Source organism: Danio rerio, chromosome 18, assembly GCF_049306965.1.
Source record: "Danio rerio strain Tuebingen ecotype United States chromosome 18, GRCz12tu, whole genome shotgun sequence".
Classification (NCBI taxonomy): domain Eukaryota; kingdom Metazoa; phylum Chordata; class Actinopteri; order Cypriniformes; family Danionidae; genus Danio; species Danio rerio.
The window spans coordinates 35,999,510-36,071,598 of NC_133193.1; the positions used below are offsets into that span (position 1 = coordinate 35,999,510).

Here is a 72,089-nt window from a genome sequence, read left to right on the forward strand (position 1 = left end):
AGTTAAAAAGAGAAATTAATTTCTCCACCAACAAATGTGGCTTCATAGTATTAAAAGCAGAAGAGAAATCAATAAACAACAATCTGGCATGAGTCTTAGGCTTTTCCAGGTGATTAAACAGGTAATTTAACATTGTAAGATTGGCATCTTCAACTCCCCTGCTCTGTCTAAAAGCAAACTGCAATGGATCAAATTTATCCTTTGACTGCAATAAAATCTCACCTTTAATAAATCTCTCAAAACACTTCATGACTAATGAAGTAAGAGCAACAGGTCTAAAATCATTTAACTCTCGGGGAAACTTGGTTTTAGCTATAGGAACAATAACAGATTTCTTCCAGATTTCAGGGACCCTTTGTAGCATAAGAGACTGTGAAAAAATGTAATGAAATATTTCAGAAAGCTGTTCCGCACACGTATGTAGCACCCTACCACCAATATTGTCAGGACCCGGACTTTTTTTAGTATTAGTTCTCTGAAGGAGGCCTTTGACCTGAATTCTACTAATGTTTACGGAGTTACTACATGACAGATGTTGTTTTAAATTGTCATTTTCTGACTTAAAATCATCCTCATCAAACCTTAAGTAAAATGTATTTAGTTCCTCAGCAAACTCTCTCGCAGAACTAAAACCATTTAAATTGATTTCACTGCCCCCTCTATCTTCTTTACACCCAGCCATTGCCTTCACCCCTTGCCAGGCTGATCTTAAATTATTACTGCTCAGCTGTTTCTCAATTTTGTCCTTATACCTAATTTTATCCTTGTTTATTTGCACTCTCACTGCCTTTTTTAATTGCTTAACTGAGCTCATATCACCCTGTTTAAAATATTTATGTTTACTTTGCAGGAGAGATTTTGTGTCATTTGACAGCCAAGGTTTGTTATTTGGAAAGTCAATAACAGTTTTGTGAGGGATAATCATATCTGTGCAAAAAGATATGTAATCACACACTACTTCTGTAAGTTCATCAATACTTTCAGATGTCTCTTTAAAAACGGACCAGTCTGTACAATCGAAACAACCCTGAAGGGCCAGTGAATTGTCCTCTGACCATACTTTAATTTCCCTCTTCCGCACCTTCTCCCTCCTCAGCACAGATTTATATACTGGGAGGAGGTGTACCACGTTATGATCAGAGAAGCCGACTGAAGGAGTAGCTTCACAACAACTCCGTGACTGAATGGCCCAAACAGAGCCCTGATCGAAACACAATTGAGCATCTCTGGAGAGATCTAAAAATGGCTGTCCATCAACATGTACCATCCAACCTGACAGAGCTGAAGAGAATCTGCAAAAACAAATGGCAGGGGATCCCTAAATCTAGGTGTAAAAAACATATTGCACCTTTCCCTCAAAAAATGTATAGCTCATTAAAAGGGTGCTACTACTTAAAACTGACAAAAGGGTCTGAATATTTTGTACAATGTGATATTTCAGTTTGTGTATTTATTTATTTATTTTTTATAAATCTGCAAAAATGTCAACAATTCTTCTATACTATATTGTTTGATTTGAAAAATTACATTATGTTTTTTCAAAATAATTTTATTTAAGGATTATTAAAAAACTAATCTCTAAATGGAAAGGTTGGTTTGTTGGATGAATGTATCAAATCATACTACATCTGTTGTGTTATGACATGTCTACATGGTTTCAATGTGCCCTCTTAGTTTAAATAAAGAAAGAAAACAATCAACAAGTATTATGTTGAAAATAAGAATGCTAACCACAAGACAGAAAATGTTGTTTACTTGTATGATTTTAAATAGTTTTAGAAGACGACTTTCCCATCATTTGTTTCTTTGTGTTTTTTTCTGGTTTGAGTAAAATTATGTAACATTTCGGAGCAAATATGCAAAATAGTAAACCAAAACTTGAAGATAAGATAGCAAATATCTCCACTGCTACTGTGAATTTTCCAGGAGAGCTGACATAAGCTGGAATGAATGTGAGCCAAACAGCACAAAATATGAGCATACTAAATGTGATGAACTTGGCTTCATTGAAGTTATCAGGGAGTTTACGAGCAAGAAAAGCTAAAATAAAACACAAGACAGATAGCAGGCCAGTATAACCCAGAACGGCCCAAAATCCCAAAGCTGAACCCAAATTACATTCCAGGATGATCTTTTCTCTGTAATAGCTCAAATTCTTATATGGGAATGGAGGAGAGACAGTTAACCAAACAACACAGATAATCACCTGTATTAATGTTAAAAAAACAACACTGAGTCGTTGTTGTGTAGGCCCAAACCATTTCATGACATTACTTCCCGGAAGTGTAGCCCTGAAGGCCATTAACACCACTATTGTTTTCCCCAGAACACAGGAAATACAGAGGACAAAAGTGATCCCAAATGCTGTGTGACGCAACATACAGGACCACTCAGTGGGACGACCAATGAAAGTGAGTGAACAAAGAAAACACAGTGAGAGTGAGAAGAGCAGCAGGAAGCTCAGTTCTGAGTTGTTGGCTCTGACAATAGGTGTTTCTTTGTGAAGATAGAACAAAAAAGATACCATTGCTGTTAATAACAATCCAATAAAGGAGAATATACAAAGCACCATCCCCATGATTTCAGTATAAGAGAGGAATTCGATCACTTTTAACACACATTTTTCTTTTCTTTCATTTGACCAGTACTCCTCATCACAAGGAGAGCAGTCACTAGAGTCTGTCAGGGGGGAAAAGGAACAGTGTGAGGATTGGACAATAAATTTTAATTCAAAGTACTTTTTTGAGAGTTAACCAGCATGAACTGCTTTACCAGTGTTGTTACTTATTTCTCCATCTGCACATGGAATACAATCAAAACAGCAGACCGGTCTTCCTTTTTGCACAGCCTTCCTAGTTCCAAGGGGGCAGCTCTCACTGCACACGGATACAGGCAACTATGAAAAAATAAGCTGTCATATAAAAGGCCTATAGGAGTATGATTAAATATTTAAATGTAATATACTGACTGTAATATACTTCTAAATACTGTTGTATTTTCAAAAGCTTTTTGACTCTCTGATGTCATATATTTTAAAACAAATATGCCAAATTGATTGTTTTGAGAATTTTCTCATTACCTTATTTTGATACAGTAGAAAATAATACCTGTCTACTGTTATCTGCCCATAGCACATGTTCCTGATTAACCTGAAGACATTTCTCTGAAGGAAGTGAACTGTCATAGATGCCCACATTTTTAAACTGCAGACTTCCATCCCCAGAAGGTTGCCAGTTCACAAGATCATATCTTGCCACTGGATCACCACTTGTATCAAAAAATATTTCTTCACCTGTTTTGACAGTGAATCTTACATCTTTCATATAGTTCAGTACCTGAGGAGAAATATTAAAACTATTATGACAAATTCATTCATCCCTGAATCCTATTCCTATATCCTATATCTAATTTTTCACCCACCATTTGAGGTGTTGGTTGTTTTAATTTGCTCCTGTTGGCTGATTTGAAGTCTTGAAATATATTGTGTAGTGTATGTGCAACAGCATACACTGCTGTGTACACTTTATTGGCTATCCGTAGCTCTGAGGCATCAGTATATTCATTTTGTAAGTTTGCTAGTTTCTCTGAGCCAGTACACCCAACGCTTCCTCTGTTATTAAAAGAGCACTGGAATGTTGTTTCCCAGAATTCTTTTAAAAGTTTATTTTTCGGTTCATGATCAGGGTGCACATTCACTAGAAAATCTAGTAGGCCCACAAGTTTGACATTTGCTATAGAAAAGCCCACAGCTCCAGAAAGGAAACTATATTCCTTTGTTTCTGCTACAGTTCGGGATGTTATCCAAGATTCACTGCCAACCCACTGCAGCCCTGTAATGTTTTGTTGCGCAATTTCTTTTAAAAGTGGGTAAAAATCTCTTAATGCAACAAAAGCTAACACAACCCTCGCAGTGCCCTTCTTTATCACTTCTACTGTCTTCAGAAATTGATCTTGTGGATCAGTTCTTAATATGGCCTCTGAGTATTCAATACAAATCCCCTCTTTTTTTGCTGCTTCCTCGAATGTTGCAATGCCATTATTGCCATAATCACTGCGACTCCTGACTGTACCAACCCAGGTCCAGCCAAAGTGCTTAACAAGCTGAGCCAGTGCTCTGCTTTGGTAATAGTCACTGGGGATCGTTCTAAAGAAGGATGCATACCTTTTTCTGTTACTCAAGCAGGCACATGTGGCAAAGTGACTGATCTGCAAGAGGAGAAACAGAATATTTTATTCACTTATTTAATCAAAAGTAATATATACAGTATATAATTATACTGTAAATACAATTTACATACTTGCATTAAAGATTGTGCAACTAATGAAAAAAAAAAAAAGGAAAAAAAAAACACTTGCCACAATAACAAGCCAATAAGCAAGGGTTCTTACAACAGGTAAACTGAATGGACCAGCTATAGAAGCCAAGGCTATGGTGGGAGAGGAGTTTGACTCTCCTACAATGGCATTAACAGCTGGTGGTCTAGAGCAGGATGTATCGCTCAAAGTTTCTTCATAACCATTCATCAAAGCCATGCCTGAGAATATAGCTTGAGCTATTGAGCCACATGAATCATATATCTTATAGCCCAAAGACACACCAGGCAATAGCTGTGTGTTGTTATTAATCTCTTCGATGGCAAAAATCAGTGTTTGAGCAAATTTAAACTCACGCAAACTTAAGCTGTAAAAATAAAGCATTATTTGCATTAAACTGTACAAAGTATAAACAAATCAATCATTTTATATTATTATATCATATTACAAACCTGATGCATGCAGTTGACTCTGGCTTGAAAGTAAAAGAATGCATCTTTAGCAGAGCACTAATGTGGATTGAGAATATTGCCCCAATGTTGATGTCTCTTTCTGCAGAAAGTAGAGGGAGTGCAGGCTGACTCAGCAGTCTGCAGACTTGTGCCAAAGCTGAAACACTTATGCCATACACTATCAGCAGCAGTACTGGCAGTGACACAATCTTCTTTGCCATGCTAATATATATGCAAGGCAGAAACCTCTGAAGCACAACAGTGATGGTGCTACCTTTTATTGCATCTTCATGTCCTTTGGGTCTGGCAGTATGAATCACTTACTCTGGTTGCTTTTGAGGGTGACACGGTGGCTCAGTGGTTAGCACTGTCGCCTCACAGCAAGTAGGTTGCTGGTTCGAGTCCTGTCTGGGTCAGTTGGCATTACTGTTTGGAGTTTGCATCCACTTTGCTATTTGATGTCGTGGGTTTCTTCCTGGTGCTCTGGTTTCCCCTACAGTCCAAGGATATATGATATAGGTGAATTGAATTAACTAAATGGGCCTTAGTGTATGTGTGTGAATGAGTATGCATGGATGTTTCCCAGTAGGTTGTAACTGGAAGGGTTTCCGCTGTGTAAAACATATGCTGGATAAGTTGGCAGTTCATTTCGCTGTGGCGATCCCTGATAAATAAAGGGACTTAGTCAAAAGAAAAAGAATGAATGGTTGGCTTTTTACACTCATGTTTCTTTATGGAAATAAAACAATTGTGAAGTGAGATATTGAGGAAGATTTTTTTTTATTGTTGTCTTAAAGATTATTAAAGTTTTCCATTGCCACCTCAATTTAATTTCCATAAACTGTTTAACATTGAGTCACATCTATCAGTTATTTCAGTTATGTGTGGTTTATTTTTTGCTTTATAGTGAATATAATGAAGTTATTAGTCTTTATATTTTTCATTTGTGTACTTTTATTACCTTTCATCCTACATGTACTCGGATCATACACTCCACTTGTACTACTATACATGGCTCAACTGCCTGCAGACTGCAGATGTTTGGGGAGGTTTCCCAGGAGAGTTTCAGTGGTTCTTTGTTTATAATAGCACTAGACACATTTCTGAACCAGAGAACAGCCAGCCAATACCCGCTACTCAGATCATCAGCTAGAGAGCTGCATGTCACAATATGTCATCAACTGAATAGATGGAGTAGGAACTCTGCAGTTAATTTAATGGCCAGGTGTGTGACCTGACAACAATGCTTGTTAGGGGAGTTTAAGTGGATTGCGACAGACTGGAGATTTGTGGACTGTTACTTTCCCCCTGCAGGTTTTGTCAAGCAGTTACTTTTAAGTGCCCTCATTGACTTCGTTTACATGGACACCAATAATTCGATTTTAATGCGATTAAGACAATACACTGATTAAGAGTTAACCATGTAAACAGCGATTTTTGATTTTTTTTAATCAGGTTAAGGTCATAATCAAACTAAATAGAAATTGAATTAAGACGTGTGGAATATGTCGATTTTAGTCGCATTATTGAAGTGCATTACAGACATGTAAACACCATAAGTGAAATATTACCCTCATGTAGGACTTTTCGCAGTGGTTTGCGACAGGATACTCCACACATGTACGGCTGACACTCTTTGCACCAGTTAGTGCAAACCACAGACACCTGCATCGCAAAATGCTGAGGGTTTTTTTCTTCCATTCATCATGCGGTATGAACTTTCATTAAAACATCACTCTTCCAGCAGTTCATAGTTGCATCCTATATCTGGTTTGTCACGGAGGGCATGCATGAAATGTTCGTGAATTAAAGTGCAAGTGCCAAACTGCAGTTAAAGTCGACAAATCAAAAATTAAACATCCGAAATGACATGAAACTCCGGAAAAAAATGCGGATAGCACAATGACGTTAATCGAAATATGTGCTATAACATGTAAAACGGGATCTTGAAAGTAGCACTCAAAAAGCATCTCATGTAAACACCTTAGTCTTATTTTTCTCTTAATTAATTAAAGCAAATAATTTGATTAATGATGTCCATGTAAACAAAGTCATTGATTCTGTCCAACTACTTCTCTATATCAGTCAGTTCCTCATCATTAAACACCCACTCTTTACTTTGCTGCACATACATGTTTCTGGCTGTCTGTTCCCTCCATCCCTGCTGTCATTCTTACAGCCCTGTAATTGTTACCCCCTGCTTACCCTCAGCCTATGTAATTATGTGGGACTTCCTGTCACCAGCATCATCCAGTGGTGTTGTCCATTCATCTCTGCCTCTTGCCTGTACACTCCACTTCAGCTCTCCAACTTATCTGCTCCACCTTGGCTCATTCTTGCTTCATCACCACTGTTGCCCATCATCCCAACAGCACTGACATGATTCCTCATATCTCCAGCTTTTCCCTGGTCAGGCGTCATCCGGCCATAATTTCTGAATTGCTGATCTGTCCTTACAGCTAAATTTAGCTACTCCCTCCCACCAGCTTAACCTCAGACCTCCCATATTCAGATCTGTATAACCACAGCTATAGCCAGTGAGAGTATGGTAAGTATAACAAAACCATAAATACTTTGTGCTTACCATGGTTGACTGTGGTAACCACAATTTTTGATTTGAAACTTGAGGTGCACTTTTATGGCCTAGAATTCAAAGGAGTACCTAGATATATTGCTTGGTCCTCACACTCTTCATTGACTTTGACTGCAGACTATCAGCTTTAATTTGAAGAAACTTAAATCCAAATTAGGTGAACAGTGTAGGGATTACAACAGTTTGCAAATATGCCTCCCACTTGTTTAGGGACCAAAAGTAATGGGACAATTAGCCACTCAACTGTTCAATGACCAGCTGTGTGTTTTCCTTATTATCCCAATTACAACAAGCAGATAAAAGGTCCAGAGTTTATTATAAGTGTGCTATTTGTATTTTGAATATGGTGTTGCTATCAACTGATGAGATCCAAAGAGCTGTCCCTATCAGTCAAGCAAGCCATCATTTGGTTGAAATAACAAAACAAACCCATGAGATAGCAAAAACATTAGGCATGGCCAAAACAACTGTTTAGAACATTCTTTAAAAAAGAACACACCATTGAGTTCAGCAACGCCAAAAGACCCGGAAGACCACTGAAAAAAACTGTGCTAGATTTTTTTTTTTTTATCCTTGTGAAGAAAAAAATCCTTCACAACAGTTGGACAGATCAAGAACACTCTTCTGGAGATGCTTTACCAGAGTGAATACAGAGGGTTCATCACTAGATGTAAACCTTTGGAGAGTTTCAAAAAGAGGAAGGCCAAATTACAGTTCTAAAAAAGCCTTCACAGTTCTGGAGCAACTTCTTATGGAGAAATGACTCCAAGATCAACTTGTACCAGCGTTATGGGAAGAGAACAGTATGCAAAAGGAAAGGAACTGCTCAAGATTCTAAGCAGTGAAGCATGGTGGTGTTTTTTGTAGTTATTCATGATAAGACTGTTGACAAAAGCAGCAGAATGAGTTCTGTCTTTTGGGCAACATTATTTGCTCATATTCAACCAAGTGCTTCAGAACTCATTGGATTGTGCATCACAGTACATATTGACAATGACCCAAAGCATATTTCACAAGCAACCAGCAAGTTTTTAAAGGAAAATAAGTGGAATGTTGTGCAATTGCCAAGTCAATCCCCTAACCAGAATCCCATTGAGCATTCATTTCACTTGTTACAGACAAGGCTGAAGAGAAAATGCCCCAAGAACAAGCAGGAACTGAAGACAGTTGCAGTAGAGGCCTGGCAGAGCATCAACAGGGATGAAACCCAGCATCTGGCGATGTCTATGCTTTCCAGACTTCAGGCTGTTATGAACATCAAATGATTTTCAAACAAGTATTAAAAGATGAAACATGATTTGATTTATGATTAATATTCTGTCCCATTCATTTTGGTTCCTCAACAAGTCAGAAGCACATATGCAAACAGCCTGTGAGCTTAGCGGGACTATTACTTTAAGTGCAAAGCACTTATCTAAAGATTCCGCTTGACTCAAAACTGGACGCTTTACCCAGAATGTTCTTTGATGGTTATTAAGCCAACTTTAGTTTAAGATCTCAAATATGTGCAATTATCACTTAGTTATGGAGGTCAAGTATTGTTTCAATGAAGGTGCAAAATAAAATAAAAATAAAAGTTAAAAATAAGCAGGGAGAAGAAGTGCAGAAAGACGGTGAAAGTTAGCAAAGATTTGTTCTGGAATCTAAATCTCTCTCTCTCTCTCTCTCTCTCTCTCTCTCTCTCTATATATATATATATATATATATATATATATATATATATTAAGGGTGGAGCCGAACCCGAATACGGTATTCGGAAAGGCACGAATAGCGTGTTTTTACGAACACTTAGTTCGAACAAATACTTGAAAAATTATTTGTATTCGGGAGCAAGAAAAGCATTATATCAAAAAGCTGCGTTTCCTCCTGAGACCACAGTGCGTGAGTGAGAGAGAGAGCGAGAGAGAGAGAGAGAGAGACGGAGGGCGGGGCGGAGGTAAAAGGTCTCTGGCACACGCTTCTCCACAGCAGCAGACAGAGAAGGCTCGGTTGAGCGAAAAAAAATACTTCTCTGCATCACTATTTTGTACCTTAATTGGGTTCCAGATGCAGTTCATAAACTTGTAGCGGAGTTTGTTCGGGATTTTCCATTACGCTGCATTTTTGAAGTTTGCAACTGGGTGCTCTGTTTACGCAACGTTAGCTCTGTTAGCGCGGTAATTTAGACAATAGACTGTTGACAGAGTAACGTTAACGTTTGTTTATAAAGGTTAAAACGATGCTTTTGCAGTTGTGTCGAATAGTATGCACCTATGGGAGTTATATGGTACTTCTACATTACTGTCTTTTGCAGACAGCAAGATATATGCTATAGGCTAGTTAACCTTAGCATAGCTTCCCGTCACTTTTTATTAACTTGAAACTCCTCAAATACATTTGGGCACCATGAAAAAGAGTGAGAGTGCTGCTGAGCCATTTCTTAGTCCTCCACCAGTAAAAAAAAATAAAACTTCATGTTCTTTGTGGAAGCATTTTACAGTCAGTGGTGCTGCAGATAAAACAAAGTGATTCTGTATGTAATGTGTGCAAAAGTGAAATCAGCAGAGGCAGAGATATTAAACATCTGTCAACATCTTCTATGCATAATCATTCATTTTCTTTTCGGCTTAGTCCCTTTATTAATCTGGGTTTGCCACGGTGGAATGAACCACCAATTTATCCAGCATATGTTTTACACAGTGGCTGCCCTTCCAGCTGCTACCCAGCACTAGGAAACATCCATACACTCTCTTTCGCACACATACAATAGGGACAATTTAGCTCACCCAATTCACCTATATTGCATGTGTTTGGACTGTGGGGGAAACCGGAGCACCCGGAGGAAACCCACGCCAACATGGGGAGAACCCAGTCGAGGCTCGAACCAGCAACCTTCTTGCTGTGAGGCGACAGTGCTACTCACTGTGCCACCGAGCAACCTTCTATGTAATGTATTATCACATGCACTAAAAGCATCCTCTCCTGATACTGTCTGTGAACCCCCCACAAGCATCAATCCCCTCAATCAGCACAGCTTTGCTCTGCTAAAACCTCCACAAGCACCAAACCATCAACACAGCCACATTCTGCCAGATGACAATAGCAGGGCTGTATCTTTTAGTATTATATAGAATACTTTTGTTCTGCCAGATCTCCCAGGCAGGGTTTTATTTAGATTTATTTAGTTAATTTTAGTTTTTGGAATTCTGTCCATTGGAAAGAATTTCTTTTAGAAGAAGAACAGTTTTTTTTAAATATTATTTGTTTTTATTCTGTCTATTCAGTGTCCTTCAACAAGAACGGTGGTGGTGGGGTTCATAATATTCACAATGGTATTTTATTAGTTGTTGGTTTAACCATGGATGAGATAATGGCTTCTATGTTATTTTCTTTTCAATTACATTTCTTGTCACATGTTCAAAAACAACAACCAATATTGCATATCTATAATTTATATAATGGGTATAATTAAACAATACTTTCACTATAACGTAAATTAGAAGTGTAATAGAAAAAATATATATTTTTGCGGCATTTTGAATTTTACTCGAATACAAATACAAATACAAATACTTTTCCCCCTTAACAAATACAAATACAAATACAAATACAAATACCAGCTGCTCCGCACATCCCTAATATATATATATATATATATATATATATATATATATATATATATATATATATATATATATATATTTTTTATATACACTGATTTATTTTAACATGCGAACAGCATCATACAGAACATATAAACATATTAAACCTTCAATCACCTGCAGCATTTCGAACGGCATAGAAAAAAAGAAAATGAATAAAGTACATAGGACTGGGGGTCTGCGCCTCACAGCAAGAAGATTGCTGGTTCAAACCTCAGCTGGGTCAGTTGGCATTTCTCCCCATGTTCATGTGGGTTTCCTCTGGGTGCTCAGGTTTTCCTCACAAGTCCAAAGACGTGGTATAGGTGAATTAGGTATGCTAAAATTGACCATAGTGTATGTGTGTGTGAATGGGTGTGTATGGATATTTCCCAGTGATGGGTTGCAGCTGGAAGGGCATCCGCTGCATAAAACATATGCTGGATAAGTTGGCGGTTCATTTCACAGTGGCGACTCCAGATTAATAAAGTGGCTAAACCGTAAAAATAAAATGAATGAATGAATAAATAGGCCTGCCCTAGATATGTTTTACTTAAAATCCTATAGAAAGTTGGAAACCTGTAACTATTAACTCCAGGCACGTGCACACATAGGGCTCAACCTGCGCAGTGCACATGCCCTTTTTAGTCTTGGATAGAAAGTGCCCTTCCAAAATGATCTGAAGTGCCCCAGCGAACCTCACCTATCCCACCCCACCGGTCTTCAGTTCTCTTGCTACAACTACCCCCCATATAGTGAGCAAATAGTGAGTAGATTTTCACTTTTGGCTGAACTATCCCTTTAAGAGCAGAAAATGTGAAATTCAGTAAGCAACACCCACAACATGGAAACCAGAGTACAGGGACCCAAGCGCTGTTATATAAGACAGTGGCAGAGAGTAAACTACCAGTTAGGACCTTAGAATGGTTTTCTTACACACCTGGCTTTTTTTTACACTAGTGAGAGCAGCCAACCCTCCATGCAAGTTATTGGGGCCTCCTAACATACCTCAGTTTAGCAAAGACGGTGATGTGACAATCGGGGGCATTTTCTCTTTCCACAACAGCTGGGAGGAAATTATGCCCACATTCACATCAAAACCAGAACAGCCAAAATGCAAGAGGTAAGTGTATAGGGAGAAACATGTTGACTGAAAAAAGTTAAAATAAGGTAAAAAAAAAAAAAAAAAAAAGACACATGATGTTTGAATACATGTTTTACCCTGTGCTTCTATGACATTCATATTTAAAAATACCAGTGTGTACTTTTTAACCTTTTCATTGCATACTTTTTTTATCGAATATTTGCATGCCTTCATTCTATTTATTTATTTTTTTCTTTCTGTAGTTTGAGTCTCAGAGAATTTCAAAATGCACAGACAATGATATATGCCATTGAGGAAATCAACAAGAGAGCTGATATTCTTCCTGGTCTAAGTTTGGGTTACAGAATCTTTGATTCATGTGGATCCATTGAAATGGCTCTCAGAGCCTCTCTGTCATTAGTTAATGGGGAAAATGCCTCACATTTATCCTGTCAAAGACCAAAAACAGTCCAAGCAATCATAGCAGAAACATCCTCTACTCCTACCATTGCCATCTCTGCCACTGTTGGACCGCTGCATTTACCGGTGGTAAGTAGCTTTCTTCCGATTGTTTAAATCACAAACTAGGCGTTTCTGACTTTTTTTTTTTTTTTTTTTTTTTTTGCAATAGTGGTGAAGATAAAAAAAACAAATAAATGAAAATAAAAACATTTTATTTTCTTCTTTTCCCTTTTTTCTTTTTTTTAACCCCAAAGATTAGTCATTTTGCAACATGTGCCTGCCTCAGCGACAGAAAGAAACATCCCTCATTTTTCAGGACTGTTCCAAGTGATTATTACCAGAGCAGAGCACTGGCCAAACTAGTCAAGTATTTTGGCTGGACCTGGGTAGGGGCTCTTTGCAGTGATAATGACTATGGAAACAATGGCATGAACACTTTTATCAAAGCAGCTACAGAATTTGGAGTCTGTGTAGAATTTTCTGAAGCATTCTTCAGGACTCATCCCAGGGAGGAAATTTTAAGAATCGTGGATGTTGTAAAGAAATCAAGCTCAAAAGTGATTGTTGCCTTTGTATCATACTCAGACATGGAAGTTCTTTTATTGGAATTAGCTAAACAGAACATTACTGGGCTACAGTGGATTGGTAGTGAATCCTGGATCTCTGATATGAACATTGCTACTGGTAAATGGCAATACATTCTTAGAGGGTCTATGGGCTTTGCCATCCCAAAAGCTGAAATTCAAGGATTAAGGGAATTTCTAATTAAAATCCACCCATCTTCCAACATATATCTGTACAAAGAGTTGTGGGAATCAGTGTTTCAATGTAGACTTTCCACAGAACAAAGTTCTGAAAGCAAGAGCATGTGCACAGGCAATGAAAGTTTAAACAATGTGCAGAACCAGTACACAGATGTTACAGAATTACAAATAGCCAATAATGTTTACAAGGCTGTGTTTGCCATTGCACATGCACTGAACAGCTCAGTTGGCTGTTCAAAATGGGACACAAATCAAAGAGAATGTAATACATGGCAGGTAGTGTACATATTGTAGATTGGGGAATTTCTTGTCAGATGTTTACAAATTTTCTATTTGTATGTATTGAAATTGTACATATTTGAAATTTACAGGTACTTCAAGCCCTAAGGGAAGTGAGTTTTTTCACTGAAACGGGTGAAAAGGTATTCTTTGATAAAAATGGAGATCCGGCAGCAAGGTATGATCTCTTGAACTGGCAGCAGGGGGAAGAAGGGGCAACAAAGTTTGTTAAAGTGGGTTTCTATGATGCCTCCCTACAACCAGAATTTCAACTTTCCTTTAATAACATCACCATCATGTGGGCCAAGAATCAACATCAGGTAAGATTTGGGAGCATCTGATACATATCATAAATGAAAAGCATGCATTTTAATGGTACAAAATATTGTTCTACAGGTGCCTGTGTCTGTTTGCAGTGAAAGCTGTCCCATGGGCACTAGGAAGGCTGTGAAAAAAGGAAAACCTCTTTGCTGTTATGACTGTATTCAATGTGCAGAAGGGGAAATAAGTAATAAGACAGGTACAGTGTGAATTGAAAAAATATAAAATTATTAATAAAATTATTAATTTATATATATATATATATATTTTTTTTTTTTGTTTGTTTTGTTTTTAATTCTCAGATTCAGTGATGTGTCTCAAGTGTCCTCCAGAATTTTGGTCCAACAAATGGAGAGATACATGTGTCCCAAAACTCGTTGAATTCTTATCATTTGAGGATGTGATGGGAATTGTTTTAATAATATTTTCTTTATTGGGTGTGTCTTTTACTTTGGGTATTGCTATCATTTTCTTTGTGCATAAGGACACACCAATAGTAAAAGCCAACAACTCGGAGCTAAGCTTCCTGCTGCTCTTCTCACTGACTCTGTGTTTCCTCTGTTCACTCACTTTCATTGGTCGACCCACTGAGTGGTCCTGTATGTTGCGTCACACAGCGTTTGGGATCACTTTTGTTCTCTGCATCTCATGTGTTCTGGGGAAAACAATAGTGGTGTTAATGGCCTTCAAAGCTACACTTCCAGGAAGTAATGTCATGAAGTGGTTTGGGCCCTTACAGCAAAAACTCAGTGTAATTACTTTCACTCTGTTACAGGTTGTAATTTGTGTGCTTTGGTTAACATTATCTCCTCCTTTCCCATACATGAACATGAATTATTACCAAGAAAGAATAATTCTAGAATGTAATTTAGGTTCAGCATTTGGCTTTTGGGCTGTTCTTGGTTATATTGGCTTACTGGCTATATTGTGTTTCATTCTGGCTTTTCTGGCTCGAAAGTTGCCTGATAAATTCAATGAAGCTAAATTCATCACTTTCAGTATGCTCATATTCTGTGCTGTGTGGATCACGTTTATACCAGCTTATGTCAGTTCTCCTGGAAAATTCACTGTAGCTGTGGAGATATTTGCTATTTTAGCTTCAAGTTTTGCTTTGCTGTTTTGCATATTTGCTCCAAAATGTTACATAATTTTACTCAGACCAGAAGAAAACACAAAGAAACACATGATGAGTAAATCATAAAATAATAAATTATAATAATAAAAAAACTAAATTAAATAAACTCATACATGCATAAATGCATACTTTTACCTTAACAAAAACCTTTCAAACAACTGCTCTTAAAGGGCCATGACACCCCCCACTTTCAGTTCAAGTCTACCTTAGAATTTAAAAAAAAAATACATAATAATGGGCGTGGAGCTCCGCGATCAGAGGCAGGAGTGGCCGTGGCAAGCAGGGCAGAAGGAGGGGAGCGAACTTCTGTTTGTAGGGATGGGCGATACCAATATTTTTTTTGTTTCCGATACCAAGTATTTCAAGACAAGTATCATCGATATCAATACTTGAATGAAAGATTTTATAGTGATTTTTTAAAATGTTTATCAACTTTATTATGAATATTATTAAATAAAACACAAGATTTAAGGTTCCTTTTTACATTTATTAAAATTACAGAACTATAATCGGCTTAATAGCACCATATATAATGAAAAACATTACACTCCTTTTGAGCCTGTATTTATTTATTTTACTGATTACATTTTTTGTTTTTGTTTTTGAAAAGTAAATTACAATAAAACAAATAGTTGCCTGACAAAAATTAAAAAAATCCTTGACCAAAAAAAAACAAAGGATGTCTTTGGGGCTAGAAGCAGCAGCTTTAATTTGTGCTTTCTGAATTTAATCAGTTTCCAGGTTTTTTGTGAAGGAACAACAGAATGTTGAAATTTTTCCCCTTTAGCCGATTTCTTCTTTGACTGATCAACTCCCCTGCTTTGGAAAAAAAATCTCTCAGAAGGGACAGATAATGCAGTGATCCCAATAAATTTTTTGCTAGTTTGCTAAGAGCAGGGAAAGTTTGCTCATGATTTCTCCACCAAATTAATGGGTCTTGGTTACGGGAAACTACTTTCTTCTCATCATAGCGACACATTTCAATTAAAGAATGACAGCTTCCCGATTGTTGTTGTTAAGATGATAGGACCTGGATGTCAAACTTCTCCCATATGCTTTCTTTAGATGTTCTTTATTCAGTACAAGGAGTCATCAGAGGAGTCACTGAAGAATTTGCTGTGGGTAATGACACAGACCTTACGATGTTGAGATAGCTTCTTGTGGTGCAGCAGCTAACTCAGGTGTGGCCATGTGGACATTCTGCATAACTGATAGGAGCCGCTTTTTAACTGCTTTAATGTGATCTTGGTCACGAAATGCTAGGTGCTTAAATCTGATGTCAAGAAAAGTACTGGCAGCAAGGCTGTGTATAGCTTCAATTCCATGGAATCTCCGCTGACATTGCTCTGCCAGCTCAGAGGCAAAAGAGCAACCTTGACGCTCACTGGCAGCAGTTGCTTTAAGGAGCAGTGTCACCAAGGGAATGATCTTTGAAATAGAAACATATTTTTCATCTCACACTTCACGTGTAGCCTCCTCAAAAGGTTTCAATGCCTTAATTGAGATGGAGAGAGCAGATCGCTCTTCATTCGTAAAACAAAGTTCACTCTTCCCAAGTAGAGAGTACAGTTGTAACTGGATACAGTTGTTCTTGTAGGCTTTCCAACATATAGAATGTGGAGTTCCATCTGGTCTCCACTGAAATTATTAGTTTGTGCTCTGTCATCTTTAGTTGCTTTTGTTACTCCTTAAGCTTCTCTAAGGCTTGTGCTGTGGTGTAAAAAAAGATGCATCTACATTTTTCCAGCAGTTGACAGATGTCAGGATATGCCTTTAATACATCTTTGACCACCAAGTTTAATGTGTGGGCAAAACATGGGTAATGTTTCCACCCAGCCTTATGCACTGCAGAAACCATATTTGCACCGTTGTCTGTGACAACTCCAAGCAACTTTTTGAGTTATATTCCATTCTTCAGAAATTCTTCTCAGCTCTGCACTAATTTTGTTAGCTGTATGTCATGGGCTGAAATTACATGTCTCCAGTACAAATTATTGTTTTTCTAATTTGTTAAAATGACAGTTAGATATGCCTCTGTGGACTTTGAGGTCCACATATCTGTTGTTAGCACCACATGGTTTACATTTTCTAATGTTGTCTTTACTTTGGCTTTACAGTCATCATACATGTTGTGTATTGTACCGTCCATCCTCCTTTTCTTGTAAGGGATTTTGTAACGTGCGTCAAGAGTCATGAGAAGTAAAATAAATCCTCTATCTTCTACCACTGAGATTGGCTGGAGGTCCCTCACAATTATCTCTCCTATGCTTCTTGTAATTGCTGATGCTCTTTAGGAGTCATCTAAGAAATATAATATACTGTATATTCTTAAAGTTGTGTTACAGGCATTCAAAAATATATAATGTTAAATCTCTCCCATTTATTATGTGTATCTAAACTTTGTATTTTATTTGATAAACAAATTTATTTAAAACTATTTAAACTGAACTACAAAAATATTTAAATCAAAATATCTTGAGTACAATGTTATTCTGATCCCTGTGAAATGTAACAGAAATCTGATATATGCCGATTTACGCAAATTGATATGTAATCATGTTAATCGTAAGTAATTTATTAATCAAATCATATGTAATTATTCCCCCTCAGCATATGACATTTATAATTTGTATGTGTATCTGTGTTTATACGAACATATATCAGATTTTATCCTAATATAAACTGAATTGTATGTATTAAACTTGGCTCGACCTTTTTGTGTTAAAATAATTCCCACTTGGTACCTAGATAATGACTTCTAATGATTTCTGATACAGCTCCGTTTTCGAGTTTTACAACCTTCGCTGGGTGTGTGTGGTGTCTGTTCTACTGGCTGTAAGCTAACGCTGACTTATTAGCGGAGATACGGCAGAAGAATATTATAGTTCCCATTCATGTTCTTTTTTAAGTAAATATTTATAGAGTATGCGGCACTATAATTATTGAGCTATTCTAAAATCTCTGATCACTCAGTAAGAAACCACCCAGAAAAGATTGATACTTTTACTTAAGGATTGATCCTTTTGATACATTCCCAGTATCGAAAATATCGATACTTTAGGATCGATCCGCATGATTTTATAGTTTATAAAGTTAAAATACAAAGAAATAATCAGTCATTTATTGCCCTGCTACATTTGTCATTTGTAATTACATATAAAGACAACCAAAATTAAATCATTATAAAGATAATCGTGTTTATATTAACACTATAAATTAGGACTTTTCCCTCAATCCCCAGGTCTGAATGCAGACTTAGTGCAGCAGGTCTCTTGCCCTGCTGTTAATCTGGCGGATTTAGGCGAACACAACAGCACGGCAATGTGTCTAAATGTGAACAAACTCCACTGATAAAAGACAAAGTCCGCCATTCTTCGCCATATTCGTATTGCTCTCCCAACGAAAATGCTTGCCACACACAAACAGCTTTGCTGTGTCGGCCCTGACATGATCGTGGGAAAAACATGCAACAAACCTTGTGGATCATAGAAAACAGACACATACGACCCTTCATGAACAGCTAAATACTGTGTGCTGTGGGTCCGTGGACGCGGTCTCACCCAGTCACTAACAGGTTCTCATAGCTTCGCACTGGCAGGTCTGTGTCTTGCCTTCGGAAACACACACAGTCATGAATAATTAAGAAGCCGGCTCTTCTTATTGGATAATAAAACTCTGCTATGAATAATAATGAGAAACCAAAGCTTCATCTTTGCACTTGCAGTTTTGCCTTTAAAGGGTCATGACACCCCCTACTTTCGGTTCAGGTCCACCTTAGAATTTTTTCAAAAGATGCATCATAGTGGGCGTGGAGCTCTGCGAGCAAAGGGCAAGTGTAGGCGTGGCCAGCAGAGCAAGGGAGAAGGAGGGGAGCGAGCAACTGTCAGTATTGATGGGAAGTTCAGATCATTTTACTGATTCGGATCTTTGAGTCTTGTTCATCGAAATAAACTAATCTTTTTTCAAGTCATTTCATTCATTTGGTTCAATTTGCCAAAATTTTATTAAAATGTTACAAATTGCTTTTAAACACATCTACTACTAGCCCAAAAGGTTGATCACACAACAAATAAGTCATAAATAGAATACAATAAGAAGGAGAAAATAACAATTCAATGTTTACCTGCTCTTTTGTCTATGAATGTATTGTCTCTTTGCTCAGCTCACCTCTTCAAATGTCAGTGGTTCGTTCACGTTACACTGACAGTCAATTATAATCTTAACCAATATACACAGTCTGAGTCGATAGGAGCCATGAAAATTAGTTCACCTTTCAATTCAATTCTTTTTCCGGCTCTAAACGCATATAATTGGCCCGTAAAGAACAAATGACTAAATCTTGATAGAGGACTCGAGAGATGAACGGATCAATACTTTTTCCGGCTCTAAACGCATAAGATTGGCCCGTGATGAAAGAACGACTCAGACCCGATAGAGGACTTGAGAGATGAACGGATCATTTCTTTTTCCGGCTCTAATTGCATATGATTGGCTTTCACCTTTCCGCGATAAACGACTCAAGACTTGAAATGAATGATACCACCCTTCACAAATGTGTGCACGCGCGGATGAACAAATCACTCCCTGAGAGGACTCTTAGTTCCCGAATTACATTTAAGATTTGTTCAAAATTAACAAATCATTCATGAACGACCCATCACTAACTGTCAGTCGATTCACAAAATGAGACACAAACCATGTGAAGACCCATGATTTTATAGTTTAAAAAATGTAAGAAATAAACAGGAATTTAATGCCCTGCTACATTTGTAATTTAATATACACATAACTACAATTTATATCATTATAAAGATAATCGTGTTCATATCAACACTAAATGAGGACTTTTTCCCTCAATCCTCAGGTCTAAATGCAGACTCAGTGCAGCAGGTCTCTGCCCTGTCTTTTTTAACCATTATCCCTGCTGGTAATCTGGAGGATTTAGGTGAACACAGCAGCACGGCGATATGTCTAAATGTGAACTAACTCCTGATAAAAGACAACGCCTGCCACTCCCCAATTCTCGTACTGCTTGCAGCACACACAACTTTGCTGTATAGGCCCTGACAGGATCGCGGGGAAAAACATGCAACAAACCCCGTGGATCATGGAAACAAACACATACGACACTTCATGAACGACTAAATACTGCGTGACGTGGGTCCACGGATGCGTCTCACCCAGTCATCAACGTAGGATTTTACAGCTGAGCTTGGCACTGGCAGACAGGTCTGTCTCAGGTCAGGTTTTGTCTTTGGAAAACACGTGCTCTTATAAATATTTAAGAAATTGGCTCTTCTCATTGGATATGAAAACTCCGCTATGATTAATAATGAGAAACTGACGCGTCATCTTTGCATTTGCAGTTCTGCGATAAGTCCTGATTTTGATCACGCCCCAAAAATCATTTTAAACCCGAAAGCTGAAATTAGCAGACAAAAGCTCAAAATTACCGTTTTCCCCACAATTAAAGCTAACAGTTGCTAACATTGTCCTAACTGATGCTCAACACACACAAATCTGTTTAAATCTAAAAAAATCGGGCTCAGTAAGGGGCAGAGTTCAAGAGGGAGACAGCTCTGGGGAAAAAGCTGTTCCCCTTCGGGGGGAACTCCAGCACGATAAGTGGATTTGATTGTTAAAATCCACGTATGGGAGGTTCGGTTCAGAAGCTACTCGTCTGAAAGAGTATTGAACGGGCCAATTAAGAATGAATTGGCAGCGCAAGCCTGCGCAGGTGAGCGGCATAAGCAATCAACTGAGTATATAAGCTCACCTGGCGCCTGCAGACGCTATCCTTTTCGCTTCAGAGACTTTCTGATCGAGTCGATGAGGGTTCCTCCTGCTGTGACCAGCGATTCTGAGCGAACGAGAGCATTCTCCCGGTCCAGAGTGTGTACACGCAGCGGCAGACGGTCGAGCTGGGTTTCTCCCTTGCCTGGCGTTCTTTGGGTCCGGTCCTCCAGAGCGGTGCGTATAAAGTTGCAAACTTCACAGAAAGAGCAACACAGTCGTGCAGCACGTCCTTTTCAGGATGGCGCTCCGACTGTGCGTTTCTGGATGCGGTGGTTTCCTGTCCTCGGATGATGGGCGCGGGCACTGCGTTACATGTCTGGGGGTCCAGCATGTTAATGCGCTGCTCGCGGGCAGTTAATGTCGTCATTGCGATGCCATGACTGTTGCGCAAGATCGCGGTTAGCCTTTGCAAAAAGGCGAACCACCCCAGTTGTCCCCTGCTCTGCAGCGGGCACTCGGGCAGATCTGAGGGTTTCAGCGAGAGATAATCCGTCGCCCACGGGCCCGCGGACCTCCCGCTCCTCTAAGCGCTCCATCCAAGCTTCGGGCGGGGGAAGCGATCCGTCTAACAGATGGTAGCCCTTACGCCCGATGACACCGGAGACCAGATGTCCACCGCGGCATCGGAGGGTGGGCTTTCATTGTCCGATGATGATCCAGACCCGCTCGCCCCCTTCGGGCTGGTGAGTGCTGTCACTACGTATCCTGAAACGGACATGTTAGCCGTGCTTTCCCGGGCTGCTTCGGCCGTGGGTTGGAGATGGTTTATCCCCCAGCTCCGCGGCCGGACCGACTAGAGGGGCGTTCCCTTCTTCCCGGAGGTGCACAGTAGGCTCACGCGGTCTTGTAAAGCACTTTTTTCTGCTCGTGCTGCGTGTCCCTCCACCCTAACCACTCTTGACGGTGAAACAGCCAGGGGGTATGTGGCGATTCCTCAGGTTGAGTGCGCGATGGCGGTAAATCCGCGCGGCGCCTCTTCTTGGCGGGGTCCGCCTCGTCTCCCATCCAAAGCCTGTAAGTTATCTACCTCCCTCGGAGCTAGAGCTTACATAGCTGCGGGCCAGGCTGCTTCCGCCTTGCATGCGATAGCCAACTACCAGCGCTACCAAGCGCAGGCGCTGGCCGAGCTGCACGAGGGTGGGTCCAACCCAGGCTTACGAGCTTCGCACCGCCGCCGACTTAGCTCTTCGGACTACTGAGTCCGCTGCGTGTGCGTTGGGGAGGACGATGTCCACATTAGTGGTCCAGGAGCGCCACCCCTGGCTGATATGCGCAAAGTCGACAAAGTCCGCTTTCTTGACTTCCCCATATCCCCAGCCAGGTTCGGCGACACTGTCTGTGAATTTACCCAGGAATTCAAGGCGGTGAGAGAGCAGTTGGTGGGTGATGTCTTATCGGCGGTCCGTAGCCCGCTCCGCTCGCCGTGCCATTCATACCTGCTCCTCGCCGAAGGCGCCCGCCTACGAGAGCTGCTCCGCCCCCGCACACCCCTCCGGCGAAACGAGCGCGTCGGGCACCTCCAAAGCAGGCAGCCCCCCTGCCCAGAACGCCGCTAAGTCCGGCAACGGACCGCGAAGCGCCCCTGGGACAGGCCATCTGGAGAAGAGGGAACTTGCTCTTTCCCCGCTGGAGGGCGGGGCCCCATTTCCAACGGCACTTTTTACTGCCATGAAAACATTATGAAAGGGCACTTTTCACTTCCCCAGATGTGACAGCCCGAAATCTGCCAGTCTGGGACGCTATGCTTTCTAGCTTGCAGATTCGGTGCGTTTCGCCAGTGGCTCACGAGCGCTGGGAGGACGGTCTCCTTTCTCCCACCCCTCGAGCCTCCTCTCCGGAGCTCGGGTTCGGAGTGAGAGCAAATATCTCGCCTCCAGCTTTTCCGTGGGACCCGCGAGCTTCCCGGATCAGCACACCCACTCCGCGCTGCCCCACTGCTGGTACGTCAGCGATTGTAGCGATGAGTCCATTAGCGGGAGCTCTGCCTGCCTGGTTAGCGCGGGCCAGCTCTTCGCGGTGGCTCATACGCACAATCAGACTCGGCTATGCGATTCAGTTCGCGAAACGGCCCCCCAAGTCGCAGGTGTGTATTCACCAGGGTCAGCCCCCTGTCCGCCCCTGTCTTGCGAGAGGAGATTGCTGTCCTCCTGGCGAAGGATGCAATCGAGCCGCTCCCTCCAGCCGAGATGGAGAGCGGGTTTTACAGCCCACACTTCATCGTGCCCAAAAAGAGCGGTGGGTTACGGCCAATCCTAGATCTGCGCGTTTTGAACCGCTGCCTGCACAAGCTGCCGTTCAGAATGCTCACGCAGAAGCGCATCCTCCGGTGCGTTCGTCCTCTGGGTTGGTCTGCAGCATTAGACCTGATGGACGCGTATTTCCATGTCTCCACTCTTCCTCGCCACCGACAGTTTCTGCGGTTTGCGTTTGAAGGTCGAGCTTGGCAATACAAAGCCCTCCCCTTCGGGCTCTCTCTGTCTCCGCGGGTCCTCACCAAGCCCGCGGAGGGTGCCTCAGCGTCCCTTCGGCTCGCGGGCATCGGCATACTCGATTTCTTTATGACTGGCTGATTTTTGCCCTCTCTCGGAGCAATTGATTATGCACAGAGACAAAGTGCTCTGGCACTTCCACCTGTGGGGGTTTCAGGTCAACCGAGAAAAGAGCAAACTCGCCCCCGTGCAGAGGATCTCTTCTCTTGGGCTGGAGTTGGACTCGGTCACCATGGCAGTGCGCCTCTCCGGAGAGCGCGCTCAGCTGATGCTGTACTGTCTGAGAGAGCTCGACAGTAAAATAGTGGTCCCACTGAAACTATTTCAGAGGCTCCTGGGGCATATGGCATCCGCAGCCGCTTCATGCCGCTCGGATTATTCTATATGAGACCACTTCAGCACTGGCTGATCACGATCGAGTCCCCAGACGCGCATGGCACGCGCGCGCACACCGAGTCTCTGTTACTGCGCTGTGTCGCCGCGCCCTCAGCCCTTGGAGCGACCCCTCGTTCCTACAGGCCTGGGTGTCTCTAGAACAGGCGTCCAGTCTTGTTGTCGTTTCAGCAGACGCTTCCAACACGGGCTGGGGGGCTGTGCGTTGCGGGCATGCGGCTGCGGACCTGTGGAAAGGTACCCAGTTGCATTGGCATATCGCCTGGGGCTGTTGGCAGTGTTCCTCGCTCTCCACCGTTTTTTTCCGGTGCTGGAGCGGCAACACGTGCTGGTCAGGACGGTCAGGACGGACAGTACGGCGGCGGTGGCGTATATCAGCCGTATAGGGGGTATGCGCTCTCGCCGCATGTCTCAGCTCGCCCGCCGTCTGCTCCTCTGGAGTCATCCGCGGCTGAAATCGCTGCACGCCATTCATATTCAGGCAAGCTCAACCGTGCAGCCGATGCGCTCTCACGGCAGCCTTGCGTCCTGGAGAATGGAGACTCCACCCCGAGTCTGTTCAGCTGATATGGGCGCGATTCGGGGAAGCCCAGATCGATCTGTTGCTTCCCCCGAGATCGCTCATTGCCAGTTGTTCTTTCCCTGACCGAGTGCTCTCGGCACGGATGCACTGGCTTACAGCTGGCCTCGGGGCACGCGCAATACGCGTTTTCCCCAGTTAGCCTGCTCGCGCAGTTACTGTGCAAGGTCAGGGAGGACGAGGAACAGGTTGCTGGTTGCGCCCCTCTGGCTCAACCGGACCTGGATGTCAGAGCTCTCCCTCGCGATAGCCCTCCCCTGGCAGTCCCTTCGAGAGAGCACCTACTCTCTCAGGGACAGGGCACCACCTGGCACCCTCGCCGATCTTTGGAGATTTTTAGACGCGAAGAAGACTTAGGTAACCTCCGATTGCGGTGGCTAATACCGTCACTCGGGCTAGAGCCCCCTCCCCGAGCGCGCCTATGCCCTGACGTGGAGTCTATTCACTGAATGGTGTGTCTCTCGCTGAGAAGACCCCCGTAATTTGCCAGATCAGCGATGTGCTTTCTTTACGCCGAGAGAAGTTGGAGAGCAGGCTGTCGCCCTCCACACTCAAGGTTACGTGGCTGCCATCTCCACTTTCATAACGCGGTGGCTGGCAGCACCGTGGGAACGCATAACCTCATCATCCGGTTCCTCAGGGGCGTTAAGCGAATTAATCCCCCGCCCCCTCTCATGCCCTCTTAGGATCTCGCCCTCGCTACACAAGCCGCGTCAGATCCCTTCGATCCTCGACTCAGTATCTTTCTGTCCCTGAAGACAGCTCTGCTGGTCGCGTTGATATCGATTAGAGGGTCGGGGACCCGGAGGCATTTTTCGGTCAGTGACTCGTGCCTGTAATTGGGCTGGCTTCTCTCACGTCCTGAGACCCCGCCCGCGATATGTGCCCAAGGTTCCTACCACTCCGTTTTAATACGAGGTAGTGAGCCTGCAAGCGCTGCCCTCGGAGGAGGCAGACCCAGCCCTTCTTTATTGTCCAGTTCGCGTTTGCGTATTATCCGGACCGCACTCAGAGTTTAGATCATCTGAGCAGCTCTTCGTCTGTTATAGCGGTCAGCAGCAGGGAAGTGCCATACCGAAATAAGTTCCCACTAGATTGTGGATGCCTTTCTTTCACTATCAGAGCCGAGATGAGCCGCGTCCCCCGAGAGCGCGTGCGCACTCCACTCGGAGCTTCGCATCCTCTCGAGCGCGCGTACGCGGCGCCCCTCTAACAGACTTCTGTAGAGCTGCAGGCTGGGTGACACCGAACACATTTGCAAGGTTTTACAATCTGCGAGTGGAGCCGGTTTCCTCAAGGGTATTAGGTAACCCTTGGTGATTGAGGAAACAATTCGGTAGGGTGTTGAAACACGCTTGCTGCGCCATTTTCCCTAACACGGAGATACGTGCGCCTTTTTATCTGTCGGTAAAGTTCCCCGTCAGGTGAGCCCTGCAGATTCCTCCGTGGCCCCCAGCACTGACTCAGCGGAGGAGTCACTTGCTGGCCCACTATGTTGTAGGTCTGCCCGCTGGTCAGCCCGCATTTTGGGTAAAGGTGCCTGCTATGCGTGATCCCCACTAGGCGATCCGATATGCTTATTCCGCCACGGTTAAGTCCCCCCCCCTGGGCGGACCCGTGTCTTCCCTCCCCGCTAACCACTCTTTTGCTATGCGTACTCCCCCTTTTTAGGGCTAGTCCATATGTATATTCTGCCATCTATCCCCCTTTGGGTAACGGATGGCCTCCGCAGCAACCTCCCTATCGGGATTGCACGCTTCCCAACGTACTGTCGTATTTTCCTAGAATTATCTAGATGCTCATGAATTCCCAAAAAAATATATCTAAATCCGTAAAACTTCTGTTGAAGTAGGATAAATTAGGGCCAGGGACACGTTGGAGGACCGCGCCCCCCATGATGTGGGTGCGTCACGCTTGCTTGACTATCTCCTCATCGGGGGTGTTGGTAAGGTGCAGTCATTATGGCGCTTTCAATGGGCTCCCATACGTGGATTTTAACAATCAAATCCACTTATAGTGCTGGAGTTCCCCCCGAAGGGGAACGTTCGAGGTTACTAAAGTAACCCTTCGTTCCCCGAGGAGGGGAACGGAAGCACTATACTCCGTCGCCATAATGACTGTCCCTTAGCTGTTAAAAGTCTCTTCAGCTTAAAAAGGATAGCATCTGCTGGCGCCAGGTGAGCTTATATACTCAGTTGATTGCTTATGCCGCTCACCTGCGCAGGCTTGCGCTGCCAATTCATTCTTAATTGGCCTGTTCAATACTCTTTCAGACGAGTAGCTTCTGAACCGAACCTCCCATACGTGGATTTTAACAATCAAATCCACTTATAGTGCTTCCGTTCCCCTCCTCGGGGAACGAAGGGTTACTTTAGTAACCTCGAACGTTCCTCAGTCTGTTGGTTTTTCTCCGGGGGAGCCTGAAGCGCCTGCCGGAAGGCAGGAGTGAAAACAGTCTGTGAGCGGTGTAGGGGATCAACCTACGTTTTAAGATCGATCAGGGGTTTATTAAATAATTTCAATGAATCGGGTCCTGAAGATTCGAATCATTGATTCGACTCAATTGAGTCTGATTGAATGAGTTTAAAAGATTGACACTTTATCTACCATTTGTCCTGCAAATAGAAGACATTGTATCATACCAATATTGTTAATATTAATTACATGGCCAACAATAATAATATAACACGGTATTGGGTTAACTTTAGCAAGGTAACAGGATCTACAGCTCGAAGCAATGACTCAGAAGCACATAAACAAATACGCAAAGTTTTTGTGCGTGCGCAGCGTTGATACATGAGGCCCCTGGTCTCTAAGTTTGTGCATTAACTTGGAGAGTATGACAGTGTTGAATGTTGAGTTGAAGTCAACAAACAACATTTGTGCATAAGTGTTTTTATTGTCCAGGTGTGTGAGTACAGAGTGCAGTGCTATAGACTGCATTCTTCTGTGCTCCTGTTGCCACGGTAGGTAAACTGATGTGGTTTCAGTGTGGATGGCAAAGAGTCTTTTAGATGTGCCAGGACCGACCGCTCGTAGCACTTTATGATGATGGGTGTAAGTGCTACAGGGCGATAGTCATTTGAGCATGTGGGCTGGAGTGTTTCTTCCTCCTTGTTCATCCATGGCTTCTGATTCGGGTATGTAGTGATCTGTTTGGTATGTAGTGATCTGTTTTACAGGCTGATTTACAGGCTTTTAATCAGGATTATATTTATCTATTTATTTACATATAGTAATTTTGGGATGAGTATAATTCTTATTTTGGTTTGACAGTACCTGCCAGTATACAGATTCTGCTTTGTTCAGTAGACAATCATACTGTCTTAACATATAGTGTTACAAGAAATTTCCCTAGCCCTGATAAGCTGGGTCTCTGCAAGTTGGTGGAGATGTTAAAAACCACTATATCCCCAAACTGAGTTTGCAAGAATACAATTTGAAGTTCTTTAACAGAAACTACCTCAAGGGGGAAATTTCAATAACTGGGCTTGACTGGACAAGGCAGGACCGGAGAAACAGCCATATAGGGGAAGAATTGATGACATATTTGCACAAAACAACAAATATGAGGAAGCTTTTTAGAAGAGCAAATCAAGAAAAAGTGATTAATTAAATTAACTAATGATGGGATAACAAGGTGGGATGCACTAGACAACAGACAGGAAAGCACATGGCACAAAGAGAAACACAAAAACCATGTAATCACATCAAAAAAGCATGAGAACATGCAGACAATGAGAACATATTTGGTCTTTTAGCAGATGCTTTTGTCTAAAGTAACTTACAATTGAGAAGGCATTCAATAAGTGGCAATACAATAAGTGGCAATACACACTGGAATTAATAATCATGCAAAGGAAGTGTCAGTGCTCACAGAATCGGGTGCTAAAGTAAGGAGAGGGCATTTAGAAACAAAAGTACACTCACCTGTGTGAGGCACACTCAGTTTGGCGTTGTCATTTGCTAAGGTAAGAGAAGAGGGGAGTCCTGATTTTGTTCACAGGGGTTCAGGTGATAACAAAAGAGATAAGTTTTTAGTTGTCATTTGAGTGATACTAGTGAATCAGCAGTCCAACTGGAAATAGGACGATTGCTCCATTAGTGTGGACATTGAATGAAAAGGCTTTGTAAAGTGACTTATAGGCTATCTGGGATGGTACCACAAGGTGAATCTCACTTTCAAACTAGAGGTTTCTATACAGGGTATAGATCTTCAGGAGCAAGTGAAATTAAAAGGTTCAGTGCCAGTACCTGTTCTGTAAGCAAGCAAGCAACAATGATTTGAACTTGATACAAGCCTTGACCGGTAATTAATGCATCCAGCTGGTTGTGTTAAAATGTGGCACTTTGGTTGAAAACAACCAATTCCAGTGTTTTGGCAATAAATAGAAGGAGAGAGACCCTTGTAAAGTCTCAAGTTTTTTTGAGCAGCAAGGTCACCCAGGCCTGATTTGAAAGTTGTTGGTAATGTGTCAGTGTAAAGTGAAGTGTTGATGTGTATTAGGGCCGGTGTTATGGTATAACTGATGACCATGTAAACTTGTGACCCTTTCGAGATGTAAACTTGTATTTACACATTTGCAGATTCATCAATTCTTGACAGCTACAAAACATGCCCATAACAGTTAAATCCAAATACTTTTTCAAAGCCCATGTTGTTGCCACACATTAATAAGAGTGAGGTATACACGCACATACATTCATACATAATCATTTATTTAGTTCATTTATTGGTTCATTTAAATTGATTCATTGATTGTATTTATTTTATTATTTGTATTTGGTTAAAATAAGACACAAAAATGGTTTCTGTTTCCTCGCTACTTTATTAAAACACAGTTCACTTGTAGCTATTTGGGTGCACACAGTTTAGTTTATTGTATGTTCCTCACAAATTTCACTGCACAAATTTCAGTTTGCGAATGAAAAAAGGTCATGTGATTTGTAAATGGACAAACTAGCAGGCTGAGCACACTGTAAAACATCGGAAATGTTGTTTAGGTCATTCTAAAACACCTTACTGTTTAAGTATTAATGATATTATATTATTAATGACCTCCAGAATCAAGGCATCTGTTCTCCTTGTCTGACACCTTTTAATGCCACCGCGCGTACACTGCGTGTCAGGATTGCATTCCAAGGCGCAAGTCCTTTATTAGATGAAGAAAAGATTGATGCATCTTCTCCTACTGCAGCAAATTCAGTTTTTACTGTTAAGTGTTGATATTTGGCACCAGTTAATCAGGTAGTGACTTTTGTTTGCTTTGACTCGTTGAATGGAAATGCTGCTTAATTCGCATGTCTTTAATGCAATAATCCAGTTAATGGTACCACAGTTTGTCTGTAAAGTTATTCTTACTCTGGGACTTTCAATACCTTGATCTGGCAAGACCTTGGAAAAAGCAAAACCATCACCAGGATACTTCTATTGACCAGGGACATCATGTATCAATGCTGCATATGCACAAAAACTTAGCATATGCCAGGTTTTACTCTCACATTTGAATTTACCTACAATGAAATTAATGTGAGAATGTGCGCTGGTCCACGCCAACTTAATTTCTGGCGTACGTGTATTTCTTGTGTGTGTGTGTTTTTTTTTTTTTTTCCATTGGTGACTCCAAGAGGCAATTATGTTAAATTGCACCAACACATGTGAAAAACATTGCTGTTAATTTATAATGGATAAAATGGGTTATTAGACACAATATTTTTTTATTAATTATGTGATTTTAGAACATTTAAAAGCATTTGCAAATTTATACAACCCTGAGTCTATGGCAAAGGCAGTGTTGGCCTATTAGAGGACATAGCCAATGGTCGAATCCGAAGGGAACACATTTTTTAGGGATAACAGTTATTTTCTGGCCAATGATGATGACTGGCTTATTAGCTGTTTCAGATTTCCAAGACTTATCCTCTTGGAGCTCTGTGCTGAGTTGGGTCCAAATTTGGAAAGAGAGACAGTGAGGAGGCTTCAAGGTGGCAGAGTGTGCGATGAGTAGCTTCTTGGTGAGTGATGTTTTTAAAGATGTTATTCTAGCTAAGTTAAATTGTTTTTCATTTAATTACTAATCCATTAAAGATGTGGCTGTTAACCCCTCTCAACAACCCACAAACTGATCAAGAGCGCAGATACAATCATGCCCATTCTCTCACTTGGTCAATTGTAGAGCGGGAGATTGGGCAGCTGAAATGCCGGTTGCGCTGCCTTGATAAGAGCTGCTGCTATGCTGCCCCAACAAAGTGTTCCTCTAATACATCTTTGTCTCCCACAGAAATGAATACTACTTCAGACTAGGGTTGTTACAATATACCGGTATGACGGTCTACCACGATTTGAACGTGCACGTTTATCATACCATGAACAATTGCATATCAACGGTTTTAACCCTTAAAGACCGAGACAGCCGCCCCCGGCTAAAAATAAGTATTGCTCTTAAATGTTTGATAACTTTTGATCCGCTGATCCGATTCATACAATTCAAAGATTGGCATAAAGAAGAGAATCTCAGCTTTTTAACATTCATTGCTGTATAACATTCGCGGACTTTCAGAGGCTCCGGAATCAGTGCGGTTACGTCATCAAAATTTGACAATTTGATGCATTGTCCCCCCTCCATGCCCAGATTGGTTCAAACTCGCTATATCACAACCAATAAGCATAGGTTTCGCTTTTGTTTGTGGACCAACAATGAGCTTTTTGAACAACACGGAATGGGAGATAGGCATACATTTATGCGCGGCTAAATAAAACGCAAAAAAAAAAAGTTTTGCATGAAATAATTCTCATACTAAGTACTTTTGCATGCACAGCAGCACAGAAACGTGACACAGCAAAGACGAACTGCTGCTCTTGCTGTTTTCAAAAGACGCAAATGAAGGTGCAGCTGTTTGTCTGCATTGCAGACAACCATATCCAAATCCATATCCACAGACAACCACATCCATCCTGGCACATAAAACCTAAGGATGTTCCATATTGAATCTAGTTTCGTTATGTAACTATTTATAGTATAGTAAATATTTATATCTATTTTTTTTACTGAGGATTTGCACCATGTTTATTTGGACTTTGACACATTATTTATTATTTTCTTATTTTTTTATTTGTTCATTGAACAAGTGGACACATTCTGTCACCTCAGCGGTCAAGATTCTGAAGTCCTGAAAATCTCAACATGCTTACATTTCTTTATCACAACCTAGACTGAAAAAAACAACACTTTAAATACATGTTTACAGCCATAAACTTGGTATTGCACTTTTGGTCTCCCATTTATCCTGCTTATGAGGAAGGACAGTTTAAGTTTATTTTTGTCTAATCTTAAAAGACCTTGCTTGTTTATTCCTTCTAATTTAGTTTATTAAAATGGGAAATTTTTCAGTTTATTTTTATAAAAGACTTCTATAGTTCTATTAAAATGGTTCTTTCAAAAGTTTGTTAAATTAAAACCTTTGTTCAGTCAGAAAACATGTTCTTATTCTTTTCAGGGTCTTTGCTGAGAATTACTATTTAATACCGTATACCGCGAAACCGTCAAACCGTGGTATTGTTTTAGACGATTATCATACCGTAAAAAATTCATACCGTTACAGCCCTACTTCAGACAGTAAAATGTCACCCACAATTGAGGCAACTCTCTCCTCAAAGGGTGTTAGTTCTGCATCCCCTGTTCTAGAGGTCTGCATTCCCGACCCAACCAGATTTCTGCGGCGCGGGTATAAATTTCCGAATAAATCGCGGGAGCGGTCGGTAACGGGTTTAATTTGGGACAGGAGCTGGCTGTCTAGCAATATCACTCCCAAGTGAGCATGCGTATGTATGTTTAAGTTTAATGCCCTTTTTTACTTCCTGCTTTGCTACTGTTCGGACGTCTTTGCCCACTGCTCCGCTCTTCGCACTCTTGCTTTTATATCTTATACCCTAATTTTAACTTGAGCCTATCAGCACAGTGCTCAAACAACACAGCTTGAAGATCAGCATCGATTCTACAAACTTTCTGGAATATAGCTTTACTAACAAGAAAGGAATTACCGTCTAAACAATCCTCCCGCTACCAGCTATCAGCTGCTTACATTCCGGAGACGGGAAGACACGGCTGTGAAAATGCCTCTGGATCGGATTAATTCAGATTCTCACTGCTGTACAAACTGCCACAAACTTCTACAAAAGATTGCAGTTCTTGAAACGAAGTTGCTTGCGATCCGACCAGAACTTCAGCTTCATTGTGGATTCTCTCAGCACACAGCCGGTGAGTCCCATAAATCTGTTCCTGCTACTGTTTTGAGCACAGAAAAACAGAACAGAAACTGTTGAAAATGAGCATTGGCATAAACAAGGTGCGAGACCAAAGGGTACTCGAGGGGTCAGATCATACGCTGCCGCATTAGCGTCTTCTACCCCAAATACAGCTCGGACTCAAATACAGCTTCAGAACAGATATGAAGTTTTGAGTAATATGGGTGAAGAATCCCCAAATGCAGTCAGACAGAGATCGCATGATTCAGCAACTAATTCTGCATGGAACAGAGGCTCAAGGCCGACTAGACAGCGGCATTCTGCTCCGATCGCACCTGAGATAAGAACACTAGTCGTAGGAGATTCAATAATCAAGAATTTCAGGAGCAAATCTACAATGACATACTGCTTTCCTCATGCAACAGTTTCTGATGTAAACAAAGAGCTTGAGGAAATTCTGAAAAAGCACAAGACGGCAAAACGGATTATCATCCATGTGGGGAAGAATGATATTCGGAAGGAACAGTCAGAACTGCTCAAGAAAGATTTCTGTGAGCTCTTGGAAACAGCTGAAAGATTGAAGGTTCAGGCGTTCATAAGTGGACCACTCCCTGCAAGAGGGACAAATATGTTTTCACGGCTTCTTGGTCTAAATGTATGGCTACAGAAGACATGTAACAAGAAAGGACTGAATTTCATCGACAACTTCAATCTCTTCTGGAACCAAAGACAGCTGTTTACATCAGACGGCCTTCATCCAAACAAACTTGGTGCAAAAGTGCTAAAGGACAATATTTTTTTCTCCCTCAATCATCCATCAGCTGTGTGTGCCACTGAACTGAATTGTACACACACACCTAGCAAATGTCCAGATGACCACAGGACTTCAAATCAGCTCCTGAGTGGACTTGTGGCTGACGAATCACCCAAGGACAGTGATAATGCCACACAGCCAAAACACCCAATGTTGATAGAAACACTATCAGTTGCCCTCTGCTCAACACAGGCAGACTGTGACGCATCAGAACAGCATCAAGTCTCGTCACTCAAAAATGATCCTCAGGAAAACATATTTCTGCAGACAGAATCTCCAGATGCACAGCCTCTGTCACCGGACACGTTCTCATTGTCACAATGTTCACCACTCTTGGGTTTTTCAAAAAAGATGGAGGAACTGGTGTATGCTGGAACTAAACTTTCACACTCCATTGCCGCAAGCCCCCAGTTACCAACCAAAAAGCGGCCTGCTCCACAACCACCTATGAGCCCACCTGGAAGAGCCCTCCGATCACACCGCCAGGGCCCAAACAACAACGCCCCATCTTCAGCTGGGGGGTATTCCAGAAAGCTGGGTTAACTTACCATCTGCTAAAACCTAAACTCTCGGTTGATTTACCCAAAACCTGCTTACCGCGAGTATGTTGGTTCCAAAACAGGTGACAAGAGTTAGTTTAATCAACCTCCTGAAGATAACTGCGGGTTAATGCGCGTGCACGGCACACACCTGAAGGCATTTTCAGTAGATCGCCGAATTCACGAGTCACCATAGAAAGTCACGGTGAGAAAAAAAGGGCAACGCACTTTACAGAGGCGAAGGTTTTAAACACAGAGATTACACATCTGCTTCAACGAAGGAAAGAAATATAGAATAAGATAAATAAATAGATAAGAAAATAAAAAATAAATAAGAATTTTTTTTAGTTCATTAAATTACACATGCCATCCTCCATTTTATTGTAATGATAAATTAAACTACTCTTTAACATCCTTTTTGAGTATGTTGTGTAACCATTCATGCATTTATTTTTCTTGCCATTAATTTCTTAAGGCCACAATATGTGTATTGACTAATAAGGCTTATAGAAATTGTAATCTTTCTGGAGCTAGAACTCTGTCCAACGTCATTAAACACAGAAACATTATCATAAAAGGTAATATTTAATTACTGGAGCTCTTTATTTAACACTCTAGAATATTCTTTCTGACACGCAGCTAATAGAAAGAGGCCTGTCTAACTGCTGTGTCCTATAATAAAGGCTTTTCAGTGGTTGAGTTTTTGACTTAAACCACACACTCTGTCACTGTTGTAAGTGATTGTTGTCAGATAGCTTTAGGTTATTTTTATTTTGCATGCAGACGAAGTTCCTTCTGCCTCAACTAACAAGCAGTGTAAGAATTTTCTGCACTTTTCCATATTTGAATATTACTCTTGGATCACAAAATCTTTTATCTACATATTTAAATTCTAAAGTAGCTGTATAAGGTCCATCTTCAAAGATAAAGTCACATGAGCATCAACTTAAGGTGAGAAATGTATATGAAAAATATGTTGCACGTTGAAACGTGCGTGTATAAAGCAGTGTACAAAATCATTCATTTTATTTCAGGAAATGAAGAAATGAACAGACCAAACTATTTGATTAAACATAGTTTTTTGACTAATTATATTTTTTAGCACTCTTCCATCTGTTTTGTCTGCTTGGGTCACTGAGATTTCCTCTGGGTCAGGCTGCAGGTACGTGTCATCGTATAAGGCAGAAAAGGGTATCTTTTGTCCTCCAGCAAGTAACAATGTAGTGCCCAGTAATGATTCTATTTTATAATACAAATATAATAAAAATAAACATTGTGTTAAGCAACATTTGCTTTATAGTTTTTTTTACTATATTTGTGTTATACACTTGAATCATTACTCCCTGAAAATCAGCCATTTAGCCTCAACATAGTGATGAGGTGGGGTGTGTGATGAGCTGGTAAGTGGAAGCAGTAATGAGTTTAATAGTTGAAACACCAAAAGATTAAGGATAGAAAATTAAGTTATACCTGCACACTTATACTTTGGACAAATTTTATATTATCAGTGTCCTTTAGTGACTGATGGAGCTTTAAAACCGGCTGCAATTAATGCACACAATAGCATTTAGAAAACCTGAAAAAAATATTATATTAAAAAATGTAGGTGTGTGTGCGTGAATGTATATATAAGAATGACGTCCTACATCTTAAATTAAAGATATATTTTCCTACAAAAGACAAAGCTGCCACTTATAATATTATACAGAAAAATGTGAGGGTGCAGAAGGAGAGAAAAAACACAAGATCTGTAAGAGAGATTCGAACTCGCTCCGTTGTGCGCTCCGTTGTTCTTTATTGACGCACTGTCCACTACGCTATTCCCGTGCTCTGTATCATCTGTGTAATGATACGCACTAATGTATGACCAAGGAACTGTACAAAAGTGTAAAAAAACAGTTCAGTGTCAGGCATACTGTACACATTGTACAGTTGCCTAAAATGCCCTGACGCGAATACAAAGAGCTGCACTGAATGTTTTTCATGGTAAGCGCAGATCCGCGGTTTGTCACATTTGATTTCAAAAAGGTTTGTTAAATACATTAACATTATGAATTTGGTTATGAAAAAAACTATGCACTTATAACCCTCTCACAACGAAAAAAACTTGTATCTGTGTGTCCACATCCATAAATATTCTCATCAAAAGAGCACGCAATGCTCAGTAAACTCTCTGAAACAGACAAACTCTGAAACATAGCAACTTACTCTCTGAACATAACCTGCTCCGGAGCAGGTTATCTTCAGAGAGTAAGTTGCTATGGCTACTTAACATACCCAGAAGTTACCTACGATTTTGGAACCAAAGTTGAGGTTATCCACCTACTTACTCTCAAACTTACCCGTGTATGTCACATAACCTGCTTTCTGGAATAGCCCCCTGGGGAACACAAGAGCTCTCTGTGATGTGTGTCTGGGGCCTGCTTAGATAACAATGTCTTTATCAAATGTTTTCAGAACAAGCAGGAACCCAGTGTGTCTGTAGCTTTCTCTAAGCAGATATGTGTTGTGTTAAGTGACAGAAAACCAAAGACTTCATCAGGCCATAAAGCAAATCATTCAAATCTGGTGTCTATTAAATGTAGATCTGAGACTACTATAGAAAAAACAGCTAAAACTGTTAAGTTAGCGCTTTTAAACGTCAGATCACTCAACAATAAGTCTCTTTTAGTCAATGATTTTATCACCACCAATAGCCTTGATTTTATGCTTTTAAATGAAACTTGGCTAGATGACAGTTGTAGCGCAGCAGTTCTGAATGAAGCAGCTCCATTAAACTTTGACTTTTTGAGTGTTTGCAGAGCTAATAGGAGAGGTGGAGGCATCGCTGCCCTGTTTAAAGATGTGTATGAATGTAAACAAGTGTCATTTGGTGACTATTTTTCTTTTGAATATCTGAGTATAGCACTAAAAGGGTCTCCACGCATCTTACTGATCATTATCTACAGACCTCCAAAATATTCTCCAGCTTTTATTGATGATTTTACAGAGCTGTTATCAATAGTAACCTCTGAATATGATTATTTTAGTATTGCTGGGGATTTTAATATTCACATTGATAATCCAGAAATCAATGCTGTAAAAGAACTGATGACTGTTTTTAACACTTTTGATCTGACTCAGCATGTTCAAGGACCCACACACAATCGTGGACACACCCTTGATCTACTTATAACTAAGGGTTTACACATTTCATCGACTGTTGTTAAGGATGTGGCACTATCTGATCATTTCTGTATCTTTTTTGATATATTGATCACTCCAGCTATTAAAGACAGATCTGTCTCTGTCAGAAAGAGATGCATAAATGAGAACACCAGTGAGCAGTTTATGAAGGCCATATCACTAGCACCAAGTATATCTGCAGATTCTGTTGATTCTCTCCTTGATTTGTTTAATTCTAAAATTGAGAATGTCATAAATGACATCGCTCCTGTTAAAGTCAAGAAGATGACTGGCAGGCAAAAGGGATCTTGGACAAGGTCACCGAGAGTACAAATGATGAAAAGACAGTGCAGAAAAGCTAAGTGAATGTGGAGAAAGACGAAACTAGTAGTCCATTATAACATCTATAAAGACAGTCTTCATGCCTTTAATATGGAACTAAACACTGCTAGACAGACTTTCTTTTCAAGCCTTATAAACAGCAACTTAAATAATGCTCGTACACTCTTTGCAACGATAGAGAGACTCACAAACCCCCCCAGTCAGATTCCAAGTGAGCTCCTCTCTGAAAACAAATGTAATGAGTTTGCTAATTTCTTCACTGATAAGATCAATAATATCAGAAAGGCAATCAGCTCATCCAATCAGTCAAGTTGTGTCGATATCAAACAAGCTCAACCACATATTGAGAAGTCAGACATTATGTCTGATTTCATGGCAATTAACAGCAAAATCTTAGAAGAAATTGTGCAAGTTATGAAAACATCAACCTGCAGTCTTGACACGCTCCCCACATCATTCTTCAAAACGGTGTTTACCTGTTTAGACATGGATCTTCTAAAAGTGGTAAATGCTTCACTTCTCTCAGGGATTTTTCCAACCTCACTTAAAACTGCAGTTGTTAAACCCCTCTTGAAGAAGAGCAGCCTGGATAACACCCTACTGAGCAATTACAGGCCAATCTCAAATCTCCCTTTCATTGGCAAAATCATTGAAAAAGTTGTTTTTAACCAGGTTAACAAGTTCTTAAACTTCAGGGGGTGTTTAGACAATTTTCAATCTGGTTTCAGAGCACATCACAGTACAGAGAGCGCTCTTATAAAGATAATCAATGATATACGCCTAAATACAGATTCAGGTAAAATAACAGTGCTGGTATTGTTGGATCTCAGTGCTGCATTTGACACTGTCGATCACAGCATACTTCTGGATAGGCTGGAAAACTGGGTTGGGCTGTCTGGCACAGTCCTCAAATGGTTTAGATCTTACCTTGAAGGTAGAGGTTACCATGTCAGTATAGGTGACCACAGGTCGAGGTGGACACCCATGACATGTGGAGTCCCACAAGGCTCGATTCTGGCACCTCTCCTGTTCAACCTTTACATGCTCCCTCTGAGCCAAATAATGAGAAAGAACCAAATCTCCTACCACAGCTATGCTGATGACACTCAGATCTACCTAGCCTTACAGCCTAATGACTACAGTCCCCTTGACACCCTCTGCCAATGCATTGATGAAATGAGCAATTGGATGTGCCAAAATTTTCTTCAGTTAAACAAAGAGAAAACTGAAGTCATTGCGTTTGGGAACAGAGATGAGGTTCTCAAGGTGAATGCATACCTTGGCACTAAAGGTCAAACAACAAAAAATAAGGTCAAGAATCTTGGTGTGACTCTGGAGTCAGATCTGAGTTTCAACAGTCATGTCAAAGCAGTCAGTAAATCAGCATACTATCATCTCAAAAACATAGCAAGAATCAGATGCTTTGTTTCCAGTGAAGATTTAGAGAAACTTGTTCATGCTTTTATCAGCAGCAGGGTGGATTACTGTAATGGACTCCTCACTGGTCTTCCTAAAAAGACAGTCAGACAGTTGCAGCTCATCCAGAACGCTGCAGCCAGAATTCTGACCAGAACCAGAAAATCAGAGCACATCACACCTGTCCTCAGGTCTTTACACTGGCTGCCAGTTACATTCAGAATAGATTTTAAAGTATTACTACTGGTCTATAAATCACTAAATGGCCTAGGACCTAAATACATCACAGATATGCTCACTCAATACAGACCTAACAGATCACTCAGATCTTTAGGATCATATAAACTAGAAGTTCCAAGAGTTCAGTCAAAGCAGGGTGAATCGGCTTTTAGCCACTACGCCCCTCACTGCTGGAATCAGCTTCCAGAAATGATCAGATGTGCTCCAACATTAGGCACATTCAAATCAAGACTGAAAACACATCTGTTTAGCTGTGCCTTTACTGAATGAGCACTGTGCTGCGTCCGACAGATTGCACTATTATGTTTTTCTCTTCTTCTTCATTCTTTTATATCACATTTTACCTGTTTTTATGTTTTGTTTTTATGCATTTTTATTATTGTTTTTATTTTTATTTTACTTGTTTCTTTTATTCTTGTTTATGTAAAGCACTTTGAATTGCCATTGTGTATGAAATGTGCTATATAAATAAACTTGCCTTGCCTTGCCTTGCCTTGCCTATGTGTGTAAATGAAATAGCGCGATGCAGTGTTTAGCTTGTTTGGTGCTGTGTGTGTGTGTGTTAGTGCGCGCACGCAAATGAGAGAGAGAGAGCTTTGCCTGTGTGTGCTTGCCTTGGTGCTTGTGTGTGTGTGTGTGTGTGTGTTAGTGCACGCGCGCGAATGAGAGAGAGAGCTTTGCCTGTGTGTGTGCTTGGTGCTTATGTGTGTGTTAGTGCGCGCGCGAATGAGAGAGAGAGCTTTGTCTGTGTGTGTGTGTTTATACAGACAGCTTGTTATAGCCTGTCTGGACTGTATAGCTGGGTGATTTTCAGTTTTGTTCTCCCCCCGCTCTTTAGCGGGATTGGGCGCGGCGGGTATAAAATGGGGCGGGGCGGGCAGCAGGACAACAAGTGCTTAATATAAGCGGGAGCGGTCAGGTTCGGTCTAAAACCTGGCGGGTGGGAGCGGGATTCAAAATTTAGTCCCGCGCAGATCTCTACCCTGTTCCCCCACCTGTTCGGTCCACACTTTAATGGTGCGCCGCTGTTCTCCTCTTAACCTGCACCTTTACATCGCGACATTTCTTTTTTAATTTATTCACAGTACATTGTTCAATCCTCACTGCATTAACCACATCAGCTAAACTCTTTTGTTATCGATTCCGGAGGACAAACTAGCAAACAAGACCATTTTTCTCCGGTCTACCTTCGATAGGAGCACCTCAAATTCACATTTTGTTAAGTTTCTCTTCTTGCTTGCTTTTGCCATTGCTTTTTTTATTTGGTTTTGCCAAAGTGGAGTCATTGCCATATTTATACGTGGGAGGAGGCAGGGAGGGTTTTGCGCTTATGCACTCAGTTTCACGTTAATTTGGATGTACAAACAAAATATGTGTGGGATTCCGCGTACGCAGTGTTTCATACATAATTTTTTTTTTTTACAGCGAACGTACATTTACAGCTTTGTCCGTGCAATGTTTTAGTATTAAATCGACGCAAGTCTTTAAACATGAGGCCCCTGGTCTGTACTCTGAAGTAACCAATATTGTAAAATCTGCCCTGAATGTCAGAAAGTGTCTTCTCACGGCCCTGGTCAGGTCCCTTGTCAACCACTTTTAGGGACAATGTTGGACCACTGGAAAAAAGGAATTTTGGAAAGTGCTTGCTTGTAGTAGCTGATTATGTCACCAGGTATCCTGAGGTGTTTCCTTCAAACTTTTATCAAGACCAAGCATGTGGCTACCTGTTTAGTGCAACTGTTTCCACAGTTAGTTTTCCAAATAAAATTCTAACTGACCAAGGAACTAATTTTATGCCCACCCTTCTGAAACTATATATAATGTCATAGTAGGTGCATTAATTAATAACATTAAAATAGACGTTAATTAAATTGAACTCTCTGTTGTCATTTTTTATATTTGGGATTTAGATTTAATGTAAGTAGGGCAATGTAAGTATTACAAACATTGTAAACTAAGCTTGTTAGATTCAAATAATGCAGAGTAAAAACATCAATATCTGTGTATTAATGTAAAAAGCTTATCAGATGTATAGGTAATATGAAGTAATATAAATAATATATAGTTTTATACATTACTTTTTTCTTATTAAAGAAGCTTACTTCAGCAAATAAAACACGAAGTAGGCATAACGGGGAAAAAGGGAATGTCTCTCAGACATTTTTAGAAGCTTTCATTTATTCATTCTTACTATACACAGTATAGTCTCTGAATGCATCTCTGAATGCACAACATACCAAACCTTAAGATGGGCTACAGCAGCAGAAGACCACACTGGGTGCCACTCAATTCAATTCATGTTTAATTATGTAGCGCTTTTCACAATGTGGATTGTGTCAAAGCAGCCTAACATAGTTTGGCATTTCCAGTACCTTGTTGAATCTATGCCACCAAGGGTTAAGGGAGTTCTAAAGGCAAAAGGTGGTTTATACCGGTATTAGTGAGATGTACCTAATAAAGTGGCTGGTGAGTGTATGTGTATATATAATACATGTGCATATTTAATACATTCATTTATTTTCCGTCATCAATATCTGTGTATCTGGCCCAGCCAGGACTCAAACCAGCAACCTTCTTGCTGTGAGATGACAGTGCTAACCATTTAGCAACTGTGCCACCTATAATCATTCCAAACCATCATAGTACGGCTTTCAGGATACAATGTTTGAAACATTGGATGCACATGGTCCTCCAGAATAGTTCAATAGTCCTTGGTAGTGCTGCCAATCTGTCAGAAGTATTGCGCCTAGGGAATGGCATGATATTCCTGTCTAAACAATCACTGCTTTACTCGGGGATGCAACAGTCTGGGTGGTTTAAAGGTTCTTCACTTTGTAACTCTCAATGTGGGAAATACAGTTAAGGTGAACTCATCAGAGAACAATTTCCACATTGTTTGATTTAAAGGTTAATATTATTAGACCCCTTAATCAATATATATATATATATATATATATATATATATATATATATATATATATATATATATATATATATATATATATATATATATTTCACTTCTCTTCTAAACGAACAATTGTTTTACATTACCTTGCCTAATTACACTAGTTTTGCGCGACGTATCTAAAGAGCGGTGGGAAAGTGTGTGCATGACGTATCTGAAGACCGGTGGGGGCGTTTGCTGAAGAGCTGGGAGGGATGCGGTGGAGATTATTTAAGGACCAGGCGGGAGACATGATTATCATTTGTTTGCAGGCATCCGGGAGTCTCTATGCATTTGCGTGAGTCTCCCGAAACTTCCAGGAGACTTGGGATGTCTGAACTTGCCTAGTTAAAATAATTTACTTAGTTAAGTCTTAAAATTGCATTTTACTGCTGCATTCACACCAGATGTAGATGACGCATTAAACGCAAGTGATTTACATGTTAAGTTAATGCAAATATATGAATAGATAATCTGCAATGCGAATGATGTAGCCTTGAAGGGGCATGATTATGACGTAGTGCCTATTGTTGGTGTCACGAAGAAAAATCCTTTTGCCGACACCAGACAACAGTTTATCAAACTAGGCTTAGCTCAGTCGGAAGCACCACTGAAAGCCTCCATCATCCAGGTGTAGTTTCTGGACAAGTTTATGAACTCACAGAGGTGGGTGCCCCTCTGAATTGATTTAGTAGACTCTAAACAAATCAACACTGTTTATCAGCCTTCCTTTAAGCACATAAACACAGTTTACAGAAGCCCTGCCCATGACGCGAATCCGCATCTATTGTGAAGTGAATTTCACATGTGAAAGAAGTGAGTACACTCAAAATGTTCATGTGTGAATATTGTGTTTTTTTTTCTTTTTTCGCCACGTTCCACTACTGGTGTGAACACAGCATAAGCTAAATACTAGTGTCTTAAAAGATATCTTGTAAAATATTGTGCTTTGTCATCATGGCAAATATAAAAGAAATCTGTTAAAAATTAGTTACTAAAACAATTTGGTTTAGATTTGCCCCGAATTATTAGACTCCTTCTTTATTTTTTCCCCAATTTCTGTTTAACGGAGAGAAGATTTTTTCAACACATTTCTAAACATAATAGTTTTAATAACTCATCATAACTGATTTATTTTATCTTTGCCATGATGACAATAAATAATATTTTACTAGATATTTTTCAAGACACTTCTATACAGCTTAAAGAGACATTTAAAGGCTTAACTAGTTTGATTAGGTTAACTAGTCAGGTTAGGGGTTATGGTATAATGATGGTTTGTTCTGTAGATTATTGAGTAAAAATATAGCTTAAAGGGGCTAATAATTTTGTCCCAAAAATGGTGCTTAAAAAAAAGTAAAAACTGCTTTTATTTTAGCCGAAATAAAAGAACAATAAAGAACATTTTAATGTATTTTCCATCTTAGTATCCATATGTCCGTATTATATTTACTTTTATGTCGGCTGAAGTTAAAAACAGACAAATACCAACACCCACAAGATGTAACTGGGGATCCAACCGCTGTTATATAAGACAGTGGCAGAGTTTCAGCTATCGGTTAGTCGTTTAGAATGTTTTTCTTACACTTATGGCTTTTTTTCACACTAGTTAGAGCAGCCAACACTCTTTGCAAATTATTGGGGCCTCCTAACATACCTCAGCTTAGCAAAGATGGTGATGTGACAATTGGAGGCATTTTCTCCATCCACACTAGCTGGGAGGAAATTTTGCCCACATTCACATCAAAACCAGAACAGCCAAAATGCAAGAGGTGAGTGTATAGGGAGAAACATTTTTGACAGATAAACTAATAATAATAATAGTAATAATAATATTTATTATTATTATTAAATAACTAAACAAAAAAAGCATGATGTTTGGATACATGCTATGTGATTGACATGACATTCATATATTAAAATAAAAATGTATATTTGCTTTAACATTTTAGTTGCATAGATTCATTAATATATTCATAATTTTTTTCTTCTTTTTTTGTAGTTTGAGTCTGGGAGAATTTCAAAATGCACAGACAATGATATATGCCATTGAGGAAATCAACAAGAGAGCTGATATTATTTCTGGTCAGAGTTTGGGTTACAGAATCTATGATTCATGTGGATCCACAGATATGGCTCTTAAAGCCTCTCTGTCATTAGTTAATGGGGAAAATGCTTCTCAGTTATACTGTCAAAGACCTCTGACAGTCCAAGCTATAATTGCAGAAACATACTCTACTCCTACCATTGCAATCTCAGCCACTGTTGGACTGCTGCATTTACCAGTGGTAAGCTACAATATCTGCCAAAATGTATGTGACAATATTTTTTTATATTTAAAAATGTAAAGAAAAAATGCTAACTTAAAATTTATTTTCTTTTTAAATTTCCCCAAAGGTTAGTCATTATGCAACATGTGCCTGCCTCAGTGACAAAAAGAAACATCCCTCATTTTTTAGGACTATTCCCAGTGATTATTACCAGAGCAGAGCACTGGCCAAACTGGTCCAATATTTTGGCTGGACCTGGGTAGGGGCTCTTTGCAGTGATAATGACTATGGACACAATGGCATGAACACTTTTATCAAAGCAGCTACAGAATTTGGAGTCTGTGTAGAATTTTCTGAATCATTCTTCAGGACTCATCCCAGGGAGGAAATTTTAAGAATCGTGAATATTGTAAAGAAATCAAGTTCAAAAGTTATTGTTGCCTTTGTATCATATGCAGACATGGAAGTTCTTTTATTGGAATTAGCTAAACAGAACATTACTGGGCTACAGTGGATTGGTAGTGAATCCTGGATCTCTGATATGAACATTGCTACTGGTAAATGGCAATACATTCTTAGAGGATCGATGGGTTTTGCCATCCCAAAATCTGAAATACAAGGTCTAAAGGAATTTCTAACTAAAGTCAATCCATCTTCCAACATATATCTGTATAAAGAGTTGTGGGAATCAGTGTTTCAATGTAGACTTTCCCCAGAACAAAGTTCTGAAAGCAAGAGCATGTGCAAAGGCAATGAAAGTTTAAACCATGTGCAGAACCAGTACACAGATGTTACAGAATTACAAATACCCAATAATGTTTACAAGGCTGTGTTAGCCATTGCACATGCGCTGAACAGCTCAGTTGGTTGTTTAAAATGGGACAAAAATCAAAGAGAATGTCTGGAAAAAATCAATAACACATGGCAGGTAGTATACATATTGAAGATAAGGAAATGTAATGTCTGTTGCCCACAAATTAATTTTTTATTATAATTTGTATGTGTTTGTAACTTGCAGGTACTTCAAGCCTTGAGAGAAGTGAGTTTTTTCACTGAAACGGGTGAAAAGGTATTCTTTGATAAAAATGGAGATCCGGCAGCAAGGTATGATCTCTTGAACTGGCAGCAGGGGGAAGAAGGGGCAACAAAGTTTGTTAAAGTGGGTTTCTATGATGCCTCCCTACAACCAGAATTTCAACTTTCCTTTAATAACATCACCATCATGTGGGCCAAGGTAAGATTTGGGAGCATCTGATACATATCATAAATGAAAAGCATGCATTTTAATGGTACAAAATATTGTTTTACAGGTGCCTGTGTCTGTGTGCAGTGAAAGCTGTCCCATGGGCACTAGGAAGGCTGTGAAAAAAGGAAAACCTATTTGCTGTTATGACTGTATTCAATGTGCAGAAGGGGAAATAAGTAATAAGACAGGTACAGTACAAAATGACAAAACTGTTGACAAAATAATGGCATTAATAAGCAGCAGTGTACAATGTAAAAAAAAAAAAAGTATAGTTATTTTTGTTTTTAATTTTCAGATTCAGTGATGTGTCTCAAGTGTCCTCCAGAATTTTGGTCCAACAAATGGAGAGATACATGTGTCCCAAAACTTGTTGAATTCTTATCATTTGAGGATGTGATGGGAATTGTTTTAATAATATTTTCTTTATTGGGTGTGTCTTTTACTTTGGGTATTGCTATCATTTTCTTTGTGCATAAGGACACACCAATAGTAAAAGCCAACAACTCGGAGCTAAGCTTCCTGCTGCTCTTCTCACTGACTCTGTGTTTCCTCTGTTCACTCACTTTCATTGGTCGACCCACTGAGTGGTCCTGTATGTTGCGTCACACAGCGTTTGGGATCACTTTTGTTCTCTGCATCTCATGTGTTCTGGGGAAAACAATAGTGGTGTTAATGGCCTTCAAAGCTACACTTCCAGGAAGTAATGTCATGAAGTGGTTTGGGCCCTTACAGCAAAAACTCAGTGTAATTACTTTCACTCTGTTACAGGTTGTAATTTGTGTGCTTTGGTTAACATTATCTCCTCCTTTCCCATACATGAACATGAATTATTACCAAGAAAGAATAATTCTAGAATGTAATTTAGGTTCAGCATTTGGCTTTTGGGCTGTTCTTGGTTATATTGGCTTACTGGCTATATTGTGTTTCATTCTGGCTTTTCTGGCTCGAAAGTTGCCTGATAACTTTAATGAAGCCAAATTCATCACTTTCAGTATGCTCATATTCTGTGCTGTGTGGATCACGTTTATACCAGCTTATGTCAGTTCTCCTGGAAAATTCACTGTAGCTGTGGAGATATTTGCTATTTTAGCTTCAAGTTTTGGTTCACTGTTTTGCATATTTGCTCCAAAATGTTACATCATTTTACTCAAACCAGAAGAAAACACAAAGAAACACATGATGAGTAAATCATAAAAATAGGTTAATTAATTGGTCAAGTAAAAATGAATACATACACAGAAACAAACATTTAGTGCAACTAAGCTATCATAATACAGTACAATCCATTCAAATACTAATTAAATTTGACAATGATGTACCATGCCACACACACACACGTATATATGGCTGTACGAAAAAGAAGCATAATCTGGAGTTATTTCAATAGTATCTGGATGCAGCCTTTATGTTGCAAGCTGAGATTGCATCACTCAGTGATGCAATGTCAGAAACAGTGCACTCAATGTAGTGAGTGTTGTGATGGGTAGGGTTAGGTGCGCGCATTAAAAAGCATTGGATGCAGTTGGATATCAACATCATTTTTGTAATTAAACAAGGTTTGTGCGATGTTATTTCAGTTTAGTGCTGTCAATCAATAAAAAAAGTTACAAATTAATCGCACCTTTTTTTAAAAATGGCATTTTGTAATTTTGGCTATTCAAATGCAAAATTTATGTAAATGCAAGACAAAAACTATTTAAGTTCAAAATATAATTGTTAATTAGAATTTTTGTTTAACTTGTAACACAGATTTCTTCATGTATACAACATACCTACAATAAACCATCAAGATCCTGTCTTGACAGCCATATTTATTACAGAAATTGAAACACAGCCATGCTAATGAAATTTGAATTTTAAAACAATCAATACCATTAAAGAAAAAAAAAAAGATTTCCAAGTTGGATTCTAAGTGGACTGCAAAACAATGCCAAAATACAGGCATTGCAGATATGGAAAATAATAATAATAATAATAATAATAAACTATTGAATACAAACAGTTGCACTCATTGTAAAGTATTGCTGTGAGTTGAGAACGTTAAATATAAAGTACAAACAATTTTGCTCAGTCCCCCTTTACATTCATCCTGTTGCTAAAACTAGGAGTATCCTGCAAATGCACAGAGACTCCCGGATGCCCGCAAATTAATGACAATCTCCCGGAAATTGGGCGTCTCCCGCCCGGTCCTTAAATACGTTGCACATCTCACCCCCACCGCTCCTCAGGTACTTCTCCCGCGCACACGCGCCTACTCAGATACGTCGCTCACTAACACGTATATGAGTAACTGTGTATAATGACACAGACACACACACACAGAGACACGCACAACGCGCTGGTGCGACTCCCTTCAGATTCAACACGCATAATTGCGTTCATCAAATTTGCTTAAATTAAACATTCTAAAGTATGGCTGTATTTCATAAGGATTCTGACACAACAACGCGAAGCATATGCTTTTGTTGCGTTTAATGAGGAAACACGATAAACTTGGAGGGCTCATGCTGAAAGGCAGAGTAATGCACTGTCTTTGACAGCTCGTGACTTCACCAGAGACTTTCTGAATACATTTACATAAGACACCAAAAAAAAAAAAAGAAATATATATATATATATATATATATATATATATATATATATATATATATATATATATATATATATATATATACACATATATATATATATATATATATATATGTATATGTGTGTGTATATATATATATATATATATATATATATATATATATATATAGTGTTATATCACATCTTTTTAGCTAATGTTCTGTAATTGTTATAAATGTAAGAAGGAATTTTGTCTATTGTGTTTAATTTAATAATAATACTAAAAGTGATTTTAAAAAACCATTATAAAATATTTTATTCAAGAATCTGTATCGTTGACAGTACTTGCCTTAAAGGTGTCGTTTTTTTGTGTGTTTTCTCTGTCTCCCTCTTGTGTCTAGTTATTTGTATGCAGTTTCACCTGTTAGCAATTCCCTCGTTTCCCCATCCCCATTACTCTCACCTATTCTCCCTGATTATTTGGCTATTTAGTCTCCCCTTCTCCCTCGTTCTGTGCTTGATAATTTTTTTGTGTCTGTGAGTTACGTTAGTTACCTGTCCTTCCTGATCAAAAGATAGAACCTTTTGTCTTTTGTCTCGTCCAACCCACTTGTTGTTCGTTCATTTGTACATTGGCTTACCTTTGCTCTGCCCACAGTCTGGGCTTAAGTAAAGTCTATCCACCAGCTCGGCTCCCTGAGGTCTGTTCCTTCATTTTTGACTGTTTAGCCAAGAGGGTTTTTTCGTTTGACCAGTCCATCATCGCCCAGAGGAGGCCTGATCACTGACTGCCTGTGTTCACTATTATATTTTTTGAGTGACTTTCTCCTACTGCCCTAAAAGAGCAGAGTTTTGATCCACATCTGTTTAATAAATCTTCTTGAACTCCTCCCTTTCACTTGGGTCACCTTTATTTCACAACATAATTATCAAACCATATCATGGACCCAGCGAGGGAGTCTCCAATCCACTCTGCTGTAGAACATCAAGGAGTGATGTTAGGCAGACACGCCGAAGTGCTCACCGCTGCCAGGCACATTGTGAAGAGCCTGGTCGCTCAGGTAGCTGATCTCTCCAGTCAACTTCACACTCTACGTCACAACCAGGGTCCCCCACAGTCGGCCCGTTTTCCATCTGAGCCGAGGGTCAACAATCCGTCCATCCGTCTATACCGGTGAGCCAACACAGTGTCGTTCTTTTCTCATACAATGTGAGGTTGTGTTTTCCATGCAGCCTTATACGTATGCAGAAGAACGGTCCCGAATCGCATACATTCTCTCTCTCCTGTCGGGCAGAGCAAGGTACTGGGGAACTGCTGTGTGGGAAGCTGAGTCGGAGATATGCACTCATTATGACACCTTTAAAGAAGAGATGCTGAAGGTCTTTGACCTATCTGTCTATAGACATGAAGCTTCACGCCTTCTCTCTGCTCTCAGCCAGGGTCATCGCCCAGTCACCGATTATGCGATTGAGTTTAGCAACATTTCCACCACCTGCCAATTGAATAATGCGCTGCCTTGAAGGACGAACTGTACGCTCACGAAATTCCCACCGACTTAGATTCCCTTATTGAGCTCTCTAACCATATGGATAAGTGCTTGGCGCTGCGTTCACATGCTCGCTCACCAACTCCCGATGTCAGAGGGTTTTCCTCAGCGCTGGACTCCAAACCCCTCGAGGTATGTTCTTTCTCCTCTGTTCCTATGAAGGTGGGAGTGGTGAACTTGTCTCCCTCCGAGAGACAACGGCAAATTAATTTTGGATTGTGTCTGTACTGTGGAGGTTCGGGACATTGTTTCTCAGTGTGTCCAGTAAAACCCAACGCTCGTCAGTGTGTCAGGACCTCCTGGCGAGCGCTTCCACACTGTCCTCTAACACCCCTACTTGAACTCTGCTACCTGTTACACTTTGCTGGGAAGGATCCACTGGCAGTGTCTTATCTAAAATGCATTGACTATCGCGGGCTTAACGAGACCACTATTAAGAATAAGTACTGCCTTCGATATTCTTCAGGGGGCTAGCATTTTCACTAAGTTTAACTTGCGCAATGCTTATCATCGAATAGAATACAGCATTTAATACACCCCTCAGCCACTTTAAATACCGGGTTCTTCTTTTTGGGCAGGTAAACGCTCCCACTGTATTTCAGGCGCTCATTAACGACGTAGGAGGTATGCTCAACCTTTTTGTCTTTGTCTATTTAGATTACATCCTCATTTTTTCACCAGACTTACCCACTCACATTTAGCATGTGTGCTTCAACGTCTGCTGGAGAACTTTCTTTTCGTCAAAGCTGAGAAATGCGATTTTCATACTCACTCAGTATCATTTCTTGGGTCTATAATTTTGGCTAAGGGCATTAGTATGGACTTTGCCAAGGTTCGTGGTGTAACGGAAAGGCCGATTCCAGAGTCTCGCGTTGCTCTCGAGCGCTTCTTGGGATTTTCTCATTTTTATCGCCGGTTTATCCGTAACTTTAGTCAGATCGCTGCCCCTTTCACAGCGTTAACCTCAGTTAAATCACGTTTCGAATGGTCAGAATCTGCGCAATGGGCATTTGATCGTCTTAAAAAGATGTTTGCTTCCGCTCCTATTCTTATCACTCCCTACCCCAAGAGAAAATTCGTAGTCTAGGTTGACGCATCAGATATAGGTGTAGGCGCAGTTCTTTCCCAACGCTCCGCGGAAGATGACAAGGTCCACCCTTGTGCTTTCTTTCGCATCGTCTTACTCCAGTTGAGTGTAACTATAATGTTGGTAACCGCGAACTTGAGGACGCTACTGTCCCATTTATTGTTTGGACTGACCACCGTAACCTTGAGTATATTCACTCTGACAAACGACTAAACGCACAACAAGCCCGTTGGGCCCTGGTTTTTGGTCAATTTAATTTCACTACCTCTTACCGCCCGGGTGATAAGAATATCAAACCTGATGCACTCTCCCGTCAATTTTTGGTTTTGGAGAAGAAACCCCCCTTTCTGGGAGCCTTGTCTTGGGGTATTGATAACTCTGTTAAAAGAGCTCTCACGCGCACCTCAACTCCCAGCAGCTGTCCTGCTAGTAAACTCTTCTTCACTAAACCCTTATGCGCAGCTGTTCTCCGTTGGGGACACACTTCCAAATTAACAGCTTACCGTGGCGTTAGGAGAACCTTGGCCGTAATTCGTCAACGTTTCTGGTGGCCCGCTATGATTCCCCCTCTATTCACATGATGACGATGCCATCGTCCATCTCGATGTTTCACATTAAACATCGTACGATGCCAAATTGGTCGAAATCGCCCAACTCTAATTGCCACTATAGCACAAATGTCTGTAGAAAGATTAAATGTGTTTGGTCATTGAGAGTGTCACCCGGGGATGTGACACTGATGACAGAGGTGCGGATCCACATGCAGGTTATTAGTGAGATCAGGCCAGCAATGGTCAACACAGGGGCAAACAGATGTATACAGGCAATCCAGAATCGTAGTCAATAGGCAGGCAGATGGTCAGAGGCAGGCAGCAAACTCAGCAATGTGTGTCTCAAAGTGAGGCGTATGTATGTATGTGTGTGTGTAATCAGTACTTGAGCAGCATCAGCTGTGTGTTTGCAGTCAGTCAGGATCAGGAACTGGTTGTTTGTATGTTGCATGAGTCAGTCTTGTAGTTCATAAAGCGGCAGATTTGTAGTTTATGTGGATGTGAGTGTTTACCAGCGATCTCTAGTTGTTAGATTGCTGGTGATCGGGAAAGAGTTTGTGACTTACAATATTATGCTGGAATTACTACTTCTCATGGCAGTGCTGATCAAGACAGAACTGTCATTTTGCAGCCTGAATTTGTCAAAGATGAAGCTCTAAATGTTGAAAGTATTCTTGCTTTTTTTCGACAGGCTATAAGGCAGTTATTACTAACCCTAACACATTATTTCTTCAACCAAAGAACAAGAAGAATGTTTCTAATGTATATTTTTATTTAGGGCCCAGTGTTGTAGATAAGACCAGCTCATTCTAGTATAGACCGAGTTCAGAGAGGGCTGAATTAAGAGTTAAGTTTCGTGACATGAGTTATGAGTCCAAAGAGTTCAAGACAAGTCCAGGTCCACATAAGTTTGTCTGAGACAAGACCTGAAGAAAATTCAAGAATAATAATTGAAAAATTAAAATGTACTTTACATAGTAGTCAAAAATCTTTTGGTAAACCAGTTTAACCCTTTCACACTTAAGTTCTAAATACTCCAGCTGACCCCCCTTGTGAGTTTTTATGATGATTGTTATTTAGAATGCTTCTCCTTAAGGTTCCAATACCAATGTGTTAAGATTTTCATGTGACATACAGTACAACAGCCCCAGTGATTTATGTGTAGAAAATTTCTTTATTAAGAAGTGCTGGTTGTTAAACCAAAGGATAGCGATAGAGGATATGTAGGTAAGTAGATGGGTTTTGGATAGTTTTTGGGCTGGAATCAGCTATATCTGGCAACATTTTGCGAGAGGCACGCACTTTTTTTGTGTGCATGCATCAGTTTGTTTTTGATTACATTGCTTTTTTTTACCAGCATTGGATCAGTTGCACATAGAAAGAATAACATCTTTATAAAACCATAAAAGTCTTTAACACTGTCTTTATTATAATGGAAAAAAAAATATTCACTGGATGATTTTTCTGTGTGAGAAAATGGATGTGTGGCGTGATAGCTTGAGAATACTATCAATTGCGTGACTCTTACGCCGTATGTGTGGAGTTGGCAGCCCTGAATTTTATGAAAGTACACAGCCAAGCAGCATTACACTCTGTAATATTTCCCAACATTGCTCAAAATGTCGGACCATGTATCATTAGCCTGACGCAAACTCATAGCCTTCAGCATGTAGTTTTCAGTTGTTAGATCAAAAACAACAGCATGCTGAAGACTGAGTTTGGCTGGAGTGTTAGAGGAATCAGACGCATACTCTCTACTTCTCCATTTCCCCCACAGCAGCTGCTCAGAATATGGCCTGGTCCGGGATTGTGTGAAACCTTGGGATCATCTCTTCACAGGTCTTGGATCGCATCAGTGGCACTGCATAATCTCTGAGGTCCTCGGGATGAGTATCCCCAGGTGGAAATAGAGATTAAAGAGAATAATTACATAGCTGCTGTTCATAGCAGTGGCGCCTGCAGGCGTACGGCTGTACGCACTGTGCATACCTACCATGAGAGGGCCAGATTAATGGCGCTTTTACATTTTTTTAATACATAGTTTAAATTGATTATTAAACAGCATACACTACGATATATTGATAAAGCAAGAAAGAATGACAGCAAATAAAGGTGTGTGTTTTAAAGTGTGTATGTAGCCTACTTGCATGGTGGGAGATGGGTAAAGAAATCTATTGCCTTTAGTTTTACTGGTGGATTTTCTGCACATAAAAATCAACATTCAGATAGGTATTGTTTTAAAACAGGGTTAAAATGAGTAAACGCTTTTTAAAACAACAAAACTTAATTGAGACATTTGCCAAAAGGCCTAAAAGTAATGAGACAAATACAGCAGTCTCGATATCAGCACCTGAGCCAGGGAACCTGTCTCGTTCATCAGACAGATCAGATCCATCTGCTGCACGGCCTCCGAGGTATTTACCGAGGTAAATGTTCAGTGCTGTTTGCGAATATGCGAATTTGTAAACACCTGTCCTGCTCTTTCAAATTATTTGATTAAATGAATTAAATTGTAATTGACCGGTACAACATGGGAAAAGAGTTTAATTTAGGCCCCTCTGAAACTGAACAATTCACTTTAATTTAATTTAGCCTAGATTATTATTTTATTTGACAGTTCAGTTTGTGGTTCGGCATTGTTAAAGCATATTGCGGGTTTTAAAGTATTTCACTTCAAATGTTACTGGTTCTTCTATTGCGGGTTTTAAAGTATTTCACTTCAAATGTTACTGGTTCTTCTATTTAGAGAAGAAGATAACTGACCAAGACAAATATTTGAACAAAGAAACAAACAATATACGAAATTGGTTTTAAAAAGACATTTTTCATAGGCTGCAAATTTAATTTTTGTTTGAGCCAGTCCACTACTCAACTGTGCGGGTGGATGATTGTCGGCCAGTGGAAAGTAAGAATTTAATTAATGCTTCACTAATTGTATTTTATCACAACTTTCTGTCATATGTTTGCAATTTTTTTAATATATCATAATTTTAAAGATTACGTCTTGAGCGATTTTTATTTGGTGCTGATGTGCTTTTATAACATTTAGATTTCAGCGAAATATTAAAACTTAAAAGGAAACAAGTTTTGTCATAACGAATGCCTTTGAATAATGCAGCCTTTGACAGCAAGCATCAGTGTTTCTTGACATGACTGGCGGAAGGGGGCGGGGCGGTGCTGAATTTGTGCGTACTTTGGAATAAAATCCTGCAGGCGCCCCTGGTTCATAGTATTATGACCGTCTAGGTTGTTGTTTTGGGAAAAGGGAGTTAGGGAAGTAATTTTAAAAAAGTTATTTATTCTTTTTATTTTCTCTAGGTAAGATAGATATTTAAATAAAATGTAAATAAAAATATTTTTGTTTGTTATTTTTGGCCTGGGGCCTGTTTCAGTAAGGAGGTTCAAACAACTCGGAGTTTAAACTTGAACTCTGAGTTGATTTACCGAGAGATTAAAAACTCAGAGTTTTCAGTTTCAGAATAGCTGATCTGAGCTGGGTCAATCAACTTTGAGTAGACCAACTCAGAGTTAAGCGCGCGCACTGTGACTATAAAAAGGCATTATCAATAGAGCGCAGACATTACGAGTGACTATGGCAACATCTTAAAAAAAGAGATCACCATTTCTTTCTCCGGCTGAACATGATCTGCTCATGCAAAGTTATAGCAAAAATGAGTGTATATATTTAAAAAGAAGCAACCATCAGTTAAACAGACAGCGTGGGAAAACAGCTGCTCAAGTTAATGCGTAATTTTTAAATTTAAGTATTTAAACATTTAAGTATAATAAAATAAGTAATGTAATGTGTGACGTTTATGTAACTTTTATCAGTTTTAATAGATTTAACAGTGCACTTGTGTGTCTGCCTTTTTATTGATCAAGTGATAGAGGTTGATATAACATTAAGAAGGTAAGCAGTAATAAAAAATTTTTTAGACAGAATAATAATCCCATTAATCTAGTAACAGTGCATGTCGAAGGTTAAGTTAATTATTTATGAAAAAAGGACAAGCCTCGTACGTGACTTTGTTCTGTGTGTGACAAAAATGTAGGCAATAGCTGTGTTTCCATCAAATTATAGGCTATTACATAAATTTGTGCAAAACTGGAATAACGCCTAAAAATAAAGCAGCATTTTTTTTCAAAGAGTCGAAGAGAACACAATCGTCACTTCATGATTAACTTGCGCCAAATATCAACAGTAAAAACAGAATTTACAGCGGTAGAATAAGCTGCGTCAATGATTTTTTATTTAATTAATGTACTTGCGCCTCAGAAGACAATTGAAACACAATGAACATGTGGGGGCGTTTGAAGCCAGACGCGGAGATCTTGACACGCTCCAGACGCTCAGAGGTAATTAATAATATACACTAATACTGAAACAGTTAAGGCATTTTAGAATAACTAAGTGAAGTTTATTCATAAACTAATTTCGAGAGGAGCACATGATTATGATTGAACGCGGCTGGTTCTGCATTAGCATTCATGATCCACCAATCAGGCCATTCCTAACCCACTATAAAGAGCCAGGGTTTTTTCACTAGTCATCTTCGATTTGAAGAATGCACTGCTACTGCAACTTCTCCAGCTACAACAACAACTTCTCCAACAACAACTTCTCCAACAACAACAACTTCTCCAACTACAACTTCAACAACTTCTCTAACTACAACTTCAACAACTTCTCAACCTTCTACTTCAAATTGCCTCACACAATGCAATCTCTGTGTCTTCAACCCAATTCTCCAACAAGATCACAGTAAAAACCCGATCACCATCCATGAACTCTGCCTAAACTCTCGATGCCTGCGATCCAAGCTGAACTCTCTTCTAAGGGTGCACCAGCGGTAATGTACATTTTACAACGTACACTTTTTAAAGGGAAGCACCACAAACTACAACTAAGATTAAACATTCATCTTTGAAGGATGAATCTAGTGTAAATAGAATGACTCACCTCTCAATCAAGGGTCTAGGCAATCCAATCCTTAAAACATCAGTCGACAACTTATTCATACGTTGCTAAACATCCATGTTAAGCCTCCAAACTAGTCGCTGTGCTGCGTTCAATAGAGTAGCGTCTCCAGTCATAACACTAGTTCTCTGGCAAACAAAATGGCCGCCAGCCTTTTTCTGCAACTTTGATTGACACTCCTTCAAGCCAATAGCCGAAAGGAGAAGCGTCACCATCCAATGAACTCTCAAATTTGAGATGGTCCCACCCTCTCTTTTAACAAGGACCCTGTGGCAAAGACTATGTGAATGAATTAGATATGCTTGTGATTTTATCACTTTAAGTTTCCAAAGTAATACTATTTCTGGATTAAAGCCCATAACTATCATTCCATTCAAACAGTTACTACTAAATGGTGACATTAATTTTAAGGTTAGGGTTTGATTTTGGCAGATGATAAATAAATAAACAATAAAGAAAATAAATAATTATAAAATGTATAAATCAAGAAAATAAATATAAATAAATAACTAAATAAAATAATTAATTAAAAAAAAAAAAAAACACTGCCATATCTGATAGCAATTTAACTTTTAAAAAGTTTACTCTGCAACTGAAAAACATTCAACGCATTAGGCATAGAAGTCCAATCGTAATATGCCCCAGTGACTCATGTCCATACACTTATAAGCCATAAGCTTATAATGGCAAGTTGGTTAGATGTGAAAACGGCCAAGAAACAAAACTTCCCGCTTTGACTTCCACGAATGAGAGGAGGACATTTCTGACATGTCTGATGTTTCATCCATTGACTCTGCGTTAGATACATTTTAAGCAATTTCTTTATCACCAAGGGGTTTAAACTCCACTATAACTCCACCTACCCTGTCTTCAAGAGATACATCAGGACCGAGCAGATTTCCCATTAATCTGCCATCCATAGAAGGGACAAATGCCCACCTCTACTATCTTTGCACATTGCGACAATGAGGTTCGTACGATGCATTAACAAAGGCACTTCCATACTTAGTTGCCCATTCTCTTATTAAGACGCCCCGCATGGTTATCAGCTAAAACAATTCATTGTGTTTGCCATACATGTACCATGTTGTAATGTCATTTCTGATTCTCTTTTGTTTTTCTCATTTCAGAGATCATGTCAGCTGGTTGCAGAAGCTGACCCTCATCCAAACTATTACACTCCACATCCATTTCTAAATACATTCACACTCTTTGCAAGTGACACTTTTCCACTCACATAGCCCACACCCTCGATGCCATATTCACACTAGCCTTTTTTAATTTAAGTCTTCTGAACTAAGTATGACATTTCAATCCAACAATACACCTAACCATATCTGATTTAACTTTGCAGGATGAAGGGATGCAGGATGGTATCTGTTCCACCACACACCCGTTCTAAACCTCTTAGCATTTTTACACCACAGAAGAGCAATACCACCTCAGGGAAGCCCAGCCGATCCTTTCCAGCCAACTTCCACCATCATGCATTATTGAGTATAAGTATGACTCTGTCATTTCCTTCCTATTTCCTTTCCTATTTAACATAGGAGCGCCTTCACTACCCTTCCCTGTTTTTCTAGCTTTAACTTTTTCTCTTGAAGTTTGAACTATCCCATACTTCTATTCACTTTTATTCACCACAGCTCCGACCAATTCAGGGGTTGTCTTGAGTTTCAATTGCTGCAACAGGAACGCATTAAATGAGCTTACATACACTTACAAATTTTCTAAATACCACTATCGTTGCACTCCCCGCACTAATACAGCAGTAAATGCTTCTGCGGGAGCACAAGTTGCCTCCATACTGGCCCACTACACCGCTGCAGCCGCAGAAATGCTCCGCAGAGTTGCACACCCATAGCACCACTTCTACCGCAGTGACCGTCTAGCTAAGCCTTATTCACCTTCATCTTTACATATCACTAAAGGTAGTATTTAATGTTCCTGCGGGAGCACTCAAAACTTTCCAATCGACTGTTGAGGTGCTCCACTTAACTATACACCCCATTAACATCACTGCAACTGCAGTGACGCTCTAGCTGAGCCCCTTTTTCACTTTCATCTCTGCATATCATTGCTAATAGTACTTAACATTTCCACGTGAGGCTCTAATACTGAGTACCACTGCACCTCTGCTACTGCAGAGACGCTTTGCCGAGCCTTATTCTCTCTCTGCACCACTGCTGCAACAGTTAAGCTTTGCCTGAGCTGCAACTGCAGAGACGCCCGTTTGGCCTTAATTCTCTGCACCACTGATTTTATTGCACTTCTGTAACTGCAGAGAAGCTCTGCTGAGATTATTTTTCCCCCTGCACCAATGCTGCAGCAGTGACGCCCTGCCTGAACAGTCTTCCAACAACAGATATAAACTCTGTCATTGGTCCTCTAACACCTTTAAATCCTCAATTTGCCTCAGCCAATATTACCTCAGAGAAGCCTAGCTTATTCTCAGTAGCAGACTTCAACCTAGTTTCCAAGTAGCACGACTCTGTCTGTTCTCCCTAATTTCTGTCTTAGTAGCATAGGACTCATTTTTACTAAACTTCCCTTTTTATTTTATTAAACTTCCCTTCTCTTCCTTTTCATAATTTTTCAATTTCACTTGCACTCATTCTCTGCAGCTCGGACTCGCACAGGGGTAGCCCCAAGCTCCCACTGCCACAGCAGTGAAGCTCTTTAAAAGCTCACATACACGTTTTTTCAAAAAAATGTAACCATCATCAAACTCCCCCGCAACCAATACAGCGGGAACTCTTATTGCTTACTGACCACCATCACACCTCTACAGCAGCTCCACTTAATTACATTGCATTGTAGCATCAATTTATTCTCCATCACCACACTCCCCGCAACAATACAGCTGTAAAGGCTTAGCGGGTACACACATTGCTTTCACACATATAATGCACCAGACACTGAATACCTATGCATCTTTGCAGCCGCAGAGTCTCTCTACAGAGCCTCATTAACTCTCTGCTACACAGCAGCTATTTGTCTCTCAGAAGCGTACTTCCCTTCAAATACTGACTTCCACCGCACCTCTGCAGTTGCAGAGACGCACAGCTGAGCCTGATTTCCCCTCTACATCACTGCTGCAGCAGTGACGCTCAGCGAGCGCATATACACGTCAATTTAGCATTCCACTACTGATACACTCCCCAGCACTGCCAAAGCAGTTAAACGTCTCTGCGGAGGCGTATTTCTCTCCCAAATACTGACTTCCAATGCATCTCTGCAGCAGCAGAGACGCTCAGCCGAGCTTCATCCCCCCTCTGCACCACTGCTGCAGCAGTGACGCTCTGCCAAAGCTTATGTACACTTCCATCTCATTCATACCACTACTGACACTTCCCCAGCACTGCCATAACAGTTAAAACGCTTCTGCAAAGCGTATTTTTTCCTTTACTACTGACTTCCACCGCACCTCTGCAGTCGCAGAGATGCTCAGCCGAGCCTCATTCCCCTCTACATCACTGCCGAAGCAGTGACGCTCGGCGAGCACATGTACACTTCCATTTAGCAATCCACTACTGATACACTCCCCAGCACTGCCAATGCAGTTAAACGTCTCTGCGGAGGCATATTTCCCTTTCAAATACTGAATTCCATTGCACCTCTGCTGCAGCAGAGACGCTCAGCCGAGCTTCATCCCCTCTGCACCACTGCTGCAGCAGTGTCGCTCTGCTGGAGCTCATGTACACTACCATTTCATTCATACCACTACTGACACACCCCCTGCACTGCTGAAACAGTTTAATGCCTCTGTTGAATTGTATTATGTACCTTTCACTATTGACTTCATTCACACCTCTGAACAACAGAGATATTCAGTCGAGCCTCATCCCCTCTGCACCACTATGCAACAACAGTGGACACAGCTACTCTTTAATACTTCCTTTTATACTGATTTTTACCACTTGTCTGCAGCAGCTAATACTCTGCAGAACCCTATAGCTACATTTCATCACTACCATAGTAAGCCTCTCTTACAGAGCTCACCCAAATACATTTCAAATCATAACATTTATCTCACTCTCCTGCCCGGTCCAGGCAAGAAATTCTGCCCCGGGAGCACACATAGTCGTATATAATCTGTCTGCCAGTACACCACTCCAGTAGCAACGACCAATCCCATCTCACCTTTTACACCCACACTAGCCTCATTTTACTCTTTCAAGCTTTTCTAGTTCACTTTTTATTCAGCAGCTGGATATTGCATTAATCTTTATTGCCTTTTGGGGGGTTCTTCAAATACGCGGCTGCTGTCCTGAGTAAAGCATTTTGGGGAGTTGTCGAGATCTACCTGAGCTCAAGGCTCCCCTCTCGCCCTCCAAACGGGACGGAGCCCAGGGCTCAAGAACCTTTGAGCTCAGGGCTCTCTCTCAGAACAGCATGCCAAACTTGCTTATAATCAATCATCAGCTAAGTGTGAACTCCTAAAGTGAAGTTTATTCATAAACTAATTTCGAGAGGAGCACGTGATTATGATTGAACGCGGCTGGTTCTGCATTAGCATGCATGATCCACCAATCAGGCCATTCCTAACCCACTATAAAGAGCCAGGGTTTTTTCACTACAGTCATCTTCGATTTGAAGAATCCCCCCTTCCACCCCTACCTCTTCACCTTTCCCTCCATGGGGCAGCACGGTGGCCCTGTGATTAGCACTGTCGCCTCACAGCAAGAACGTCTCCGGTTCTAGTCCTTTAACAGGCTGGTGGTCGTTTCTGTGTGTAGTTTGCATGTTCTTCCCGTGCTTGCGTGGGTTTTCCCCGGGTCCTCCGGTTTCCTCCCACATTCCAAAAACATGCACAAGAAGTTAATTGATGAATCCAAATTTTGCACTACAGTTAATCTCTCACCATGCAGCATATCTTTTCATAGCATTAAATTTTTAGTCATCAGTTTTTATCAAGGGGGAGTTGTCGAGATCTACCTGAGCTCGAGGCTCCCCTCTTGCCCTCCAAATGGGAGGAAGCCCAGGGCTCAAAAACCTTTGAGCTCAGGGCTCTCTCCCGGGACAGCATGCCAAACTTGCTTATAATCAATCATCAGCTAAGTGTGAACTCTTCAAAACAACATTTAAGATGTTCTGCAGTGTGCTCAGTCTGCTGGTTTGTCCATTCACACACATTTTCATCATCATCTCTAGCAAACCTTTTTTTAATATACATACTGTAATTTGTTAAGTGCACTTCATAGTTTATGTGCATCTTATCAAATAAAAGTTTAACCTACTCAGTTATGCACATGTTTTATTATGCGTATTTTCAAAAGTGAATCATGACGTTTCCATCAATCGTTTTTATGGGCATCTCCAAAATGAGCTCTAAAATAGGTGTGTGGAAACGTAAGGCTAATGCGAGAAATACGCTTCATCTTTAAAAAAGGGGAGGAGACCGACAGAAACTCTGAGATTAGAGAATAAAACCTGCTCCGGACCAGGTTAGATTCACAGAGTAAGTTACTACAGTAACTGACTCTGAGTTAGTTACCTTTCTTTCAGAAACAGGCTTCACTTACCCTGATTTCTTGAGTTTAACAAACCTGCCATTTTGAAACGGAAAACCCAGAGTTTCTCTCATTTTAGGGTTAAAATACTCTGTTTTCACTTAACCTCCTTCCTTGTCTCCTTTTATAAACAAAGCTTGTTACCAGGCCCAGCCCTAACCAATTTGGCGCCCTTGGCAAGATTTCAGGTGGTGCCCCGTCACATTGCAGTGAATTCCACTGCTAGTGTAAAGTCATAAGAAACTAAACAGCTTTTTTATCGACTACTACAAGCTGGGAAAATGTCAGATAAATATGCCAATGCAATTAACATTATTGCTGAATAGATCTAACATTTACACATTTGCTTGAGGAAGGAATGATGGGGTAGTTACATTATGTAGCGTACAGTCCAAAGATAAAATTACTTATTGATTTTAGTATTTGATATTTACTATTTGATTTGAGTATTTCGCATGGGTTTTACGACTCCTGGCTCCGAGAAGTCTGGATTTTCGTGACAGCTTAAGTTGTTCAGGGGGACTGGAGAGATAAGCAGGAAAACTTCAAAGACATTCCTGCCCAAATACACACACACACACACACACACACACACCCACGAGGCTGTTCCGAAAAAGAAAATGAACTCATCAAATCCTGAACCAGCACAAAACCAATATGTTATGTTTTGTAAACTTTGTATCTCATTTCTGACTTTTCTTACCTGTGTAACCTCTCTTATAACCTGTATGCATGTTCCCTTTAGGCCTTTGTAAAGCATAAATATTGTAAGGATTTGAAAAATTATGTTGATGTACCTTTAAACCCCCCATGTTTGGTACTGATGGACTTCTGCTGACATTTTACAACACATGATGCATAGAGCAAGACCATAACTCGCATTGCTTTATTCTTTAAAGCCCTGCATTAAATGCCTGTCCGCATGCTTTAGGCGGACACTCAAATTTGCATACGAGCAGCCCCGAGACAAAGCAAGGTTCGCGAATGATTAATCTACTTCACAAGAAGTAGCAATTAAATTCCCTTTTACTAAATGAATAGATTACCGTGTCCGCTCGGAAGAGCGGCGGCTCTGTTTGGTCAAATTAACAATAAATTGATCCGGAATATTAATGATTAATAATAATTTGTTATTGTTGATTATTAATATTCATAAAATGAGCTAATTTCATGTTACAATTAATATTACTATTTTCCAAAACATCTATGCCCTTCCATAACATTAGCTTACGTTAAAACCAACAGATAACATTGCTAATCATTAAATAAATAAATGATACAATACATAGCAAACAATAGAAAATATTGACAATAAAATATAAGGTTTAACCTATTAAAATCAATACAGAAATTAAATAAAGCTATAAAACCTATTTAACTTTTAATTGTATTTGCATATTGATTAAAGTTACTATAGTTATTTAGTGAAGAGCAGCAAATGAATCTCATTGTGTTTTGTTTGATAACAGAGGTGTTAATGTAAGAATGCACAGATCTATAACAAATGAATAAATGAAGCATTCGACTACTTTAGTAACTGTTGTGCTCATTTAAGAGAAAATTAGTTGTGTTTAAAATAAAACACGCAGGATAGAGCAAAAAAACGAAAAAAAAAAGAAGCACTTTTCCGACGGTCCCTTACGGAGAGCTCCACTCCGCGCAAACTCAGTTCTCCCGGCTAAACGCATATCCCAGGCTAAACGGAGTAGTATGGAGACAGATTAGACTCAATAATAATTCACTCAAAAGACACAATGTACAAATGTGTAGCCAAATTCACGTGCATAAACCAAATTCATGTGCGTAAAATATTTATTTATATTCACAAAAAAATTCACGTGCACAAAATAAAACTACATTTTCATAAAATAGGTTTCACAAATGCAAAGCAACATTTGCAAATGTATAAGAACGTGCAAAAAGTTTTGAATGTTTAAAACTTGCGAGTTTATCCTGAATGAGAATTGTGCAAATCCTCTTTCTCGTACAACTCCCCCTGGATACGTGTGTGTGTATTTTTGAGACTTTCCTGCCAGACTCAGGGCTACTCGTACCTTTCAGCCAATCAGATGAGAGCTGTATTCAATAAAACCAACTCTGCGCATCTTTTGCGCAGACTGTTCCTCCCCAGCATGGCGAAGGGAGAAAGCAGCAGTCGCACTTTTTTTGAATTTATTAATTTATTTGACCATATCCTCACTCTTTTTATCCATTATTTTGTCGCAGCTCCGCTCCTCTTATGTATTGTCTCGTAGCCCCATGAGCAAGATGTATCCTGCAGAATAATGATAAGTATTATTCCGGCCTCACAAACAGTGCAGCGCCATTGTGGTCCAGTGGTCAGCACGTTAGGTTTTCCATATCTTTAGATCTGTGTTTGATCCTCACCTGAATCACCTGAAACAAATTTTTATTGTTAAGACATATAAAATTGTAAGGTTGTTGAACATTTGAAGTTCTAAAGCAGCTCTTTTCTTTCAAAAGATGTCATAGTGTCAACTGAATGAAACTGAAAAAAAAAAATTTACTCAGGTGAGGATGTGTACATTGTGTCTTTTTGTGTGAATTTCTTTTGAGACTTATCTGATTTCATAGAGTAGTGCTCGTAATATCGAGCGAAAAAAGAAAAAGAAAAAGACAGCTGTGAAACATAACCAGCTTTGTCTTTTTGTAGGAAACACAACTTTAGATCTTTTTAGGGTAAGAGGTTTTTAAGTTATTGCCATCTATCACTGAATGTGTGTCAGGAATATTGAAAACAAAACCAACTTAACCGCTCATTTCTGGCACCCCCTGGATATACAGCGCCCTTAGCATTTGCCCATGGTGCCTAGGCCACGGGCCGGCCCTGCTTGTTACATTTAAATTTTCTCTGGTGTTGGCTCTCTTTTCTTTTCTGTTGTAATATGGAAACAATGCGAGGTTGTGTCATTCATTCATTCATTTTCTTTTTGGCTTAGTCTCTTTATTAATCTGGGGTCACCACAGCGGAATGAACCGCCAACTTATCCAGCATATGTTTTATGCAGCGGATGCTCTTCCAGCTGCAACCCATCTACAACTATACACACACTCATTCATTAGGGACAAATTAGCCTCCCCTATTCACTTGTACATTAGTTTTGTTAAAAGCATGCATTTATTTTTCATCTTAATGTTAATGACACATAAAGGTCCTATATTTCAAACATTATGGAGAATATTCTATATTCTATTCTAAAAAAAAAAAAAAAACACACAATAGCTAGCATGTAGGCTAATTTCATATAGCCTATAAATCAAATATATGCCCAAATAATGATAGAAATTACCTAAATTTATTTGTTGCCATAGAACATTTAGGTTCAGAAATCCTGTTTTTTTTTTTTTTTTTTTTTTTTTTGATTTGGAGATGTAACCTAGATTTTCACTTGTAAAAAAGCACCTATAGCTTTTGTCATGAGCCATGACGTTCATAATTAAATGAATGATTTCAGAGTGCACTACGAAGGGAGCCTAATTGTCAATCTGAGGTTTGCTAAAACTGAACTGTAAAAAAAAAAAGACTTTGAAAGCAAATTATAGATTATTATTTAAAAGCGGAATTTATGTTACATCTCCAAAGCTTGTGAAAACAAAAAATATATCATAAGTTAATATCTGTACTGTATATGACATGGGCCTGTTAGTTAGAACTTTTCTGCAGTGGTTTGCATGTATCAAATTGTAATAGTAGACTTTTCTAATAAGTAATAAAAAATAAACAAACAATATCCTACTTAATAATATTATTAATTATCATCATAATAACATTAGTATTATCAAAGTAGGATTTTTTTTCTTTTCATAATAAATATTAAATTTCATTTCTTAATAAATACCCTCATTATTTATTCATATGATTTATATGAGATTAGAATACATGTTAGCTTTATGTAAGTGATTATATGTTTTAGAATAGACTGAGGAATGAAACATAGGCCCTATATGTGGCATTTAGATACATGTCACTTAATATGCATTTTATTACCAAATGTAATATTGGATTTTTTTTTTTTTTTCGTTTTGCATGTAAAACAATATAATTTGCTCAAAGAAATTATGAGCCTCACAGCAAGAACGTTGCTAGTTCGAGCCTTGGCTGGGTCAGTTGGCATTTATGTATGGAGTTTGCATATTCTCCCTGCGTTGACATGGGTTTCCTCCAGGTGCTCCGGTTTCCTCCACAGTCCAAAGACATGCGGTACAGATAGGCTAAATTGGGTAGGCTAAATTGTCTGTAATGTATGAGTGTGTATGGATGTTTCCCAGAAATAGGTTGCGGCTGGAAGGGCATCCGCTGCGTAAAGACGTGCTGGATAAGTCGTTGGTCCATTTCGATGTGGCAACCCCGTATTAATAAAGGGACTAAGCCAAAAAGAAAATGAATGAATGAATAAATGTTCTATCGAAATTGTTTCCAACCCATTTAGAGCATCATTATGGGCAATTTACTTTATAACTAACATGGTTCAAATGATGGATCTGCGACAGAGAAACTACGGTTTTGGGGAAACACTTGACACTTAATAGTTCATAGATAATCACAAAGATAATGGCCATGGCAAATCAAAACTTCTTATTGAGATGTATATATATATATATATATATATATATATATATATATATATATATATATATATATATATATATATATATACATACATACATACACACACTTGGAAGTCAGAATTATTAGCCATCTTTTGAATTTTTTTTTCTTTTTTAAATATATCCTAAATGATGTTTAACAGAGCAAGAAAATGTTAACAATATGTCTGAAAATATTTTTTCTTCTGGAGAAAGTCTTATTTGTTTTATTTCGGCAAAAATAAAGGCAGTTTTTTATTTAAAAAAAAAAGATTTTAAGGACAAAATTATTAACCCCTTTAAGCTATTTTTTTTTCAATAGTCTAGAGAACAAGCCATCGTCTAACTACAAACCATCGCCTAATTACCCTAGTTAAGCCTTTAAATGTCATTTTAAGCTGTAAATAAGTGTCTTGAAAAAGATCTAGTAAAATATTGTTTACTGTCATCATAACAAAGATTTTAAAAAATCAGTTATTAGAAATGAGTTTTTAAAACTATTATTTTTAGAAATGTGTTGAAGAAATCTTCTCTCTGTTGAGGGGGAAATAAAACAGGGGGGCTAATAATTAAGGAGGGCTTTGACTTCAACTGGGATGGGCAGTATTTATGATACATGTATTTGTAATATGTATTTTTAATACAAAAAAGTATTAAGGTATTTATAAGGTATTTTATGGAGTTTATAAAAAATGGGTCAATATGTTGTATCAAAATACTTTAGTGTCTTGTATTTTTGTATTTTATAAAATAACGTAAATTACTTTGTAAGAAGTCTACATGATGACATCATAACAATGTGGTCTCAGATAGATGCTTTCTCAGTTATTTGCCTAGGCTTGAGATAAGAACAGAAAATTAATTAAGTTTGTTGTCAATGCTTGGAGTATTGATTTAAATTATACACGCCTAAAGAAAACGAGTCTTAGTGCTGCAGGAGGAAATGCAGAGGAACTTTAGGGGCTCTATTTTGACGGTCCATGCGCAAAACACAGGGTGCAAACACTTTCAGAGCATGTCAGAATGCATTTTTGCTAATTTAAGGACGGGAAATCTGCTTTGCTCCGTGGTGCATGGTCTAACAGGGTTGAGTTTATTTTCTTATTGAGTTATAGGTGTGTTTTGAGAATAAACCAATCAGAATCTCATCTCCCATTCCCTTTAAGAGTCAGTTGCGTCGCTCCATAAGCGCATTTGCTATTTACATGAAGTAAAGTAAGTGTAAGTGGAAAAACTGAGCATTTCACAAGCAAAGAGTTTACAGTTTTTTTTTTAAACAGTAAAACATAGCATTTACCGCTCAAGAATGAGAGATAATCAATCTACTTTCACTTTCGCTCTCTTGGATAGGGAAACCTTTACGCACAGACATCAATTACCCTATAAATAATTTATTTTGTTTGTTAAGCACAAATATTTGTTTCAAAACTATTTCTAAATTCAGTTCTAATTTCCAACAAATGAATAAATGAACAATAATAACAAAGTGTGTTCAAAAACCTGAGTTATATCCTATAACACATGCTGTGCCTCACATGGTCTAAAACATGCGGTGGGCAAATCTAAGCTTGTTTTTAATAAAACAAATATAAATATGGATGTAATAACAATATATGGATATAATAACAATACTATGTTATTATGCTAACAATAATAACAGTATACAAAAGCAAATTGTTATGCATAAATTGAAAAAGCCTCCCGAGATGAAGAAGACATAAAAGCAATGGTTTTTCATAAAGCAGTGTGTAAGCGAGGCACAACTCTGTGCTCAACTTTAGTCCGGGTTTGTTTTGGTCTTTTGAAAAATCTATTATAGTTTCTCAAAATTGCAACGCACCATCAATGCGCCTCAGAACGCCTTCCTTTTTAGACCAGAACCACTATGGGCGCACATATGAGCGCAAATGCATTTGCTATTTAAACAGCGTAGCGCAACGCCTCAAAACTGGCAAAAGACTATTGCGCCGCACCTTTCGCCACATTGCGCCGGGTATATGATAGGGCCCTAAAAGTTCAAAACACCTGAAGGTGTTGTACTGATGTAAACTTAGTCTCTTCCAGTTAAAGAAGAACTGAAAACATTTTGGGGGAATGAGCAAATTGCACAAAAATTGTAGTTATGGATGGATTGCTTATGTAGATGGCAAGAAAATATTAAAACAAAGTCCTACAGTGGTGATTCCGATACTTCATTGCCTTTTTCAAATGCTAGTAGTTGAACTGCAGGTAACTGTATAGTTAACAAAGAGGAAAAATATGTAAAAGTAGCACAAAGCTGTGTATTAGGCACAAATATTTAATAATTCTCCAGTGTACAGAAAAAAAACTACTCCAAAAACTCGTTGCATGGCAGCAGTAGCAAATTTAGGAAAAGTTTGTTTGCAAAAAATTTTTTTTAATAAAATCATTTTTTTGAGATGTTTTATGTTGTGCATTGAAGAATACAAGCAACAACAAAAAATAATTCATGGAAATGACAAACTGTATATTTTAGTAGTTTTCAGAAATCATGTTTTTGCAATATTAAAGTTTCATTGCAAAAAAAAAAAAACAAAAATGATGTGACGACAAATTAAAATAACCTCTTCATATATCACCCTTTTGAAATATATGATTGTTAATAGATGGTGTCAATTTCACTGGTCGTGCAATGGATGAAAACACAATGAAGAAATATACAGTAGTACTATATTCCAACTCATTATCTGCATTACATGGATTTTAGTGATTAAAGAGAACATCTTCAAGACAGGACTTTCTGCATGAAATTTGTACAAAATGTATACTTAATGAAAGAGAAACAATAACAAAAGCTTATGAATACTTCCACATGTACAGGAGTAGAGCTGGCAGAGAAGCTGACTTGAACTTGCGCAGAGAAACACTGTTGCTGTCAAACATTGTTTACTTCAGTTTAATGGTGAAGGAATTGATCCACGAGGCCTATTGATGGAAGGTTTGCGAAGAAAGTTCATGCTCCCTTGTGAAAGTATTTTGAAGTATTTTCAAAATACAATATTTTATTTGGATACATTTCTGGCTGTTTTTGTTGTTTTATTTTTATTTTTTTGATACACGTAAAATTGAGGCATTTGGTATTTTATTTTAAAATACATTAAAATGTTATTTTGCCCAACAGTATTTAAAGTGGATCAAAAAAGTTGATCAAAATTGTCCAAAGACAAGATTGGGTGTTGTTCAATTATTTTAGGACAACTTTGATGAAAGGTGATTAGATGATGATCCGCTTCAAATGTTGACTACTGTCTGTGTATATATATATATATATATATATATATATATATATATATATATATATATATATATATATATATATATATATATGTATATATATATATATATATATATATATATACACAAGCTGCGTCCCAAATGGCACACTATACACTATGCACTCACGCACTATGTACTTATGCACTTACACACTCAACAGGGTAGTATATGTATGTAGTGTCGTCCCAAATGGCACACTAATGTTTTTTTTACTAAGCGGAAATTCAAACCGTTTCCCAGATGACGTTTGACGGTTGCCAAATCATTGAAGTAAACGGCCGAATTATCAAATAATACCTGCCGTGAGTATTGCCGCAATCACTATCGGGAGGCGCTATAATCACTCTCGTAAAAGAATTTTGCTTTCACCATCCAAATTAAATAAAGTTATTCAACATGTGCGTCCGATAGCTCCGCCCCTTCCGCTACGTAAGCAAACCTGCGGTCGTTGAGTGCGTGAAGTGTCCATCATTACACACTTCATTTTAGCGGCTGAATGAGTGCATCATCCGGGTAATTAAAGTGCACTTATTATTTTTAGAGTTTTCAGTGTGAACGCACTACTTACACTATTTATACTACAAAATGGCGTAGAATAGTGCATAAGTATGCGATTTGGGACGCAGCTACACACTCACTAGTCATGTCAAACTGATTGTTAATGCAAGTTTCTAATTAGCCATTCTCATGGCAGCAAGGCAATGCATTTGAGCATAAAGACATGGTCAAGGCAATCTGCTGCAGTTCAAACTGAGCATCAGAATGGGGAAGAAAGGTTCAGAAACTGCTGATCTACTGGGATTTTCATGCACAGCTGTCTCTAGGGTTTACAGAGAATGGTCCAAAAAAGAGAAAATATCCAGTGAGCGGCAGTTCTGTGGGTGCAAATGCTTTGTTGATGCCAGAGGTCAAAGGAGAATGGCCAAGCTGGTTCCAGCTGTTAGAAAGGCAACAGTAACTCAAATAAGTACTCGTTACAACCAAGATGTGCAGAAGAGCATCTGAACGCACAACACGTCGAACCTTGAGGTAGACTGGCTACAGCAGCGGCAGACCACGCCAGGTGCCACTCCTGTCAGCTAAGAACAGGAAACTGAGGCTACAGTTATCACAGGCTCACTAAACTTAGACAATAAAATATTGAAAAAAGGTTGCCTGGTCTGATGAGTCTCGATTTTTGCTGCAACATTCGGATTGTAATGTCAGAATTTAGCATCAACAACATGAAAGCATGGATCCATGCCTTCTTTCAACGGTTCAGGCAGGTAGTGGTGGTGAAATGAAGTTTTTTTTTTCTTCTTTGGGCCCATTTATACCAATTTAGCATTGTGTCAAATGTTCCATATCATAAAGCACAAATCATCACAAACCGGTTTCTCGATGACAATGAGTTCACTGTACTCTAATGGCCTCCACAGTCACAAGATCGTAATCCAACAGAGCCCCTTTGAGACATGATGGAACGGACGATTCGCATCATGGAAGCACAGCCAACAAATCTGAAGAAACTGCGTGTGGCTATTATGTCAATAGGAACAAAATCTCTGAGGAATATTTCCAATATCTTGTTGAATCTATGCCATGAAGGATTAAGGTAGTTCTGAAGGCAAAAGAGGGTTCAACACAGTACTAGTAAAGTGTACCTAATAAAGTGTCATAAATGTGTATATATTCATTCTTTTTTTTTTTTTTTTTTTGGCTTAGTCCCTTTATTAATCTGGGGTTTCCACAGCAGAATGAACCGCCAATGTATCCAGCATATGTTTTACCCAGCAGATGCCCTTCCAACTGCAACCCATCAATGGAAAACATCCATACACACTCATTCACACACATACACTACTGACAATTTAGCCTACCCAATCCATCTATACCACGTCTTTGGACTTGTGGGGGAAACCAGAGCACCCGGAGAAAACCCACACGAATACGGGAAAAAGATACAAATTCCACACAGAAATACCAACTGACCTAGCCAAGGCTCAAACCAGAGATCTTCTTGCTGTGAGGCGATTGTGCTACTTCGTTACCGTGATGCCATATAATAGCTAGAAGAGAAGCCAATCTGCATTGAACACAGTGTCTTTTGAAAGCAGAAGGTCAAAAATGTTTAGCAAATGTAGTAGACAATATCAGAGTGCTGGCTGGATGAGTTCTATAGACAGAATATTACATGGCTGCAGTGGATTGGTAGTGCTGGCTGGATCACAGTTGATTCACCTGCAGATAGCCAAGGCCACAATTTACTTATTGATTCACTGTTCACAGAGCTCAAATCCTTTCTCAAATGAGTCTGATCTGAGATTCTCCAATAATGTCTAGGCTGTGTATACGATTGCTCATGCACTACACAATCTACTGCCACGTCAACAGCAAAAAGGCCCATTTATTAATGCCATTGTTTAGCTAAAAGCAAACAATGTTTACTTTATATATG

At 39.7% G+C, this 72,089-nt stretch overlaps 3 protein-coding genes across 3 annotated transcripts; 2 read left to right on the forward strand and 1 right to left on the reverse strand.

The window, feature by feature from the left end:
• Nucleotides 1-1,467: 1,467 nt before the first annotated feature.
• On the reverse strand, nt 1,468-5,017 carry olfcd3 (olfactory receptor C family, d3). Its single transcript, XM_691662.10, has 6 exons — nt 4,767-5,017; nt 4,390-4,681; nt 3,421-4,206; nt 3,108-3,335; nt 2,773-2,896; nt 1,468-2,679 (listed from the first exon to the last, which is right to left on the reverse strand). Exons 1-6 carry the CDS (start codon nt 4,985-4,987, stop codon nt 1,766-1,768), a joined length of 2,565 nt encoding a protein of 854 aa, XP_696754.5. The 5' UTR covers nt 4,988-5,017; the 3' UTR covers nt 1,468-1,765.
• Nucleotides 5,018-11,859: 6,842 nt separating this feature from the next.
• On the forward strand, nt 11,860-15,682 carry olfce1p (olfactory receptor C family, e1, pseudogene). The gene is made up of 6 exons (XM_068214921.2): nt 11,860-12,102; nt 12,327-12,612; nt 12,780-13,565; nt 13,661-13,888; nt 13,965-14,088; nt 14,192-15,682. Exons 1-6 carry the CDS (start codon nt 11,903-11,905, stop codon nt 15,088-15,090), a joined length of 2,523 nt encoding a protein of 840 aa, XP_068071022.2. The 5' UTR covers nt 11,860-11,902; the 3' UTR covers nt 15,091-15,682.
• A 28,326-nt stretch (nt 15,683-44,008) lies between these two features.
• Nucleotides 44,009-48,084, forward strand: olfce2 (olfactory receptor C family, e2). The gene is made up of 5 exons (XM_068214920.2): nt 44,009-44,275; nt 44,385-45,185; nt 45,276-45,491; nt 45,568-45,691; nt 45,799-48,084. The coding sequence occupies exons 1-5, from the start codon at nt 44,024-44,026 to the stop codon at nt 46,695-46,697; spliced, it is 2,292 nt and encodes a 763-aa protein (XP_068071021.1). The 5' UTR covers nt 44,009-44,023; the 3' UTR covers nt 46,698-48,084.
• The last annotated feature ends 24,005 nt before the right edge of the window (nt 48,085-72,089 follow it).

Coding starts and splice junctions, on each gene's coding strand:
- olfcd3 (XM_691662.10), bottom strand. CDS start 4,987: ATGGCAAAGAAGATTGTGTCACTGCCAGTACTGCTGCTGATAGTGTAT. Junction 4,682..4,766: donor GAGTCAACTGCATGCATCAG/GTTTGTAATATG, acceptor TTATTTTTACAG/CTTAAGTTTGCGTGAGTTTA. Junction 3,336..3,420: donor AACAACCAACACCTCAAATG/GTGGGTGAAAAA, acceptor ATTTCTCCTCAG/GTACTGAACTATATGAAAGA.
- olfce1p (XM_068214921.2), top strand. CDS start 11,903: ATGGTTTTCTTACACACCTGGCTTTTTTTTACACTAGTGAGAGCAGCC. Junction 12,103..12,326: donor GAACAGCCAAAATGCAAGAG/GTAAGTGTATAG, acceptor TTCTTTCTGTAG/TTTGAGTCTCAGAGAATTTC. Junction 12,613..12,779: donor GACCGCTGCATTTACCGGTG/GTAAGTAGCTTT, acceptor TTAACCCCAAAG/ATTAGTCATTTTGCAACATG.
- olfce2 (XM_068214920.2), top strand. CDS start 44,024: ATGATATATGCCATTGAGGAAATCAACAAGAGAGCTGATATTATTTCT. Junction 44,276..44,384: donor GACTGCTGCATTTACCAGTG/GTAAGCTACAAT, acceptor ATTTCCCCAAAG/GTTAGTCATTATGCAACATG. Junction 45,492..45,567: donor TCACCATCATGTGGGCCAAG/GTAAGATTTGGG, acceptor ATTGTTTTACAG/GTGCCTGTGTCTGTGTGCAG.